The following is a 72,089-nucleotide window of genomic DNA, read 5'->3' as shown; positions in this document are numbered from 1 at the left end:
TTTTTTTTAAAAATTCCTTATTGTCCAGGAGAAACAGAATGCTCCTCCAGCTCCCATAAGGACACAATTGACCACTCCTGCAGACAGGCTTCTCTGTTTCTCCACTCCTCCCCCCGACAACCCAGACCTTCCCAAAATGATTACCTGAGTTTCAGGGACCTAACCGTCAGATCTCTAGCAGCAGCCTCCTTCTGTCCAAAATTCTGCTCCCACCCGGTGGCTGTGCAGTGACTCCTGACCAACGTCCAGTTAAAATTGCTATTGAATATTGTGGGAATGAATGTCGGCATCGATGATCAAAAACTACGTGAAGGCTTTTTCACGCCATAGGAATACCTTCTGGCCTGAATATTCCAGTCGGTGTGCGGGGGCGGGCCCTACTTGCCGATGCATAAAATGATGCGCGGTGACGTCGGGCATGTGTCCCGACATCACCACGCGTCATTCCAATCTTCAGCTTTGCGGGTGTGCACCGGAGTCGGCTGTGCACCCACCGAACTGTCAAAGGCCTATTAAGAACACTTAAAAACTAATTGAAGTAATTAACAGGACTGCCTGTCCAACTTTAAGGTTGGCGGGCAGGTGAAGTGCCCAGACGGCCTTTGCATTTTTCATGGAACCTTATCCACAGGCAGGATGAGGATTCATGAAGGCTTTATTAATTTAATAAATTGTTTCATGTGAATTGATAAACATGTCCCACCTCATGTGACATGTCACATGAGGGGACATATCTGAATAATTTTTTTTTTTTATTTATCAAATTTTTATGACTTTCCTTAATCTCCCTGAGGTTGCTCTGTGCCTCAGGGAGATTTCTGTGCTCTTCCCGCCCACAGGTAGCGCTGAGTGCTTCCGGGTGCATGTCACGCTGGGCGGGCCTCAATTGGCTCGCCCATGCAAAATGGCAGCGCCCAGCCGATCATGGGTGGTGATTGGCTGCATGACCACCCATGCTCGCTCCTGCCCAGCCCATCCGATGGGGAGAAAATTCTCCCCAATGTGAAATACTGTAGGTTGGGCTCAATAACATGAGATTAATATGGTGCAGGTTTTTCATTATTCTCTGTGGGAGAATTTCAGAATTTCCTCCTCTCTCAAGTTGGAAAGAGCTCATTAAGGTCTATAGTTTTGATTAATTAATGACTTCATAGTAAAGGCACCCTTAGGTAGCAATGTTCATAACATGATTGAATTTCACATTCAGTTTGAGGGAGAGAAGGGTGGGTATAAGACTAGTGTTTTAAACTTAAATGAGGGGAATTATGAGGGTATGAAGGCAGAGCTGGCTATAGTGAACTGGGAGATTAAGTTAAGGGATAGGTCAGTAGAGAAGCAGTGGCAGACATTTAAGGACAAATTTTATAATACTCAGCAAAGATACATTCCAGTAAGAAAGAAAGACCCTAGGGGAAGCACCCATGACTAACTAAGAAAATTAAAGATAGTATCATATTGAAAAAAAAGGCATACAGTTCAGTGAAGATTAATGGCAGGTCAGAAGATTGGGCAGAATATTAAAAAAAGCAATGAATGACTAAAGAATAATAAGAAGGGAGAAATTAGAGTATAAGGGAAAGCTAGCTGCAAATATTAAAAACAGATAGCAAGACTTTCTACAGGTATTTAAAAAAGGAAAAGAGTAAGTAAAGTGAGTGTTGGTCATTAGAGAATGATTCTGGGGAATTAATAATGAAAAATAAGGAAATAGTGGAAGAATTGAACAGATATTTTGAATCTTTCTCCACTGTAGAGGATACAAATAACATCCCAGAAATAATTGTGAATCAAGAAGTGAAAGGGAGGAGGAACTTAAAACAATTACAATCATCAGGGGAAGGGTGCTGAGGCAAATTTTAGAACTAAAGGCTGACAAGTCCCCAGACCCTGATGGATTTCATCCTAGGGTCTTAAAAGAACTGGCTGCTGAGATACTGGATGCATTGGTTTTAATTTTCCAAAAGTGCCTAGATTCTGGAAAAGGTCCCATCAGGTTGGAAAATAGTAAATGTAACTATTCCATTCAAGAAAGGAGAGTGGCAGAAAACAGGAAACCACAGGCCAGTTAGCTAAACATCTGTCATAGGGAAAATGCGGGAATCTATAATTCAGGAGGCTATAGCAGGATACTTAGAGAATCCCAATGCAATCAGGTAGAGTCAACATGGTTTTGAAAAGGGAAATCGTGTTTGTCTAATTTATTAGAATTCTTTGAGAAAATAGCAAGCAACGTGGATAAAAGGAAACCTGTGGATGTGGTGTACTTAGATTTCCAGAAGGCATTTGACAAGGTGCCACATCAAAGGTTACTACACAAAAGCTCATGGTGTAGGAGGTAACATATTAGCATCGAGAGAGGATTGATTAGCTAACAGGAAACAGAGAGTAAGCATAAATGCGTCATTTTTGGGTTGGCCAGATGTAATGACTGGAGCCACAACGATCAGTACTGGGGCCTCAACTATTACAATCTATATCAATGGCTTAGATGATGGAACAGAATGCATGGTTGCTAAGTTTTCTGATGGCACAAAGATAGGTAGGAAAGTAAGGTGTGGAGTGGACATAAGGAGTTTGCAAATGGATACAGATAGGTTAAGTGATTGGGCAAAAATTTGACAGATGGAGTATAATATGGGAAAATGTGAACTTGTCCACTTTGTCAGGAAGAATAGAAAAGCAGCAAATTATTTAAATGCAGGGTGATTGTAGAAGTCGATGGTACAGAGGAATCTGGGTGTCCTGGTACATGAATCACTAAAGAGTTAGTATGTAGGTACAGAAAGCGATTAGGATAGGCAGGCAAATGAAATGTTGTTGTTTATTGCAATGGGAATGGAATATAAAAGTAGAGATGTTTTGCTACAGTTGTATTGGTGATACCACATCTGGAGTACTGTGGATAGGATTGGGCTCCTTACTTAAGAAAGGACATAATTGCATTAGAAACATTTCAGAGAAGATTCACGCGACTGATTCTGGGATGGGGGGGTGGGGTGGTCGGGAGGCGGTATGGTTATCATAGGCGAAAGGTGAGCCTGTATTCATTGGTATTTAGAAGAATGGGAGGTGACCTTATTGAAACATATGGGGCAAAATCCTAGAACTCCCTTGCTAACAGCATTGTGTGTGTTCCTACAACAAGTGGACTGCAGCAGTTCAAGAAGGCACCATTACCTTCTCATAGGCAATTAGGGATGGGCAATAAATGCTGGACTAGTTAGCAACGCCCACATCCCATGAACAAATTTTAAAAAATCCTGAGGGGGCTTGACAGAGTGGATGCTGAAACCATGTTTCCTCTTGTGGGAGAGACTAGAACCAGGGGACACAGTTTAAAAATAAGGGGCCTCCCATTTAACATGGAGTTGAGGGGAAATGTTTTCTCGCAGAGGGTCGTGAATCTGCGGAACTCTTTCCCAGAGACCAGTGGAGGCAGGGTCATTAAATATGTTTGAGCCAGAGGTAGATAGATTCTTGACTAGCATGGGAATCAAAGCGTACTGGGGCCAGGCAGGAAAGTAGAATTGAGGCCACAATCAGGTCAGCCATGATCTTATCGAATGGTGGAGCAGGCCCGAGGGGTCTACTCCTGTTCCTAATTTTTATATTCCTATGTTTTACATAATCTTTTGTATGTATTACAATCCCCGCAAAGACAATTAACCTTTTAAAAAAAAAAGAATCCCCACAATGCCAACAGAAAGAAAATTGCTGGACAAGAATTCACTTTATGAAACTTATATTGTAACAAACCAACTAAAATCAACATAATTCAAACATTAAACAGATGAAGGATATTTCAAATAAAAAGGTAAATTTCATTTTAAATATTCGATACAACAAAGTTACCCCTCACGCAGTTACAAGCACTCACATTACTTTCCACGCAGGTGTGGCATCATGTGTAATCTCACAGTCTTTCCAACTTAATCTTTATTTTGTCGGATCTCTTACTTCCCATCAAATTGTTCCAGCCCTTGAGTTGCATTCACCGGCAGCCATATGCCATCGAAAGTAAGTCCCTTGGCATGGTTACCACCAACAAGGCACACGTCTACGAACCCTCTCTCACTTGTGTCATGACAGTCATGATGGCACAGAATCCCCTCTCCGAACCCTTCAAACAGTTTGTACCTGGGTCTGGTGGGCTCTGGCAACACTTTAACAGCAGCAATGGATATTGTCACAATCCCTCGCTCTTTCTGTCTTCAGTGTTCTGTCCTTTCCAACTGTATAACACACACAGTAACACAGTCTCTGCTCTATAATCAGAGACTGCTTGACCACCAGGATCTGTTTGAAGACTGCCAAACAGGAAACTGTTCCATTCAGAGAGAGCCTTGCTTGCTTTCTCTTTGCAAAAATGCCCAGTTTTCTGAACTGTTGAACAGAAAAACAGGCTGATACCCAACCCCACTGGAATTGGCTTTCTATTTACCCTTTGCTTCTTAGCTATTCATCCCCATGGCAACCCCAGGTCACATGTGCATTTCTTGGAACACAAGAAGTCACAATCAGGAAACCAATTAACTCTCTTTCAAAATAATCCCTGGCACATTTTGTTCTTAGAGAGACATCACACAAAAGGAAAAACAGGCTTTCCCCACATCACATACTGCATAGGTCATCACATACGGCATAGGCTTGAGGTTCTCAATGTTCTTTTCTTACTTCATACTTATGTTCTAAGGTATTTGTTATGGTTTTTATAATACTGTTCTAACTGTTGCCCCTCCAGCCTAAGAATATTTTAAATGCAATATCTGGTATTTGCCCAAAGGATAGAGAATGCAACATGGAAGGCAAACCTGAGGCATGCTGCACCACTCCCAGTGTGGCAACAGTGGCATGTTGGTCTAAATAAACTGATGAAAACCATTTAATCTCATGTGTAATTTTTAGTGCAGTTTCTTTTCCCCTGAAAATAACTATGACACAGAACTAGATAGCAGTGTGACAACAGAAAAATGTCATTTTAAATTATTGTGTGATGAATTATTCAGTTTATTATTGAGCTGTGTCTTTCAGTGCAAATATCCATATACAAAATATCTTCTTGTCTGTAGCATATAGGCTGAATTGTGTGGGAGAGTAACACTTCAACATGCTTAGCATTAAACTGCATTAACGTTTTTTCTATATTTATTAAATTGTGCTAAAAGTGATGTAGATATTTCTAAAACAAAAATTCCTTTGTGATTTAATGCTAAATTAGTCAGACCACACTTAGAGAGTGCTGTGTAGCATTTTTGTCTCCATGTTATTCAAAGGATATGGAAGAATAAGAGACGTTGCAAAAAAGAATTGGAAAAATCCTACCAGAACGAATAGGATACAACTATCAGGAAAGACTGAACAGGCTCTTTTCTCTAAAAAGAGGAGGTTGAGAGGTGACCTGATAGAGACCTTTAAAATTATGAAGGAGTTAGATAGGGTAGAGACGGAAAAGATGTGGAGAGTGGAAATTTTTTTTTCTCTCTCTCTTGTGGAGAGTCCGAAACTAGGAACCATAAATATAAGTCACCAATAAATTCAATAAGCAATACAAGAGGAACTTTTTACTCACAGAGTGGTTAGAATGTGGAACTTGCTACCATATGGAGTAATTGAGGTGAATACCATACATGCATTTAAGAGGAAGCTGGGTAACACATGAGGGCAAAAGGAATAGAAGAATATGTTGAGGGGAAGGAGGAGGATCTTGTGGATCAGTTGGGTTGAATGGCTTGTTTCTGTACTTCTATATATTGTGCCTTGTAATGATCATCTGTTTACAAATGTTCTTTTTCATTCCAGCTAGCATGCCTGCTACCTATATTTGCCTTTATAAGTTTGGTATCCAGCTGTATTGAAGGGTACTTAACTCTGACTTTTCTTTATTAAGAAATCAGATGAATTGCTAAGGCGGGTAATGCACACCACCAAAGATCAGAAGTTAAGAAGGGAGGTGGAAAGAATCTTGAAACATACTAATAAGAACAGTAAAGTGTTCTGCAAATATATCACTGAGAAGGAATTGTCATTGTGTAATGGGACCCCTGAGAGGGGGGATGGTGTTGATGAGTGATGGGAGTGGGGGTGCGTGGGCACAAATAATGGGTACAACTGCAACCGTACCTGGGTCTCCAGCTCAAGGGACAAAAAATTTATGTTTCCTATTAAATCATTTAAAAAAAAACTCATATAGGTACAATGTCTCAAATCTGGCTGTCCAAAAACCAGAGTTGTGCAAAAACCGGATATTTTTAGAATATGCCATGCATCGATTTAATTGAGTAAAATAAAAGATAATAACTTACCTGGACAATTCGGCTAGGTGCTTCATTGGCACGGTGTGGCACTGGACCAGTTATCCACTTCACCATTTGCACGCCAGTTTATTCCCACACTCCTAGTGACCCTTGACCCCACCTGACCTGGCTTGGCCCGAACTGCCCATGCTCCAAACCATACGATCTGAAATCTGGCAAGATCCAAAATCCGGCATGGCCTCAGTCTCAAGGTTGCCAGTTTTTAGATAATCTATAGTAGATTTTGAAATTGAGCTCATTGGCAACAAAGCTCGTTATAAAAGGTTGGGCCCCAGTGATGGTGCCACAAATTTCTCTTCACTATCTTGTTTGGGATACATGACAAATACTTCACATCTATGTTCACAAAAGACATGGTGGATAGCTGAAATGTGGTGTACAAACACTTTGAGAAAACTTTTGACAGGGTAACGCATTAAGAGGTAATTTGAGATAAAGGCATATGCAATTAAGGCCAAGGTAAAATATTCAGAGATTAAAAATCAGTTAATTTGCTTTTCAGTGATGTTGGTTGAAGGTAAATATTGTCCAGGTCACATGGGAGAACTTCCCTGCTCTTCTTTAAATAATGCCATGGGATCTTTTAGATCCACATGAGAGGGCAGACAGGGCCTCAGGTTAAATGTCTCATCTGAAAGATGACACTTCCAAAAATGCAGCATCCCCTCAGTACTGTATTGCAGATGGGCAATATGTGTGGCATAGTGACAGTAATATGCATTCACATAACACCTTTAACAAGTGAAAGTATCACCAAACACTTTTTAATGGGGGAGAAAAAGAAATGGATACCAGAACTTGATGGGAGAGACAACTGAAAGTTTGATTGTAGGAATAAATGGTGTGAGAGGGGACACAAGGCTAGAGAAGGTTGCAATCGTAGGGGTGGAGCAAGAGCATGGAATGATTTGAAGAACCGCTTAGAGTCTAGGAGACAGTGAATTGGAATTGGATGATGTGTTATGGTACTTGATGCACAAAAGGATATAGTGACAAGAGTTTTTAATAAGTTGGAGTTTATTGAGTGTAGGACAGCAGGTGGCAAAGTGGTTGTTAGAGAAATCAAATTGAGTGGTGACAAAAGTATAGATAAAGGTTTTGATGGCAGTGGGAGGCGAGGTAAAGACAGAAATGGGTGATATTTTGTGGAGATGGAAATAAATAGCCTTGATGATAAGAGGGAGATGGGGATTTATAGCACAGGCAGAATGTCAAGATTTTGCTGGCATAAAATGTTCTTGAAGAACGTGGGAAAAATACTTAATAAAATATTTCCTTGCCATATAATCACATATGTATTTCATCCATCCGCAATGTAATATCAATGCTGACAAATAAAACTGCTGACCAACTTCCCAAAGCAATCAACAGCTTCTATCAAGTAAAGTGGAAAACTTCTACTTTGAAGGCGGCGAGATAAAGAGAAAGAAAGATAGAAATAAAGAAAAATAGAAAGGAGACTTGCATTTATATAATACTTTTCACATCCTAAATATGTCCCAAAGCAGTTCATAGTCAATGGATTACTTTTTGGAGTGCAGTTATTGTCATGTAGGTAAACCTATCAGCACCTTCCCAATATAGCAATATAATTGGTGACCATTTAATCTGTTTTTGGTGGTGTTAATTGAGGGATAAACGTTGACCAGGACATTAGGAGATTTCCATTGCTTTTCTTCAATTAGTGCCCTGAGATTTTTTTTATGTCCCACCTGAACACATAGAGTCTCAGTTTAATTTCTTATCTGAAAGACAGCACCCCCAACAATGCTGCATTTTTTCAGCTTTGCACTGAAGTGTCAGTCTAGATTATTTACTGAAGTCTTACAGTAAGATCAGAATCCACAGCCTTCTTAGAAATGAGAGTTCTACAGCTGAACCAATCGGAAACCTGTATGACATTTAGAGTTAAAATGAAATATACAACATGGAAATAGGCCAGTTTGTTTTGATCTTTCTCCTCCTTGAAACAGTTTCCAATTCTTGAAACAGTTTCCAATTCCCCTATTATAGAAACCACCTCATTGATATTGTAGGACAGTTTCAATAATAACAGAACAGACAGCAAATATGCAGTTGTTCTGATGTCTGAAACAATTGTTCTAAAGTCACAAACTGTGACTATTTTATTCAATCTCACTACCTTCCTGAAACCACTTCTTTGGCCAGTTAGACATTGGGAGTAAATGCTTTAGCCACTCCGCCCACCAATAGCTGTAGTTCTTTTCTGACTCATACAACAGGTTGTTTGATGTCATTGGAGGCACTGCTGCCATTTGATGCCCATTTCAAAAGCACCTATTTTGGTGCTATGTACTGCCTATGAAGTGCTGCTTTGTTTACATTTGTAGTTTTCTACCAAATTTAAATAGGCCATTGCTAATAAAGTGTGCATGAAAATGAGCTATTATTTTTATTGCTTGAGTGGAATGATAATGAGCTGACTGGTACCAACTGGTCTTATGTCATGATGTTGAATGGTTTGGAGTAACTAAAAGTAGCTGCTGGCAGGATTGTTTTACCTCTAAACAATATCTTCAATTGTACATTCCTGTACATGGTGCACTTTATCATATATAGGCCCTGTTGCAACATCTAGAGGAGAAATTGCATGAGGTATATCCTTGGATTGCATGATTGTCTGTTTTCGTACTTCCTGTTTCAGTAATTTTATTAGCCTTATGGGATGTGCAATTGCTTTCAGTGGTTTATGTAACATATCTGTTAACCATAATTGAATTGAAATTTCACTATCATTTGACACATTTGTTAACCAGTAATAATATTTGCATTTATTTGGCACCTTTCACAACCTCAAGGCATTCAAAAATGTTTTATAACAATGAAGTTCAGTATACTTTAAGCAAGTAAACAAATCCAATAAAATAAGAAGTGTTAATTAGAAATATTCCGAAGAGCAACAACTGGCTGTCTGGTCAGTGAAAGATTACTAAATGAAAAAATAAAAATGCTCATTCACAATAAAACAATTTCCTTCATTAATCATGTACAATGTACTCTGTAATATACTCTACCCATTCATACAATCACCTATTTGGGGAAAACAACCTTAAACCTCAGCGAAAATGAAGTTTCTACCTGATTACTATAAGTAATCAAGAAAAACTCCAGAATATTAATCCAAATTTACAACCTGATCTGATTTATTACATTGCTCAGATGACGTATTCATGGTCACAGTAGCACATGACAATGTGTACTGTAATTGATCCTCTGTGCTTAGCTTAATCCGAATAAATTTCAATCTCATTCTTAAAAAGATATTTGTCTTCTTTAGAGTTAATCAGCAATGCATAAATTTGACTTTGCTGAAATTCTATTTTGTGGATCTGTTACTCTTTAGGAAGTTTACAGGCTTGATTGAATTCAAGGAGGACGGCTGTTCAGAAAACCAGAATTTTAAACCAATTCAGAATTTTAAACCAAAATTACCTGACATTATCATCTAAGCATTGCAGTCACTTTTAACATAATAAATAAAAATGATAATTATTTGTGACTGGTTTGAAAATGAATTCTGTTGAAATGTAATCTTTAAAATGACCTATGTGAAGTTGATTATGTGACATTAATTTGATATTTTTTGTCCTACAGTGTATTTGTTCCCTTTTAGAAACCTTTACATAATTCTGTGCAGCATGATTTCCAACAATGGTAGAAGTGACAACTGCAATTGTATTCAGTTTTTTTCCCCCAAAAATGATATTACAGACCATTCAAGTGCAAAGCTGGTAAAACTGGGGCTCAAAGCAGATTAGGAGGTGATGTGAAATTCAGCCAAAAAGTTATTTTTAATTCATTCTGGAGGTGCAGACATTGTCAATTAGATCAGACTAGGTTGTAACTTAATTGCCCATCCCTAATCACCCTAAAACGGTGGTGGTGAACCACCTTCTTCAACAACTGCAGTGTGCTCAATCCCACATGCTATTAGGTAGTGGATTGTGCCATGTATACACGTTCAAATTTTAAAGGGACACAATAGAATTTCTGCACACGTCCACGTTCACATTGTGAAATGCTTACTCGATTTTTTAGAGAATACAGTCGAAAATAGTATCAGAAGTTGCGTTTATATGTACTGCAAACGCCAGATTATTTTTACATTCATTTCATTCCAACAAGCAGAACTTCAATTATTTTAGGAAACAATTTAGGAAATTTTAGACAGAATGGGACGTACAATTGAGTTAAAATGTTTTTAGAATTTAGGATATTTTAACCATTGAATTTGACATCTTGAAAATTGCTGGTCAACGTTTCAGCATTCAACCAGCTATCTGTAGTTTCTGTTGTTTCTTCGAGTCTAGGTCTTTAATGGCTCTCAGTAGGTGGCAGTAGAGCGGTGCCAGCATGGTAATATTACACCTTAGCCGCAGCAACATGGCAAGTCAAGCACTGCATCACTTTAAAAGCAGCCAAATGGAAACTCGCTTATATTTTATTATTTTATATTCATTGTTTTCGTGTTGACTCTAGATTTGGTCGTGGTCGGGATGATATGGTGGTACCGGTGATGGAGGGGGGGGAATGTGGGGTCGAGGACAATAACGCGGTGATTTATGTTTTGAGTTGCTTATTTAAAATACAATTTTGCATCAATATTTCAGAAAGTTTAAAATATCACCCATGCTTTTCTGCATCCCAGCTAGCTGTAAACAAGCACACCCCCCCCCCCCCCCCAAAATTTCGCTGGCCATCAAACAGAATAATCCAGGGACTCCTGCCTGTCAGCACAGATGTTGTTTACAACGATTCACGGATCGACGAAACATGCTGAGTCTGTGCTTCCTACATCACTGTGTTTATACGTTTTTGAATTCTAAATCAGTTCTGAATAAATTATTTTATGCAACTCAGCCCCCTCTCCCCCCCCCCCCCCCCCCAATCAAGGGTAGAGTGTTGGAATTTAATTACTTGTAAACATGCCCGCGCGCCATTTCCATGCGGCTTCGTGCTCCAGCAGCTGCATTTACACCTGAGTGTGAAATATGTGATATTTACGGAATAGTTTTAAAAAAAAATACGGGGCAACGTGTTGTTTTTCTTTGCGAATGGCAAGAACATGGTGATGACACCTGGGGTACGTGCAATGCAGAGAAAATTGCGGAGGTTGGGATTTGAATGTTAAACCCGCAGTTCTGCATCACAAACTTGCAGCATTGCTTTTCTCAAGAGACAGAAATATAGACACATTATTAGTGGTAATATCAATAACGAGCTGAAACTGCATCATCTCGAGAGGAAAGCTGCGATGTGATTTTAAACGTTTTGCTACCCACACCCCCATGAAAGTTGTATCAATCAATTTATTTATTACACACACGCGCGCGCGCGCTCACCTATTCCGGGTAGTTCCTTTTTTTAAAAAAAAATTGAGCCCAATTAGTTTGGTTTATTTTGAGACAGATTTTGTAAATGGTTTTAAATTTAGCCACACGTGCTTCCTTGCAAAGGAAGAAAACAAATGCATTTTAAAGAAATGAATCCTAATTTGAAGGAAAAAATAAAGTACAACTGGAGGGACATTTTATGGCCTTATTAGCTTTATGAATAGTAATGAATGGCGGCTACATCTCTCTGTTACTACGTTGCATAGCTATGGGACTAGCGAGCTTTAGGAAGGGAAGTGGACAAGGGGAGTGGGTGAGTTAGAGCCGGGAGGGGGGGGTGTGGCGAGGGGGGAATGATTGACATCTTGTTCGCGCAGGGCTGGGGGCTGGGGTCGGGGGGGGGGGGGGGGGGGTAGAAAGAACGCAACAACATTCCAAAATAGAACGTAAACAAGAGAGTCAATGGCCAATGATCGGCATGAGACAGGAGGGGGGCGGGGTCGCTGCGCAAGCGAGCGGGTGGTTGGCTTTTGGTGCGCGCGAGCGCTCCCTCCCCCTCCTCTCCCCTTCCCTTCCCTACCCCCGGCGTACCCGTGCGCGGGTGCGCGCTGAAGGGAGAGATAGTGGGACCGATTGAGGACGAGTTGTCAATCGCGGCGTGCGCGCGCGTCACATGCCGAACGGGAGCGAGCCGGCGCGTGGAGAGAAGGAGGAGGAGGGGGGAATTTTTTTTTACTCACATCGAGCTGCGCGCTTCTTGTGGCTCGGGTATTGGAGGCGGAAAAATTAATAGGCGGTTTTTCAAAAAAAAATTTAATAGAACTCCGTAAAGTAGTCCCAAGTGCGTCGTGTTGTTTTTTTTTTCTTCTTTTGTCGGTGGGAGAGCAGCTGTTGTTTCCCCCCCCCTCCTCCTCCTCTCCCCTCCCTCTCTCCTCTCTATTTGTTGGGTAATTTAATTTAATTTTTGAACCCTGTCAGGGTGTCCGTTCCCTCTCTCTCTGTCTCTCTCACGATGGCGAGTCCGCCTGAGCCCAGCTCTCCGAGCGCCGAGAGCTTCTCGGACGTGAGGAAGGTGGGTTACTTGAGGAAACCCAAGAGCATGCACCGGCGCTTCTTCGTGCTGCGGGCTCCGAGCGAGCTGGGGCCGGCCCGGCTCGAGTACTACGAGAACGAGAAGAAATGGAGGCACAAGGCGGGCGCTCCCAAGCGCTCGGTCCACCTGGAGAGTTGCTTCAACATCAACAAGCGGGCCGACTCCAAGAACAAGTACCTGGTGGCCCTCTACACCCGGGACGAGTATTTCGCCGTGGCCGCCGACAGCGAGAGCGAGCAGGAGAGCTGGTACCAGGCGCTGCTGGAGCTGCACAACCGGGGCAAGGTGCCCGAGGAGCGGGGCGAGCGCGACGGCGGGGTCCCCGCCGCCTCCTCGTCCGCCGCCGCCGCCGGCAGCCTGGCGGCGGGGGAGGAGAGCTACGGGGAGGCCAGCCCCGGGCCGGCTTTCAAGGAAGTTTGGCAAGTGGTGCTGAAGCCCAAAGGCTTGGGGCACACCAAGAACCTGGTGGGCATCTACCGGCTGTGCCTGACCAACAAGACCATCAGCCTGGTGAAGCTCAACTCGGAGGCGGCGGCCGTGGTCTTGCAGCTGATGAACATCCGGCGCTGCGGCCACTCGGAGAATTTCTTCTTCATCGAGGTGGGCCGGTCAGCGGTCACCGGCCCCGGGGAGTTTTGGATGCAGGTGGACGACTCGGTGGTGGCGCAGAACATGCACGAGACCATCCTGGAGGCCATGAAGGCGATGAGCGAGGAGTTCCGACCCCGCAGCAAGAGCCAGTCGGCGTCCAGCTCCAACCCCATCTCGGTGCCCCTCCGCAGGCACCTCAACAACCCGCCGCCCAGCCAGGTCGGGCTGAGCCGCCGGTCGCGGACCGAGAGCATCACCGCCACCTCTCCCGCTGGCAAGCACAACTCGTTCCGGGTGCGGGCCTCCAGCGACGGCGAGGGCACCATGTCCCGACCGGCCTCCGTGGACGGCAGCCCGGTCAGCCCGAGCGCCGCCCGGACGCACTCCCACCGACACCGAGGTGGCTGCAGGCTGCATCCACCCCTCAATCACAGCAGGTCTATCCCCATGCCATCCACGCACTGTTCCCCGTCAGCTACAAGCCCCGTCAGTTTGTCCTCCAGCAGCACCAGTGGCCACGGATCCACCTCCGACAGCCTTTTCCCTCGGCGTTCCAGCGCCTCCATCTCAGGCTCACCCAGCGATGGGGGGTTCATTTCTTCAGATGAGTACGGATCTAGCCCTTGTGATTTCAGGAATTCCTTCAGAAGCGTCACTCCAGATTCCTTGGGACATACTCCTCCTGCAAGGGAGGAACAGGAGTTAAATAATTACATCTACATGGGGAAACATTCTAGCCTGGCTCCAAGTTGTCAGAACAGGGGGAGTCAAAGGTGGACTCCAACCAAAGCTGAAGATACAGACTCAGATAAGGGGTTTAGGAAGCGGGCTCATTCATCAGGTACTTCGCCACCCACAGTGATGCACCAAAAGACCTCTTCTCAAACGTCCACTGCCTCCTTTGAGGAATACACAGAGATGACACCATCTTACCCTGGCAATCGTTTATCATCCAGTAAAAATTCTGCTTTTGTACCTACTCACTCATATCCTGAGGAGTGTTTAGATCTTCAGTTGGGAGAAGGTAGGCGTTACAGCCAAATGGATGATGGTTATATGCCAATGTCACCTGGAGTAGCTCCTATACCCAATAAAAATGACTATATGCCAATGAGCCCAAAAAGTGTTTCTGCCCCACAGCAGATTATTAACCCACGCCAGCACTCTCGAAAAGATGGTTATATGATGATGTCACCTAGTGGCAGTTGCTCACCAGAAAATGTGAACTATGGAAAAATATGGACTAACGGAGGGAATTCTAAGCTGTCTGTTGAGAGTAATGATGGGAAATTGTCATGTAGTGATTACATAAATATGTCCCCTGCAAGTTGCTCAACAACAAGCACTCCACCAGACTGCTTCTTCAATCCAGTTGAAGAACCTCATAAACCTGTTTGTTCGTACTTCTCTTTGCCTCGCTCCTTTAAACATGTACATAGAAAAAATGATGAGTCCCCTTTACGAATTGCTGTAAATTCAGGCCGCCTGTTGTATGGTGAAGATTCTTCTTCTTCTACCAGCAGCGATAGTTTAGGAGGACAAGATGGCGGGCATCATACAGTTAACCCTGTTAAAAAAGAATTGTATGTACCGATGAAAGGTAAACTTGTACGACCCACTAGGCTGTCACTTGATAATACTAAGGCAAGTACACTGCCCAGAACACGAGAGCATCCCCTTCCTGCAGAGCCAAAAAGCCCAGGCGAGTATGTAAATATTGAATTCAGTGATAAAAACTTTTCTTCTAGTTCATTATCTCTCATTGAGCCCTCTTCAGTTGGAGGCATTCATCCTGTTCGACAAAGGCCATCCATGTCAGAATACATGAACATGAATTTAAGAATAGACGCTTCCAAGTTTGGTTATGTATCAAAACCCGCAGTGGACGTCACCAGCTCTGTAACTGCCTGCACATCCAGCATTTGCAGAAAAGATAGAGGGCAGGCTAGCTGTGATTATGTTAGCATGCAGCTAGTTACCACCTGCCCAGACTTACTGGAATCATCAGTGAGTAACTATACAGAAATGACAGTTGGTGGAGGTATAACGTCTTCCATATCCGTTCTACCTCGGGCAGAAGAGAGCTCTTTGAACACTGTTTCTGATGTAGTGGCTGGTCCTATGATAGACCAGATTTCCGGGAGGAGTGCCTTTACTGTGCTTAATCTTGTCCCCAATCGGAACCAAGGTGCCAAAGTTATCCGTGTTGATCCTCAAGGAAGAAGACGACATAGTTCGGAGACTTTCACTTCCACAGCCAATGTGACTGGCATGACCCTATCTTATGTTGATCACATTAAACGACATAGTTCAGTGTCCTTTGAAAATGTGTGGCTTAACAAACCAGGAGATTCTCTGGCTTCAAGTGCCAAAGACCAGCCAAATGATGCCACGGTGCAGAATGATTGTGAGAATGTTATGAATTACATTGATTTGGACTTGGTAAACGATTTTAACAACAAAGACTGGACCTCCTCTCAGCATGTAACCGCTCATCAACCTCATGGAAGTACTTCTGGTGGTGATGATGATCTGAATTCATATGCAAGCATCACCTTCCAGAAGCCAGATGAAATCAGTAAGCCTACAGAAAGGGAAGGTAAGGGCACAGATCTAAATGCTAATAGTCATTTCACTAATTTCTAATATTTTGCTTTATGAACTTTTTTTTTGTTCTTTATTCAGCATTCAAAATTCCATGTTTTATCATTGCCTACAAAAATGCATTTCTGTATTCTGTACATGAGGGCACAAAAAAGTTTACAGTAGAATGTTAGCTGCTGAAGTAGCTTTATTAAACAAAACTTAAATGGTTTCTTGTAAAATTTGGAATCTTGATTGAATAATTTATGAAATTAGGATTCTTAAGTGCATAATTTTCAGATTGTCATAGGGAAATATGTATCTAAATTTAAAGCTTTATTTACAGCACGATCACTTCTTGAGTACCATCCTTTGTCCAATCTGTTTGAAAGTTTGCATATCTGCAGTTCCACTAAATGGACTCCACTAAATAGCTTGGTTGTGCGTTGTACTTCATCACCATTGTCAACATCCTTCCATCTACATAAGATGATAGACGTGCAGCAGATCAGGTTCGTTGGGGAAGAGGGGTAGCTTCGTAAGGTGCGTTTTTGCTCATTGCCGAAGAGATCAATCCCTGAGAGGTAGTTTCTGCCACAAGTGCTGCATATGAAGTGGTTATCGGGTGTCATTGTGGGTTGTTTTCGGTGTTGATACCTGGTGCTAAGCCTCTCTAGCCACTGATTGTCATGGTAGCGCATGTTGGCCCATAGGTGATGTTGGCATTTTCCTCTTGTCAGCTAGTGTCTTCCAAGTGCAGGAATTGAAGTTTAGGGCCTTCATGTCACACGTGCAAGTATCCTTAAAGCAGAGCTTTGGTCGTCTGGCTCCAACTATGTCGCCATACAGAAAATCCTTTGGTATGCAACTGTGTTCCATCCTGCAAATGTGCCTGAGACAGTGAAGTTGTCTCTGCTTAATGAGTGCCAACATACTTGGGAGCTTTGCAATTGAGAGGACTGCCACATTTATGATTTTGTCCTATCACAAGATGCCCATATTGCGCTGCAAACAGTGAAGCTGAAAGCTGTTGAGCTTCCTTTCTTGATAGGCTATATATCAAAAAAAAACTGATCCTGAAGATTATTTACTTAATTTCAGTATTCTGTTGGGCTCCATCTAATTCTTGTCTGGAAATAAAGCAATTTTCCAAATGTTATTGCTGTAGAATACATTTCTCCCAAGAGCTAAGATTTATATTTTTTTACGTGCAAATCCTGCCTTCTGAATTGAGCAGGAGAAACATGAGCTTCCAGGATTGGTTGCTTTGGTTGCAGGAATTGTTTTGCAATTGAGAATATGTATTTTCCAGTTCGGTCTATTAATGGAATTTTGAGTACTCAGCAAGAGTTGGTTTTGAATTAGTCAATTCCAATGAGAGTTGCTATTTTGGAGCCCCTGGCGTGAAAGGTGAACAGCATTATGTTAAGGGCCAGTGTCCTTGGCTTATCAGTTTAGCTACATGATCAACATTACAGAGTTTGTAAGAAGCTATAAAAGATTTTGATAATTAGAAAGCAAGACCTGGTAGTTCCAATCGTCACTCCCTGTGACTTGGCAGGAACACAGTAGAGCCCTGTAGATTTCCTTGTATCATGCTTATAAAAATAGTGAAATGTCTGCAACATTTATTGAATATTTTGGAGAAATCTATGGAGCCACTGAGCTGCCTTCATGGTTTGGCAGACTGTTATTTCACCACAAATACACGTCACTTAACCTATTTTGACAACTGAAGCAGCATTACTGTAGCAAAATAAGTTGTCTGTTTAGCAAATGTGAATTAAGAAGTTTCCTGAATCCATACATTTCTGTGATGTAATGATTGAAGGGGAGGATAGGCTTCAAGAATGCATCATTGAAAACATAAACCGGGACACAGTTGAAGTTTTTGTAAAGTAACTCATATCTTCTGGAGAGATTTCAAAGGATACTTTTGGAATCTAAAGAGTGCATGTATTAATGTATGTGGATCGTAGACTACAATTAATGAGGAAGATTGTTATTTGTGAAGAAGAAACTTAGAAGTAAATTTTTCAGCACAGCATGATGAAGCTAGCATGAGGAGATGCTGGGGTAGAAATTGAGCCGACTTGCACACGTTTGGCTTGTACTGACAGAGAATTGAGTGAATGCCTCATACCAGGAGTTACAATAGGGTGTCTGTGTGGAAATCTGAATAGGGGAGTGCAGAAAGGAGGAACGAATATCCAATCTATTGGTATACTATAAATCTTCTAATAAAAAATGTTTCTTCTGAAAGGTAATAGGCAGAAAATGCTCTAATACAATTATAAGATTACTGCTTTTCTGAGTTACCCCAACACATGAACGTCAAGTTGGAAAAGGCTGCCATATGTGGATAGTTAATGTCATCCATTGCTTCATCATTTTGTCTGTTAAGGACAAAAACAATGAATTTTCTCTGGTCATGCTGCACGGATAGATTTTGCACTCATGAACAGCGTTGTCTACTGGAAGAAGAATAGATCTAAGATATGATTGTGACGCTGCATAATTGTCATTTCCACAGGCAGGTATGAATTAAATGTTTTTTTCAAGGGTGGTGAGGGAAGAAGCATAATATATGCAACATGTGCCTTGTACATTAAAATAGTGCTGACCTGTGCTTTAGCCCTGCTTGGTGACTGATAACCCAATGTTTGTGAAGAGGTCAGTACCATAAGTTACACAAATTATAGATTGCATTGTGTCAGAGAAAGATACTGATTGTTTTTCTACAGCCTCATTGTTTAACCTTGCATGAAAGGTATTTCATTCTTTTGAAGATGTAAAGAATAAACAAAAGCTTAAATGATCTTTGGGATAAGGAAAATAATGGAAGAACTTTAAATAGGCGTAAGTTTTAATTAAAGCCATGTATCATTTTTGGACTGGGAAATAGTGTGCACCAAAGCATTCTACAAAAGATTCCAAACTGGATGCAAGGTAATAGAACCAGATCCATGTAGCCAGGCGTTAAATAACTAGCTGAGAATCTCAGTTTTTGAGAGTTTCCTTCACAATCAGTGTGTAACTATGGTCCAGTTTGTTTTCAGTAAGTATTCTAGGTTAAAGACCACGTGTATTGAATAAATTAAGTTGTTGATATAAGGATTTCCTGCAGATAAAACAAATATGAAGCCTGCATAACTGATAATTTTTGGCAAAAACAACCATGATATCAATGGTGAGAGTTTTTCATATTTTTAAATATTCTGCGAATTGGCAGCCTTCTCAGAAGTACCTGTAATTCTAATTTTAGGGCTTGGCTTCAGTTCTGAAGAGATTACACCATTCCATAACTGTTTAGGTCATTGATAGCTTCTTTTAAATCAGAAGGAGGTTGATAGCAATGGGAATTGTTAGGAAGTTTGCAAGGAAATAATCTCCATTTACTCTTTCCTTTTAATTTCACCCTGAAAAATGATTTGTTTAAAGGGCATCTGTTTTGTTCACTGGAGTTGTATTTATGATATGTTTTATATGCTGGCAAGCACTGTAACACTCCAAAGAGCTTCTTTCATCAGTATTCCCTGTGCCTTGTCCATTGCATTGCTGGTCACTGATGCCCTTTATCATGTGGATTTGCTTCATAGAATAATTCTGGAGAAGTTGTAGTTATTAATTGCAAATGCAGCTTACTGAGCCATTTTGTTACTAAAGAAGCCTCACATTTATATACACATATATGTGTGTGTTTGTGCACATTTGCATGCTTGTTTGTTAAGGCAAATATATAGTCAAATCTTCTAACATCTTCCTGGAGGATATAATTTTGTCCTATCAACAAAATGTTTTTAGATGAGAAAAACCTTTGTTAAAATCTTTTCTACTCACTATTATTGCTGGTTGGACATTTTATCCTAATAAATCAAAGTATGCTATTTGATAGGCAAATCTGCATTCCTAAAATTATCTGAATTCTTTGAGGACATGACTTTAATTTGAAGGAGGGGGTTGAATTTAAGGAGTGGTCACTGCATGTAACAGGAGTACTCTTTGTGTGATTGCATAGTATCTTCACAGTAGCTGCCTCTTTTTATCTCTAACTTTTTTCCTCCTCCTCTCCAGTATCTCTTCTTCCCCCCCTTCCCACTTTCACAATTTCTAATAGGATTAAATTGTTTTTAATTAAATGTTGCAATCTCAGGGCAAGCATAAATACCTAACTTTCCAGTGATTTTAAATTTTTATCAAGACTAAAATAATTGGATCATTTGTGAGGTATTAGTAACTGCTATGTAATCCACACTTATTCTGTTTGTAACTACTTTCAAAATTGATTTTCTTATCACTGCCATAGTGTTTTCTACGTAGTCCTTTATCCACCATAACACAGGGCCTGCCATTTTGTCCAAAAATGGTGTAGAGCTTGACCTAAATAACTTAAATTGAGATTCCAGCAGTAGTCAGGTCATCACCTAACTAGTAAAGCCATCAAGACTGTGGGAAGTAGTGAAGTAAAACGGATGGGGGAAATCCTAAGTACATCTGACAACTTTTGAAGAAAAATATGAAGGGTGTGAAATGCAGCTGTCAGAGAAATTTTAAGATATATTTTACTTTCAAAACAGTGAAGCCAGTCTTTAACCGGTATTTCCTCTGGTAGAAAAATGTTTCCAGCTGTGTTACATCTGCCTATTTTTTCTTTGTTCCACAATAAATGAACATTGTGGGGGTCAGGGATTAATTAGACATTTTTGTCAGGGGAGGAAGATGAATCTGCTTCCAGATGCTCTTTCACAAGAGATTCAGACGTTTACTTCTGTTTTCCATTTAGGCCCTAACTTGAATTGTCCCTAAAACCAATAAATATTTTATGAACAAATGTATGTTTGTATAAGTTCTAAAAGTGGGGAAAAAAGCACCTAAATCAGTTAGGCACATGAATAAAAATGTGTACAGCTAGGTGGAAGAGGAAGAATAGGTACGTATCTGAGAATGGAGGTAGGGATGGAAAAGAAAGGAGTATCCAAAGATGAATTACAGAAGAAAGTTATTTTATTAGGGGTGTGAAAGGGGCTGTGAGACTACTGTAATATTCTGTTGTACAGTAGATTTCTGAAAACCTTGAAACTTCTACACTGACTGACTGGTAAATTTTGACAGTCTTTAAAGTATGACGAGAAAATCTTGGTTTTCAAGACTTTTCTGATAAACCTCCGTGTTTTAAGTTATTAAGAACCCAAGAAAGAGGTCTTGAGCACTTTTTAAAACTCACTTTGACAATGAAGTGAAGTTATACACTCCATCAGGCATATGGGATGAAGTGGGGTGTGTGGTATCTGACACCACTGTATTTTGCTCAGCAACCACCTCCTTGTGGAATGTGCCTTTGCAAAGAAGGTCTGGAGAGAGATGCAGTGGTTTTTGTCGAGGTTCATCCCGAGCAGTTCAATGACACAGGACTCTGCTCTATTGGGCTGATCCCAGGGGCACACACCGAGACAAATATCAACTGCAGCTGGACGATTATCAACTCAGTGAAAGACACTCTTTGGTCTACCTGACAATTGTTGGTCTTCCAGCGCAAAGAGTTGTTCCCGGCCGAGTGTTGTAGACTGGCACATTCCAAGGTCTAGGACTATGTACTGAGGGACGCACTAAAGCTTGGGGCAGCTGCCGCAAAGGCGCAATGGGGAAAGGTCGCGGTCTAAGGCCTTTCAGCTATAGTGCACCGAGAATTGTATAGACCCCTCAGGCTGCATGACTCATGTTGAATGTATGCAGTGAATATTACATGTATCACAATTGTATTGAAGCACTTCAGAATGCAATGTGATCCATGTAGACAACTTAAATACCATTGCCCTGTCTGACTGTTATGGCCATTTTGAAATGTCTGTAATGTTCCTTTGTTTGTATTAAAGCACCTCAGGGTGTGACATGATCTATGTGGAAAATTTGAATATTATTGCACTTTTTGTGATGGCCATTTTGAAATGTTTTGTAATGTTCTGTCAGATATTTTATGAATAAAGTATATTTTTTCCAAAAAAAAATGAGGATCCTACAGTTCTTTTGGCACTTATTTAATTAGGAGCACAAGGCAGTAGTATCTGTGTGCCATTTCCCTGAATTTATGCTTCCTTATCTTGCCTATGCTGTCAGTTTTACATTGCTGTAAAATGCAAACTTTGTCACAGCAACTCCAAAGTGATTGTAGGACAACAACCTGTCAAGAACATCACATTGTTTGAGGGGTGCGGAATGGATGGGGAAACTATAGTTTTTGAAGAGAGATAAAGGAAAATGAATGACCTTTCAAACTGAGCTGTGCAAGAAAAATCCTGGTGTCATAAACCTTCCCTTTGGAGGCCGAGTCCAACCACTTTTTCTTTTGTAAGACCTTATCCTGTGCCTCATTTAAAAAAGAACAGCTATTTTCATTAATATCTCTTCCTAATTCTTATGTTCATATGTATATCTCATTTTTTTTGTCTTAAAACCTGTTTCTAGCAGTTTGACCGTGGAATACTTGAGGGGAAGTGGGTAGATTGTCAAGAAATAGTATACACTGAGAACGGTGCAAGAGAGAAGTTTGCTGATAATGATAGGACTTTTTTTGCAAACATTTTTGCAACAGCAAAATCTTGACAGCAAGCATGTCTCTGCAGGAAGGTCTTTTTCTTGAAGCAGGTGCTTAGTTGTATGTGATAGGGGAAGTGACTCATGGAGCCTTTGAACTGGATCAGGAATGTGTCTGGGGAGAAGAGACTGAATGATTGTTTGCTGCTGCAAGCCTCAGGGTCTGAAACTGGCGGGGAGGAATGTTATTGTGTCTTTTAAAGCAGGTTTCGCACATGTCTTTATGAGGTAGGGCCCCTGTGGAGTACCCTACAGTACCCGGCATAACAGTGGCTGACTGCCCATCCTGATCTGATTGGATAGCAATTGTTTGCCCAGCCGAGAGGTGAGGGGCCACTGGAATGTTCCACATTACATCTACTCTGGCCACCAAGTGGAGCTCACAAGATAGTGAGAGGAGTAGCTCTAAATGTTGTTAGATTCTTCACTAGAAATTGGGCTGCACAATGTGACTAGGGCGCAATAAATTATTCTGTTTACGAGGAAGCATTAACACCACACTCTTGATGATCAAGCTGCTCAATGTTTATAAATTTGTTCTTCTCATTAAGAAATGTAGCCAGCAGAAAAGTTAGGAAATAATTCTACCACACTCTGCACAAAAGTGTGGAACTCTCTCCCACATACTGTGGTAAATGCTAGTTCAGTTAATTTTGAATTGGAGATTGGTAGTTTTTTTAGGTTATAAGATATGAAGCTAAGGCTGGTAAGATAGAGTTAGAATATAGATCAGCCATGATCTCTGAATAGCGGATGAAGCGTGAGGTGCTTAATGGCCTACTGCTGTTCCTATGTGCCCTTAAGAACGTTGGGCTCCACTTTTGCAAGGGGGACTTGCTGGAAGAAAATGTTGTGACTGACTGACTTATCCTGTCAGCAGAATTCTAGATGTACAATTTCATGGAATAGCAGTGTAATTGGAATAGTGCTTGTTTGCATTTCAGATGTAGGGGACAGGGAGGAGCACATGTCAGTTGTTGGCTACACTTTGTAATGATGTTAAAGCACTTTCAAACTACAAATGATAAAATTACAAATCAAAATTAGACAGTGTTGGTCTGTTATCATAAACATTTATTCTAATTTTAATATATTGTCATATTTTGAAATTTTGTAAATCGAAGATACTTTATAATACAAAAATAGAATACCTATTCTTCCAGCCCCAAAACCCTCCTATATATGCTGTCTTCCAATTCTGGCCTCTAGAGCATCTCCAATTTTGACCATTCCATTGGCGCACCTATGCCTTGAGCTACAGAAGCCTAAACTCTGGAATTACGTGCCTAAACCTCTCCGCCCCTCTTCCTCTCTTTCGTACTTAAAACCTACCCCTCTCACCCAGATTTTGGCCAGTTGCTCTAATATCTTAAGTGGCTTGGTGTCAATTTTTGTCTGATAGCACTCTGGTTATGTGCCTTGGGATAGTTCACAATGTTAGAGGCTATACAAATATATGTTTTTATTAGAGTTGCTTTTAAATATTGAGTTTTTAAAGCAGATTGTATTCACAACTTCATAAACTTGAAACAAAAACAGTAGGTGATTAAAATGGTAATGAGCTATCTTTGTTTCCTTATAGACTGAATAATAAGCAAATTGTTTTAGGCATCAATAGATGCCCCATCCTCATTATGTTGTGATGTTGTTCCCCAGCCTCTGCAGTGTGCAATTCATCATTCTTGGTGATTTCAATTGTCGTTGCAATCACTGATCATTTCGTTGTACCCATCAACACCACACTCCCCTCCCAATCCCAATTTTTTCTGTCTGCCTTTGAAGGGGCTTTCTTCTCAAGATAAACCTACACCTCCCTAGGCTCCTCCTTACCCTCCCCAAGCTTTATTTCATCCATCACACCTACTGCTTACTCCCTTGACCCCATTCCCACTAAACCTGCTGACGACCCAGCACCTCTTTCTGGCTCCATGCTTACCAACATTTGTAAATAGTTCTGTATCCTTAAATACTGTCCACTGCTCTTTCAGAATCGCTGCCATCATTCTCAGAAGAAACACCCTTGGCTCCCTGTCCAGCATCAGCCATATCTCAGTGGTTAGACTCCCACCTTTGAATCAGAAGGTTGAGAGTTCAAGTCCCACTCCAGGACTTGGGCACAAAAGTCTAACAGTCCTGTCTTGCCTTTGCTCTGCCATTGGCAGTAGGAATGCCTTCATCCACTGAACCCTAGCTCTAGAAATCACTTCCTTTTACTGTCTGCTTTTGCAGCTGCCTTTTTTCTTTATGATCCTCCGTAAAGTCCATTCCTTTAACCAAACTTTTCATTACCCCTCCTAATATCCCCTTCTTGGTTCAGCAACCATTTTTTAAATACTGTATGTGCAGTACTTAGGGACATTCTTGTAGAATAAAGGTGCTACATGAAATGCAGTGTTGTTGTAAGATGCTCCAAACTATTTATAGGAATGGCTAACACTGCAATACCCGAGAGAAGGATTAAGGCAAGGTTCTAAACTTCCAAGAATACGTACAAGGTGTTTGAGAATTTCTGCAGCAATGTGTTGACTGGCAGAGTGTATGTTTCATTCTACAATGGAATTACTGGTCCATTAACCAGTCATACATTTGAGATCAGTATTAACATTTTGTGTTGGTGTTTATTTGAAGTTCTGTTAAAAGATATTTACTTTTAAATTCACAATAACTGTACCGAGGCAAGTGCATAAGTATTTTTACGCTTTAAAACCTTATTAGCAAATCAGTTCAGCTTTTTCAAGAAAAAGTAACTGTTTCTTTTGGTTGGTGTCAGTTGGCACTTAATTTTGTTGATAGTAACTTTATGTAAGTGACCCATAACATTAGAATTGTTCGCAAAATGAATTGCTCCACCAGCAAATGACAGGTCCTTCAGGAGTCTCAACAGGTACATTTCTTAATATTTCAAATTAATGCCATTTTTATAAATTTGTTGTACCCTGACACTATTATACAAATTGAGACTAATTTGGGTAAAAATTGGATCGCGTGCAGTGATCGACTATCTACATTTTTGCAGGCCACTATTTTTTATATTACCCACAAAGATGTATTTTGTAATACTGATTAACTCTGATACAAGTTTATTTCCACACTTGCTGAAACATAATTTTATTTGTTTGACAGTTGACATGATGGGAATTGTTTCTTACAGATTGGATCAGATTCCTGCTTTTCTAATTAGGATTCTGAAATGGCAGTAGTTTTAGACAGGGAGAGGGAAATAAGAGAAACAAAACAAGTGCTAAGCACATGAGGGAAATCACAACTATTTTAATACCTTCAGATACACCTTGGTGAATGTATTAAGAGTTTAAAAAATTGGGCTTTCTTTTGTATTTATATGTAAAGTACAAATTAATTTACTTGCACTGCTGCCAGACAGATGCATTTGTAGACTCCAATGTGTGGTATCTCGTGTTAAAAATAATATTGATCATATCTCTGTTTCCCATACATTCCCTTTTCATTCCAGTGATTGTATATTATATCAATATCCAGACCCAGGTGAGATGCTCTTACAAGGAATCTTGGCAATTATTCTGCACTGTGGTAAGAGGAATGAAAGAGGAAAGTCACCCAACTAAAATGACAACAGTTCTAAATAAACTTGTCCAGCTGTGTAAATGTTGAATAGCATCAGAACAACTGTTTAAATACTTTGTTGTGATGTTAGTGAGCGTGAGAAGAAAAAAGGGAGGCAAGTGGGTAATATTTTGGTGGCATTTCTGCACATTAAAAGTCGAATGAAATTAGCAGATATTGCTCACTAGTTGTCTGCTTTCCTGCTTGGCTGTGTTGCCCAGCTGCTATGATGATTCACTGTCATATTTGCTTAGATTTTCTAATGGTCTGGCATTCTTGCTTTTGTGTGGCTGCTCGCAGTCACTCAGAGATCAATTGTAACCTTACCCCCTGATGGGAATCAGGCAAGTGGGCAGTTTTTAAAAAAAAAAAGGTGGTTCATTACCTGCACAGATCCCAACTGTTTCAGATATTAACTTGCAATCTTGAAGTAGACGGGAGACTCAATTTGTGCACATATGAGTCCTGTTATGCTAATAAGACTCGAGACCTGAGCAGGGAAGCCACTAGGGTCACCTGGACTTTCCTGATAGGAAGAAGTAGGCCTGCAGCTGTTCTGAATGAAGACAGAGGTCGTTCTTCAATTAAGTTTAAAATGCTTTGTTGTGCGGCCAGGAAGAGCAGGAGTGTTCTTTGGGGCTCCCCAAGGAACGTTCTGGTCTTCCCTATGCTTGAAACTGCCCTCAAGACCCTGTTAAATCTTTACTCCTTCCCACCATTAACCTGGAAGCTGACAGACAGTCGAAGGTTGCTCAAGATTGGCCTGCCAACGGCCGTATTGCACTCTCTTCACATGCAGGAAGTGGACTGATGACATTTAATTGAAGCCTAGCGGTTAACATCGCTGTGGCCTCCTGCCATGTGTGCTGGGTGGGAAATAAACTTTGCACAGAGCTTTGCTGCTGAAAACCCTTTTCACTGTCTGTGTACTGACTTGTCTCTCTCTGTTGTTCTGTTTTCTCTCTGCCACCCCAGAATTCAAAACAGATTAGAGTGCTCTGCATAAGAGTTTCTCAAATTGTACATGAGCTTAGGATTCTGGAGTCAAAGAGACCTTATGTAGAAACAAATTACATTTCATTAATTCAAACCACATTTTCTAGATTTTTTTTTGTTTGTTGCACTAGCCATTGGTTTGAAACCCTTCTAACACAGGATCTGCTGATTTCACAGAGCTCTTGGAGTCAGTTGTTGCTGTCCTTGTTTCAACTTGATTCCCAGCCTTGCTTGGCACTGTATTGAGTGCTGGTTAAAGGCCAGTACAAACACACTGGGGACTTGGGAGTGGGTTAGTATATCATGCCGTAAGTGAAAAGTAAAAGGTTGGAGAATGAAGGTGGATTTTGAGGCAAGTGGAAAAAATAGAACAGCACCATAAGTTGAAAGGATGTGGAAAATTAACTATTGAATTCTGAAGTAAAATCTCTCATTTGACTGAAAGTAAAGCAGAAAACTTAACTTCCATGACAACACAATGGAATCTACAGTCTTCAGTAGCTGGAGAAAAAGGTTCAATGAAGAGAATCATGTGTGAAGATTTGTGCTCATTAAATTTGCATCTTGGATCTTGTGTTTTTCCCCCCAAATGCTCAGTGAAGGTGATACTGACATCAGTCATTATTCCATAGTTGTTACCATTACTCAGTAACTGCTGATGCTTTCTAACCTAGAAAATCTGTCTTCCTAACTGTCCAGAGTTTTTTTAATTGATTAAAGAATGCTATGTTTTCTGCATGTTAGCTATACATAGATTTCATAGGCTCCATTTGGACATTCGTATTATCATACTTGACCTTTCTCTGCACTCAGCTTTTTAAGAAATTGCTGGGAACTTGAGGTGTGAAAAGCTTCTACAAATTCTATATCATTAAAACTGTTCTTTCCAAATGCTAAAGTGTTTATCGAGCCCTGCTTGTACAATAAAATGACAATGTTGTTCCCTTTTTTCTGCACCTTCCAAAAAGGATAGATGGGATACAAATTGATCAGGTTACCACTTGTATTAATAACTGGTGAATTAGGGGTACTCTTCTATGTTAGGAATTAAAGTGTGCTTTGGAAGCATCTTGTGTATTTGCTTGGCAGCTGAGGGAATTCTAAAGTCGGTAGCAAACTGAGAAAGTAAGCCGTGCGATGCGGACAGTCTAATGAGATGTTTTGCTCGGTGTCCCCAAAGCAATTGGACCATAAAATAAGTAGCCTAGCTTTTAAAAGGTCCCTGTTGGGTTGAACTGCTGAAGTACTTATCTTTGTGTGATACTCATTAATAAAGCAAATTTCCCCTGCTTTTAATAGGATTAAAAAAAGTGACACCCAATTGTACATTTGGCACCCTTTGTTTTCTGGTTGTTCAATTTGTTAGTAATCAAGGGCTGCAGTAAGATAAATTAAATTGATTTTCCTCAATTGGTAAAATTATAAAGAGTAGAAAATACAGAGCTGAGAAAAAATATATTTTAGAATAGTGTAATTAAACTAACAGTTAAAGTAATTTTAGAGCCTTTTAAATAATTCTACATTTACTCTTTGAAGACTTACCCTGGTCAACCATAATCAGTTTCACAGAGCTTCAGTGCTTGCATTTTATCTGTAACCTTCTGGATTGCACATGTTTGGCTTGTTGAATAGGTACAGTAGCTGTGGGCCATTATGGCTAGAATGTAATGTCCTTAAAATTGAGGTCATGGATTTTATAACAGCTGGGCTTTATTTTAAAAAAAAGCACCTATACCTATATATATATATTTAGTCTGTGCAGTATTATAGTAGCACTAAATGAAGGGATTTCAGAGTATTAAAATACCATGTGCTATTTGGGGGTGGGGAAAGCTGTACAATTTCAAATAATCTATTTATATTGGGGAATGATAAAATCGCAGCAAAAGCTTTGCTGTTATAGGCAGACTAACTGATTACATCCTAATGGCCAGTTTATAGTATCTTGTACCAGTTCTCACTTGATTGCCTTCTTGTTGGACTTCAGTGAGCAGACCACCTGCTGAATTGTCTTCCAGGCTGCTGAAGGCACTGGTACCTTCTAAATAATATTACAGGCTGCCTCTTGTGGTTGCACTGTAACATAAATTCAATACGAGAGTCCCTGGGTAACTCCAGTTTTTGGTGAGGCACAGAATCTTTTCTGTTTTCAGTTCTTCATGGGATGAGTAAACCTTTTTTTTATTACTATAAAACTCTTTCAATAATATAGGATTCATAGCAAAATGTGGTCATTTCTGTTTAGAATTTTTTCAAGTGTTTCTCTAACAAAAGATGGCTGTGCAATTCAGATATTTCTATTTGGCGATCTTAGTAGTCGCCCACTGTTCCCGAACTTGACCCCCTATTTTTCCTTTTCATATAGGGGGGGGGACTGAGAGCTGTTTGTAGATGCAGTGAAACAATGTCATCTATAGGTGGCTCTAAACCCTTTCAAGTCTTAAACTAGAAGTTTTACATTTTCAGATGATTTGTGTAGTTTGCCTCTGTCTTGGCAACTGAGATGTTAAAACATTTGACAGCAGAAAGTGCTCTTTTTCAGTAGTTGATAAATTGTAGGAGCTGGTTGCTAAGCAAAATGGCTTTGCGCACCATTCATTTTAGGTTTCCTGGCTTTGTATACAACAGAATCAATGTGTTGATTTCCTGAAGCTTGATAAACCTCCTGATGCCACACAGCTAGTTAGCAAAACTTGAAATATAAAATATGTGCTTTTATTCAACTTGTCAACAGTATCAAAGAATTTAACGCCATTCAATTAATATAGGTGAGGCTGTGCCTCCCAAAAATTTGTGCTGGAAAATATACAGTAGGGAAGATTATTGCAGAACACCTCATGCAAGAGATGCTTAAAATTGAGTGAACGGCAGAGGTTTCTGCAAAAATGCTTTTGGTGGTTTATGAGAGTGCAAGTATTTAATAGGTGCCTCAGTGATTTGCTGCTGTTGTGTGTTTTTGTGTGCACGCTTACATGTAAGCTTGCATGAGCCTCTATGAACAAGCATGTGTAAGGTATATACTCGTGTAAAAGTTGATCTTGTGTAAAAATCGGCCCCATGACTTTTGGCCTAAAAATGTAATTTTTCATACACCTAATGTAAAGGCCAACCCTGGATTTCCAGGGATCAAACCGTGTTGTGATTATTAAATATTACAGTTCATTAAGTTTAAAGGCACACGCAGGAAACTTTAGATTTTCCCTCCGTCAATTCCAGTGACAATCTCAAAGCCAGTCGACAAGACTGTGATACTACAAGATCCATCACAATACCTCTAGAGAAAGAATAACAAGTATGCAGCTCATTTTAAACTGGAGAAAAAAAGTGGCAGACAAGCATTACCAAAATGGTTATATTATCACATGCAGAGCTATCCAACTCAAACTCTTAAATATTAAGGATGTAAAGGCCAATGCCAGGTAGTGCACAAGGTTCGTGAAAAACTGCCATTTAGCACTCCATTAGAAAACAAAAATGTCAGTGTCCGGCACCTAAACTTGACGATAAAATCATCAAGTTCCACTGTTTTATCATCCAACGTTGAGAGAAGATGCATATCGATTGGCCTGCACTGGAAATGTGGATGAAGCATTGATGCACTTCGACATGCCAGCAAACAAGACTGTTACCAAGATTGATGTAAAAAGACATCCTTGTAAAGATGGCTGACCATGAGAAGACCTGGTTCAAACTGGTTCCACCTTGTAGGTCAGATGGCACAAAACCAAAGCTGATGGTGATATTCAAGCGCAAATTTCTCCCCAAAGAGAAATTTCAGTGAGGCTTTGTCATCCCTGTTCACAAGAAAGGCTGGATGGATGATGGCAAATGCAAGAAATGGATTAAAGTAGTGTGGAATTTGAGACCAGGAAGACTACTCGAAGAAACGCTCATATGGATCGACATCCCACCTTGTCGATGATGTAGCCTGTGATGAGATAGCTGCCAACACCAATGTGGCAGTTATCCCTAGTGGTCTTACATGTGTTGTTCAGCCCTTGGAAATGTGTATAAATAAACCACTGAAGGACAGTATTCAAAAGATGTGTAACAATTGAACGTCAGAAGGTGAAATAACATTCACCAAAGGTGGACATATGCAAGCATTCTCACTAGCAATATTGAGTCAATGGGTCACAGACACATGGGCTGGAATTTTCCAGCCCTGTCGCAGGTGGGACCCGCCGAGGGCGAGGCGATGCACCAGCCAGAAGTCCATTGACTTGTGGTGGGACCGGAAGATCCGGCGGCGGGTAGGTGTGGAAAATCCCACCCATGGAATGAACCTGATCCTAGTACTGTTGAAAAATAACTTCTAGAATGTGGAATATTGAAAGTGCTTAATGGTACGGAGGCTGATTACTTGTAGAATGATGGTGCCCAAGTTACCTGTACTGCCAATGATGATGAGGAAGATCCATATGATGATATACAACCAGGCTTTTGGGCCATATTTGGTGATTCAGATAGTGATCAGAGTGATTCAAAGGATTTCAATGTAAAGTGCTGTAGTTAATCCGTTACGGTATATATTTCTATTGTGATAGATGAATTAATATAAATTCTTTGTTTTTGCTTTTTCTTCATTCCATTGCAACAGACTTTATTGGACTCATGTCAGCCCCTTAAAAACAGTAGCTGTGGAAAAAATCAACGCCTTGACTTTTGACCTTAAAAATGGCCTCAGAATTCACCTTTTACATGAGTATATATGGTAGATACAAACTCAGCTCATTGTGTGTGTATTTTGGGGTAGGGGGATAATTTTAATGGAACACATCCAGCAGGAATGGCAGATGCTCACGTCAGATGCCCATTTTACACCCTTCAATTTTATAAGATTTGTATTCAAAAAGTATTTGTGGTAACCCCTTGAATTGTAATTTGATGCAATATTGCATATATGACATTAAAGCAAGGTCATACTGGTCAAGGATGTTTGTTTACCAAGTACCCATACAGTAATCATGTTATAAATATTTGAGGGACAATCTGCCTTGGGAAAATTAACCAAAACCAGATATTCTTAAGATAATGGCAGTGTAATGTTGGTGTTTTCCTGTTGATTTCAGGATTATCTTTGATCATACAGGTTTGCTTTGATTTTATATATTATCTTTGTGGAAATAGGAAAGACAGCAGCTCTTTTCATGATACAAGGGAATGCTGTTTAGTAACTGAGAAGCTGTATTTCAATTCATAGCAGCAGCTGGTCTACAAGAGCTTTGAATAGTGGAATGTGATTAATAATCGTCATTTACGCTTGGGATTTCGAGAGCTGTAATGACTTTGTAACATTGTAAGAAAACGCTACAATCTTTTGAGCTCAAGGTTGTGGATTTTGTTTTATGTAGTGCAGTCAACAGTCAATCCACTGTGACTTTGTATTTTCTCCCGCTTCATCCAAACACACACACACACTGATTCTTGTGTGGCAGAAACGAAAGGATCTTTGGTAATGACTTTATAATCTGTAGAAGGCTACAAATGTTTTTGCCTTGTCTTCATTTAAGTTAACTTGAAAAGAATGCTGGGTGCAAAATGATGGATATGGGCTGGAACCTACAGTGTGTTCTTGTTCTTGGCCATGTCGTGGTAATAAGCTTAGATGACAATATGGAGACAGAAACTCAAATCGAAACTTAAAGTAAGGTGAACGTTTTAACACCGGGGCACAAAGGAGGAGGCAGCTAGCCCTGCTGCGTACAGACTCGCAAACATAACATAAGAACTAGGAGCAGGAGTAGGCAATTCAGCCCCTTGAGCCTACCCTGCCATTCAACACAATCATGGCTGATCTCATTTTGGCCTCAACTCCAATTCCCCGCCCTCTCCCCATAACTTTTCAACCCATTACTAATTAAAAATCTGTCTATCTCCTCCTCAAATTTATTCAGCGTCCTGGCACGCACTGCACTCTGAGTTAGTGAATTTCACAGATTCACGACCCTTTGAGAAAAGTAATTCCTCCTCATCTCTGATTTAAATCTACCACCCCTTAGCCTAAAACTATGGTCTCTCGTTCTAGAATGCCCCACAAGGAGAAACATCCGCTCCACGTCTACTTTGTCTATCCCCTTTAGCATCTTATATACCTCAATTAGATTTCCCCTCATCCTTCTAAACCCTAGCGAGTATAGCCTAAACTGCTCAAAATCTCCTCATAAGACAAGCCCCGCATCTCTGGAATCAATCTAGTGAACCTCCTCTGAACCGCCTTCAATGCAACAACATCCTTAAGTAAGGGGACCAAAACTGTGCACAGTACTCCAGGTGCGGTCTCACCAATGCCTTGTACAGTTGCAACAACACTTCCCTATTTTTACACTATTCCTTTAGCAATAAATGCCAAAATTCCATTTGCCTTCCTTATTACCTGCTGTACCTGTATACTGGCTTTCAGCAATTCATGCACGAGGACACCCAGATCCCTCTGCACTGAAGCATTCTGAAATTTCTCTCCATTTAAATAATAAGTCACCTTTTTATTCTTCCAACAAAAATGGATAAGCTCACACTTATCCACATTAAACTCCATCTGCCAATTTTTGGCCCACATTAAACTCCATCTGCCAATTTTTGGCCCATTCACCTAACCTGTCCATATTCATTTGTAAATTTCTTATTTCTTCATTGCAACTTACTTTCCCATCTATTTTGGTGTCATCTGCAAATTTAGCTATAGTACCTGTTGTCCCTGAATCCAAGTCATTAATATAGATTGTAAATAGCTGGGGCCTAAGGACCAAACCCTGTGGCACCCCACTAGTTACAGCTTGCTATCCAGAAAAAGACCCATTTATCCCGACTCTCTGGTTTCTGTTGGTTAGCCAATCCTCTATCCAAGCTAATATATTACCCCTAACTCTGTGTGATCTTATCTTGTGTATTAATCTTTTGTGCGGCACCTTATCAAAAGCTTTCTGGAAGTCCAGATGTACTACATCTACAGGATCTCCATTATCTACTTTGCTCGTCACATCTTCAAAGAATTCTAGCAAATTAGTCAAACACGATTTACTCTTCATAAAACCATGCTGACTCTGATGGATTGCATTTTCACTTTCCAAATGCCCCATTACTACTTCCTTAATAATGGATTCCAACAATTTCCCAATGACAGATGTTTAACTGGTCTATAGTTTCCTACTTTCTGCCTCCATCTCCCCCCCCCCCCACTTTTTGAATAAGGGCATTATATTAGCATTTTTCTAACCCATTGGAACCTTTCCAGAATCCAGGGAATTTTGGAATATTATGACCAATGCATCCACTATCTCTGCTGCCCCTTCCTTTAAGACCCTGGAATGTAGGCCATCAGGTCCTGGGACTTGTCACACTTTAATCCCAATAGTTTGCTCAGTACTTTTTCTCTAGTAATGGTAATTGTTCTAAGTTCCTCCTTCTCTATACCCTCTGCTCTACCTGTTACTATTGGGGTGGTACTACTGTCCTCCACGGTGAAAACTGAGGCAAAATATTGATTATGCGTCTCTGCCATTTCTGTGTTCCCCACTATTAACTCCCCAGTCTCATCCTCTAAGGGACCAAAAACTGAGTCAGTCAGACAGAGATTTGGGGAAGACAGCCCAGGAGAGGTGTTGGTAAGTCAGGCAGGGGTGGTGAACCTATGGGATCTTCTACTACAGAAGGCTGTAGAGGCCAAGCCACTGAATATATTTAAGAAGGAAATAGATTTCTGGGCTCTAAAGGCAGCAAGGGGTGTTAAATAAAGGATCAGCCATGATCATACTGAATGGCGGAGCAGGCTCGATGGGCTGAATGACCTACCCCTCCTATTTTCTTTGTTTCTATGAAAGGACTGTGTTTGGGTTAACTACCAAGTAGAATGCTGGTGAGGACTTATTCCTGGCTTGAAGACTGAGGCTTGGGGAGAGTTAAAGACAAAGGAGTCGCCAGAGGGTGCCTTGCTACTGGAAGTCTGTTTGATTATGCTCAAGGGCATTGAATGAAGGTCAAATGCAAAAAAACTGCGGATGCTGGAAATCCTAAACAAAAACAAAAATACCTGGAAAAACTCAGCAGGTCTGGCAGCATCTGTGGAGAGGAACACAGTTAACGTTTTGAGTCTGAATGACCCTTCAACAGAACTAAGTAAAAATAGAAGAGAGGTGAAATATAAGCTGGTTTAAGGGGGGCGGGTGGGACAAGTCGAGCTGAAGGTCCTTTGTTTAAAAGAACACTGGAAGATACTCGGGCAGGAAGAAGAGATCTTGTTAAAGCTAGTAGGAGCTTCGGACGTATACCCAGGACTACAGTTCTGCGGAGAGTGAAGTGTAATGTATGAACATGGCATGGGGTGTTCAGTTGTGTTAAGAATTTAATGGTGGATACCTTTTCTGCAGTCTAGCATATTGGTTGCTACTGAGTAATGTTTAGTGAATGTTGATTTTAGTTTGTTGCAGCAAAAGTCTTAGAACGTGCAATTTTGTTGAATGTTCTTTGCATTGGTCACTGGGAAATTCCATATCTCTTAAAAATAATCAGTCTCTATTGGGATTGTATTACTGTTAATTTAAAAAAGCTTTGGATAACAAATTACAATTGTGCATGTACATGTGTAGGGTTTAGGTCACCCTTTCATGTGAAACTTGGTCCTCCAGCACCATTTCAAAGATTCGAGATTTTATCATACCTGGAGGATGTTGAATTTGGAGTCTTATTGTGGAAGGTGACTAACCTCAGTAATTCTACAAAGGATTCTTTTGTGTGTGTGAATATTATTCCCATCAAAGCACAATGGCATTAGTAACCTTTTAGTAGATGTGATGGGAGAGCAAAGTGTTTATTATTGCAATATTGTAAAGCACAATAAGAGGACAAATTTCTCACTCCCGCTATCTTGATCAGGGTTAAGGTTCAGATCAGCTCAATTAATCAAAATTAAAATTTCCCCCTTTTACAGAATCACAGACTATATGTCTAAGACCCTGCCACAACTATTGTTATCTTCAAGTAAGCAGACCATGGTGATTTGAGGCTTTCTTTATAACAGATTTTGCAGAGTGCCTGAGGTTAAAGATGCTTTTGGGTAAGGAATAAAAATTAGTTTTGCCATTGTAATGCCTGCAGACTTTAAAGTTTTTTTTTCAAAATTATCCTTAACTTTGATCAGTAGACTTTGCATATAAGTGCAAACAAATCAATTTCTTCTAATACTGTATGTTACTCACTATATTTACAAGTACAGTCAATAATTACAATGTTCATTACATGGCAAACATATAGTCCAAGTGGTTTCTCTCAGTTTCTAGCTCGTTGGTACTATGGCTGAAGGGCCTTAGACAGTGGCATTTCCCCATTGTGCTTTGCAGCTGCCCCAAGCTCGAGTGTGTCCCTCAGCACATCCTGGACTTGGAATATGCCAGTCTGCGACACTAGGCCGTGGACAACTCTTTGCACTGGAAGACCAACAAGTTTCAGGCAGACCAAAGAGCACCTTTCGCTGAGTTGGTGGCCGTCCAGCTGCAGTCGATGTTTTATCTCACCATGTGTCCCTGGGAACAACCTGTAGAGCACAGAATCCTGTGTCCCTGGGAACAACCTGTAGAGCACAGAATCCTGTGTCACAGAGCTGTTCTGGGTGAGCCTTGACAAAAACCACTGCACCTTTTTCCAGACCTGCTTTGCAAAGGCATATTCCAGAAGGAGTTGGATAACTGTCTGTCTCCCACCACAGCCACTTTGAGGACAATGTGTGGAGAGGGTAAAACCCCAGGCATGCAGGAAGGATTTGACTAGGAGCTATGGCTTGGTCCTGGTTTGAAAGTTCTGGTGATGTGGCATTCTGCCAAATGACTGACAGTCTGCTCAAGGAGCCATCTGACAGGGTCTCCTTTTCTTGCAGAGGCTTGAGGACATTATGTGCGGACCACTGCCTGATGGACTTGTGGTCAAAGGTGCTTTTCTGCATAAACTTCTCCATGAGGGCTAGGTGGTACGGCATGGTCCAACTCAATGGTGCAACTAAAGATTGCCATCAGATCTTTGACAAATAGGCCCTTGCTAAATGTCATCCTCAGGTGCTTTAGCTTCCTAGACATTGATAATTAGCAATCTTGTTGAAGCTGATTTTGGTATCTAAATCCTTTTTGTTGAGCACAGAGCTTCCCACCTCTGTCTTAAATTGAAATTTTCATATGTATCTGTTTTAACTGTTTAAAAAGAGCAATTAAATTACTCAGTGATTTGCTTGTGTCTCCAGAAACATAATATTTGGTGTTGTATGTGACCATGAGTTTTGGCTGGGTGAGCTGAGCGAAAGAAACAAGCATACCAGTGCTTTGCAAGGCAGCAAAGCAATTTCACTCTCAAGTGCTTTGTTCGATGCATTATCAACCATTCTGGAAGTTAATGGCCATGAGCGAAACATCATTTGTGTTAATTAAATGTATATCTAATGCTGTGAAAATGGCCCAACATAAAAAGGATTTTTGCAACACCTAAAATCGGAGAGACTTCTGAGAAATTTCTGTAGCATTACATCAGTGGAATGCACTGGTTTTAAAAGAAAATGATAGAATACCATGAACACAAATAAATGATTAAAATATTTATCTGAAATGGCCTAAAGTGGAGTTTGATCAAATTGATTTAGATTCCCTTTGAGCAGCCTGCTTCGTGATTAAAAAGGTGCTATGTATTGTTCCAGAATGATACATATGTTTCACTGTACCTGTTTCTGGCATAAATGCCACTGAAAGTAGTGAATACTTGAGAAAGATAATTGGTGGAGCTCTGAGCAGCCATTTCTGTTTGACCTAATATGAAGCACTTTGAGATGTCATGGTGAGGCTATATAAAAATAAGCTGGTTGATTTTTTGCAAATATTTTATATTTTAGTATTTCTGTGCACCCCTTAGTTTTGATCAATTTTCACTGGGTGGGGGGGAGGGATGTAATTATTATGCTGCTACTTGTGGTATATTCAGAAGACTAAGAATCCAAGTTTGCATCAGAGAACCATTTTGTGTCTTTATTTTGCTATTGTAATCTCTGCGGAAAACTTTAAAATTGAAACTATGGGGGAGGTAAAGTTCTCTCGAAGAATCAGCCGCATAAGACATGAATCGAGTTAAAAGTGTGCTTGTCCATAAAAAGCCATTTGAATTTCAAATTTATGTTCTTGCAATTGATTGATTACTGACAACAGCAGCCACTATTCCCATCAAGCAGTGTGTATGTCATAAGTGTAATACCTCCCAAAGATATTTCTTGGTGCATTCTTTCCCAGAGACCCCATGCATACGGTAATGCCCGCTCGGTCAAAAGTGAAACCAAATATCAGTTATATAATCCTAACAGCACTGTGCTACTCCTGTAGGTGGAGATGGCTATAACACAGAGGTATGGCTTGATTGGTGTATATGCACCAAACTTACATTTTGCTTTAATTATAATAAAAAGGTGTCCAGAAAGAAAGTGATGAGGGGAAACTCATTATAAATCAATATACAGAATGCATTTGAAATAGTCATTGGATGTGGGTATCACTGGAAAGGCCAGAATTTATTGCCCACCCCTAATTGCTCTTCAGAAGGTGTGGTATGCTGTCGTCTTGAATTGCTGCAGTTTGTGTGGTGAAGGCTCTCCCACTGCCATTAGCTAGGGAGCTTCAGGATTTTGACCCAGCAACAAAGAAGGAACAGCGATATATTTCCAAGCCAGGATTGTGCATGGTTTGGAGGTGATGGTGTTCCCCTGCCTCTGCTGCCCTTATCTTTCTGGGTGGTACAGGTTGAAGGCTTGGACGTTTGGTTGAAGAATCCTTGACTAATTGCTGCAGTGCATCTTGTAGTTGGTACACGCTGCAGCCATGTTGTGTTGGTGTTGGACCAGTTGTTGATCAAGTAGGCTTCTTTGTCCTGGATTGTGTTAAAGCTTCTTGAGTGTTGTTGGAGCTGCACAAACCCAGACAAGTAGAAGAGTATTCAATGACATTCCTGACTTGTACCTTGTAGATGGTGTAAAGGCTTTGGAAGTCAGGAGATGAATTACCTGCTGCAGAATACCCAGCTTCTGACCAGCTCTTGTAGACAGAAGTATTCATATGATTGGTCCAGTTAAGTTTCTGGTCACTGGTAACCCCGATGTGCCCCCCTCCCCACTCCAGGATGTTGACTGTGGGGGTTCAATTATAGGATGTCAAAGGGAGGTGGTTAGAATCTCTCTTGTTGGAGATGGTCATTCCTGACTCTTCTGTGGTGCGAATGTTACTTGTCATTTATGAGTTCAGGCATGAATGCATGCAGAATGGAACATAAGATGGGCTCCTTCAATATAACAAGAAGTTGTGAATGGAACATTGCAATCATCAATGAATAGTGAACTTCTAACTTTACGATGAGTGAAGGTCATTGATGAAGCAGCTGAAGATGTTTGGGGCCCAGGAACTAGCCTGAGAAACTCCTGCAGTGATGTCCAAGGGCAGAGAGATAATTTACCTCCCAACATCCACCACCATCTTTCTTTTGTGCTATGTACGTGTGGTTTTCCCCCGATTCACAAAGACTTTTTAAATAGGTCTAATGCTCACCCTGCGTTGAGGGCAGTCGCCTTCATGAAATTTTGGAATTCAGCTTTTTTGTGCATGCTTGAATCAAGGCTGTAATAAGGCCTGGAGCCTAGAGCTCCTGGCAGAACCTAAACTGAGATTAATATGCAGGTGAGTAAATGCCATTTGGCAGCACTGTTGATGACACCTTCCATCACTTTGCTGGTAATTGAGAGTAGGCTGATGCTGTGTAATTGGCTGGAATTGATGTGTCCTGCTTTTTGAGGATAGGCTACACCTGGACAATTTTCCACATGTTGGGTAGATACTATTGTTGTAGCTGTACTGGAACAATATGATTGGAGACACAGCTACTTCTGGAGCACAAGTACTCAGTATTACAGTCGGTATGTTGTCAGGGCACCTAGCTTTTGCTGTATCCAGTGTGCTGTACTGTTTTTTGATGATATAAGGCATGAATTGCATTGGCTGAAGACTGTCATGTGTGATGATGGGGATCTCAGGAAGAGACTGAAATGTATCACCCACTCAGCTGTTCAGGCTGAGGATCGCTGTAATACACTTCAGCCTTGTTCAATGCAGTAAATCTGTGTTTCACCGTTGTTTAGGATGGGCATGTTTGTAAAGCAGCTCCTCCTGTTACTTATTTATCGATCACCATTCAAGCCTGGATGTGCAAGACCACAGAGCTTTGATCTGAAACGTTGGTTATTGGATTGCTTAGCTTTCTCTAGCATGCTATTCTATTTTAACATGCATGTAGTCCTGTGTTGTAACTTCATCAGGTTGGAAACACATTTTCAGTCTCATCTGGTGCTATTCCTGGCATGCTTATTGGCAGTAAGTTGAAAATCTACCTCAACATGTCTACACCTCTGAAATTTAACTTGCCAGATTGGCACTGTGTCGATAACTAATTAGTTGATGTAAATAATATAAATATATATTTCCTATTATTTGCCCCAATATTGTTTCTGTTTTAAGTCTGAATGTTTACTAATGGGCCGAGTTTCCCAGTGTCAGATTGGGGGGTACCCCAAAGATGCACTGGGGAATCTCTCTAGGGAATCTGAAGTTTTCAGGTAAGAGTTTGCACAGCAATTGCCCAGAAGTGCACACTTCTGCTGGGAGTTTGTGCTGCGTTGGGAACCATTTGAAAATGCGGTTTAAATGGCAAACTTCGGATTGTTCTGCCAGAGTTATACCAGTAGTTGCCCAGAAAAAGTTAGAATTAAAACCTCTTTTAAATTCTGGGTAACAATTATAAAGACCCAGACCAGTGCCCCACCCCACCACCCACCCTCCCTCATGGGTCTCTCTCCCTCCCCCATGGGACTCTCTCCCTCCCCCACCCCAGCCTCAACCCCTGAAGGGACTCCTGCCCCCTGGCTAACCACCCCTGCCCACACAGTATTCCCCACCCACTGACCCCCCTCATGAGATTCCCCCCACCCACATGGGATTTCTCACCTGACTCTTACCCACCGACCCGACCCAACCACCCCACCCTGTTCAGCCTGCTCCACCCCCTCCCGGTGTCCAACTACCCCCCCCCCCCCCCCCCGACCTCCGAGCACCCCCAATCCTTTTCATTTACCTTCTCCCTGGCCTGTCAATTTCAATGGGACCTTTAAACGTACCTGCTTTATGGCAGCTAGTGCTGTAAAAAAGGGAAGGGCATGTCTTCCTTCAATTCAATTTAATGGTGCTGGACTTCGACAGTGGAGACAGCTGTGTTGCCTGGATCCCGCCTGGCCTGACTTGGAAGGTCGGGTGAGACAGGTACGGAAAAAATTTGGTGTAGGGAAGTGGGCCCAGAGTGGCAATCCAACGCTGATTGCCACTCCGAGGAAGTTACGGCCTGATGTGTCTGTAAAGTTTATCGAGGCACTATATTTGCTCTGTTGCATAAACCTATAATTTTTATGTTAGATCTAGAAATTTCCCAGATAGTACCTCATACTTCTTGAAAAAACAATTTTATCAGTCTTTGTGTGTATTTGTTTTTCTGTCCTGCCAATTTAAATTGCTTTGTTTTCCTGCTCTTTCAGTGCAAATAACCTAGTGAGAAGGAAATTGCACAACATACTTAGATACACATTCCATTCATGCATGCTAGTAGTAGTTACTTACTATACCTGACCCTTCTGTCTGGCACACAACATAGTCTGACCTCTTGATACAACTGTCCATTGAACTTTATACTTAAGATAAACTGATCCCAAGTTTACTGCAGTGAGTGAAATTAGATTTTGAACACCATTCTAAGATTTATCAAACAAATTCAAAACATAATTTTGTCTTAGTTACATTTTCCTTTGTGCAGTCTTTCAATGCTTTGCCAGTTACGCAGGTGGTTTTCCTTCCTGGACTGCCAACTACCATCAGGAAAAGATCTCTTGGGCTTTCCTTTGCTACAGCAAGGAAGCTTTCAAGTTGCAAACTTCTCCATTTCCCTCACCTCTAAAACCAAAATAGGTTGTATTCTCTCTTACAATGCCATTATTCAGACTTTAATAGGAGAGCAGAAAAACTAATCGAGCAAGTATAGCTTCCCTTAGAATATATTTATTAAATCCAGTCATTCTTTGCACTGAACAAGACTTTTTTTTTCTTTCTTTTAATATAACCAAACAGGAACCATTTATATTACGGCTACTTGCCCTTTTTAAAGATTGGCAAATTTAAAATGTTACCTATGGATGAGTTGATCCTGTGGTTGTTGCACATGGTGTGTCAGTTTTCTAAAGCGGCAACCAGTTTAGAGCAGAAAGTGCAAGTTAAACCTGTGTGCAGCTTGAGGAAGGGAGAAGCAGCTGACTGGATTTACCTTTTGGAGTACGCATATTAAGCAGAGTTTATAAATGGTCGATTTAATGTTGCACGGCAGAATGCAAAGCTTAGCTGACTGACATTAAACATTCATGAATCCATACATTTTTTTCTTTAAGAATATGTTGTATTATATTGAGAAGGGACATGGCATTGTCCATTTAATGGGTGCCATTTAATATTCACTGGGCTTGACATAATTAACAGCCTCTCAACTGTATTCCTAGAGTAGATCAAATGTTGTATTGATAGCCACACTATAATCTGCAAAAGGGCTGCAGAGAAGATGTTCTTGGTGGCAACTGTGGCATCTTCCTGTTTTTGAAAATCATATTGTTTTTAGACTAGTAGGCTTAGTAGGACATGTTTCTGTGCCAAATTAGCATGGGGAATGGTAGGATAGGGATTGTGGGGTTGTATGCTGGTAGCTGCAGGGCAGGGAGTACAGTAGACCTGTGAAATAAGGCCATTGTACTGAGTTATTATAGAAGAATGCTTGCATGTACATTATATGTTCAACTTGATATTTTTCAAAAATGTAATCAAGTAGTGAACTGCTCATGAACTATTTTTTGCTCCTCAACTTCACTAATACTGAAGTAAAATTCAACTATTTCTTAATACAATGAGGAAATCTAATGGGTACCAGTGATGCATCTAAGCACTGTTTCTATAGAAATAGACTCCAATGGATAACCAGCGTAACACACTCTTGGGTCAACCAGTCTTAGATAAGAAGGTCCCGTGAGCTCAATAATCTAAAACTGTAAAACTTGAAGTACACTGGACAAAGCACCCTGTGGTGGATTTCATTAAATTCCATGTGTATTCAGTGCATATTAGGTAAATAGCTAGTTCAGTAAGTCTTCGCTTAACATTGACTTATTTGTGTTGTTTCACTTTAATGTCATTAATAAAGTAGTGTAAGTATATCCGTTTAACGTTGCCAATTTCACTTTAAAGTCATTTCCCAGACTCCCTCTTCTGTGGCCTGCCTACTGACAAAACCCTTCCTGTAGCGCTTCCGCTCTCGCTCTCAATCCCTCTTCCACCCCCCACCCCAGCTGCCATCCTTGGTGGCCTGGTCAGTCTAAAATTATGCTACTGAGTGAGTGTAATTTTTAAAAATTATATAATGTATTGTATTTCTTTTATATTTAACACTTTATTTTGCAAGTTATTTCAACTAGGTGTGCACTGTACTGCACATGTATGGCACAATATTTCAACTTTGGTTTTTCTGGGCAACAAATGTCTGAAGGAACTGAGTTTTGGCTTTAACATCGATATCTGTGAGAATCGATGATTCACTTAGTCATTTTCTTTAAAGTTGCGATTTTCAGGAACACAACCACACCTCTAAATGAGGATTCCCTGTACAGCTGCTGGAAAATGAATTTGATTTGTCAGATTAGCTATATTTACATTGGTGCTGCTTTAGTTCCGATTCTGGGGGACCGTCTTCTGTGATTTCTTTGAAATCCAGTTACCTTATGTTGGCAGACTTTTAGAACTGCAAAATAAACTTGTGCATCAGTGGAGTATGGAAGGAATTTGAGTAGTGATTTTAATAAATATCCAGTTCCCAGCAGACTCCCAAAATCAGAATACAACATCCAGATAAAAGCGATGTAAATCATAATCTACCTTCAAAACAATCTAGGGCTGAATGTTACGAACCACACGTAGGCAGGAAAGCAGGCAGGTGAACCCTTAAATTAGGGTGCTGTGCTATCGGCGATGTGGGTGGCCCTTGCCCACCCACACCGCGATCTTACAAGTGGCAGGTGAAGCATTGGATGGGTCACCTGTCCCAGGCCAAATTGAGGCCCTGAAGTGAGCAATTAATGTCCGATTAAGGGCTTCTCCTGCCACCGCTCCAATTTACTGAGAGGCGGGAGAGGCTGGCGCTCAAAGTGCAGTCTGGCAGGTTTAACCCTGTGGGCTGCTGGCCACTTAAGGGTGGGGGTGCCTCTTGCTAGGCCCCCGGTGCCAATCTGAGGTCCCTCCCCACGGCTTTGCTTCCCCATTCATCCTTCCTTCCTGCCTTGTTCCAACATGCTCCCCACCCCCATCGCTGGTGCTTGTCAGCTTGGCTGAAGTGAGACCCTGGACACATCTGAATGTCTGGGCCCATCGCTGAATGCCATTTACTTGGCCTACCAGCAGTACTAGCAATGGCCACCATTCCTGGTGGTGTTACTGGTGTGCTGAGCTTGCTGCCTCTGATTGGCCAGCAGGACTTCCACCAGGAGATGGATGGAAGCCCCGTCTCATACTAATTTAAGGGCTGTCGCCAAAAAAATTAAAGCAGGTGGGCCAGCTAAGCAGAGGTGGATTTGCACTGCCCCCACCACCCCAAACATTTACGTTGGGGTGTGGGGATCCTACCTTCAGCATCCAATCCAGTGCCTGGTTAATTTACAGACAAATCAAATGTCTGGCAAGCAAGAGACCGAAGTAAAGCTATGTGAAATGTTGAATTGTGGACATCAGACCTAGTTCTTGTTTACACATAAATCTGAAACAATATTGACTCTAAATGATTGAAATTTAGATTTCTGGCATATTCCTTATCATTCAGCAATGTACATAATGTTTAAATGTAACACAATTTTACATGATTAATTTTCTCCTAACTGTTCACTGCGTTATTTTCAATGAAATAATTCATAAAAGCTTTTCAGATTCATTTTTCTTTGTTAAAGTGATTCGCATCAATGATCCTTTCTGAAAATAAAATAGGTACAAAATTAGCAATTCAATTCTTTATTTTGCTCAATTCACTTATTTTTGAATATTTTTGTTCAGTGAGTGTTGGCTTGAAAAAGTATCTGTGCCTGACAGCGTATGAGTTATGTTAACATTGGCAGGTAGTCATTAAACATCAACTGTAAGTTAATTCAACTCCAACATTATTGGGCTTAGTACCCCTGCAAAGAAATTTCAAAAAGAAATACAAGGTTGAACAGTGCACTGGTGAGCAAATTGACGTGGTTGTAACTGTCATATAGTAACCAAGATAGATTGACTGTTTCCCAGAGAGGTATTGCATGTACCTATCACCATTTTCTCTCACCATAAAAAGAACTTCAGCTTTTACTTTTGACTTTCATCTCTCCTAATGTGGTAATGTAATAATCATATTTACTCAAAATCCACGCAGTTTTTTTGATGCGAGAGACTTTTTTCATATATTATTTTTAGCTTTTGTCAATTCATACGTTGCATTGTAAAGATGAGAGATTATGCTGTGTGCATGGAGTAATTTTGTAGTGAAAATTATGAATGGGGTAAACATCAAGGTGCAATAGTGATAGAATCCTCCTTGTTGGAGTTGAGGGAAACAAAAGTTATGCTAGATGATCTCTGTTGATAAAGCAGCTCCACCATAGTAAATGACCATCAGGTAATTAGCATCTTAAAGTTCAAGTGAAAAAGCCATCACCACTAACTGGAACATCGTTGTTGATTTACAAGAGCTGTGCCATCACTTGACAGCTCCTAATAAACTCAAAGATACCAGCCAACAGAGAAGATAAGCGGATGGTAAAAACAGCCCTGATGCAGTCTTTCAGGACTGTCCCAGAGCAGACAGACTTCTCGAGCCCTTACATACAAGAGGAAGTGGGCAGTGCCCTGACGGCAACCAAGTCAGCCAAAACAGCACAAATTAATGGGATTTACCCAAAATGCTAGAGAATATCGAATCACAGGGAAGCAAGTGGCCAGCAAAGCTGTTACCACCACCAACAGCACAGGCACCATTCCAAATGCCTGGTACCAATCCAATATAGTTGCCATTGCCAAGCCAGGGAAGGCACACAACGACCCATCCAGCTTTTGCTCCATCACCCTCCACCTCAATAACGTATAAGATCCTGGAACGTTACCTGCTAAACAGAGTGAGTCCTTCCCTAGAAGCAGCAATGCTCCCCCAACAGGCAGGTTTTCACACAGGTCACAACTGCTCTTAGCAGGTCCTCACACTGACCTCTTGGTTTCTGAAAGACCTGAAGACAGGGAACCCCTTTTTTAACCTGTGATTATGATACAGTGTGGTGCACAGCCATGCTGCTGAAATTCTTTAGAATCATCTGCTGTGTGAAAACCCTACAACTAATGAACTCCATGATCAGCAGCCAACAGTTCGTCCACACCTTGGAGATCAAATCAGCTGCCCACACATAACCAACAACAGGCTCCCACAGGGCTTAGTCCTCGCGCCAGGTCTCCTCTTCTTATATACCAGTGACCCCCCTCTCACATCGTCACATTGCTGACAACTTGGCCCTGGCTTTCCATACTAAAGAACTTCAGGACATTCAACATGCTCACTGAAGATCTATGTTCTCTGGAAGCTTACTTCAGAAAATGGAGGCTTTGAGCAAACACTGCCAAAATGTCATTTCATCCTTCCAGCTGAACAACTCCAAAGCTAGGGAAGAATTTCATGTCCAGTTTGTTAGGAAATAGAGAGTGTTTAAGTAAGTAACATTGGTATCTGTAGATGTTAGGAATGAGTTTTAGCTTTAAGGTTTAAGCTTGATTTGTCTTTCTGTATCTATGTTCAGAAAGGTCAAATTAAGTTTTAGTTTCACTTTAAAAGGTGCCTGCATTTCTAATGAGAGTTTTACGACTGTAAGCTAAGTTAAGCAAACAAGAATAGAAAAAAAAGTGATGTTACCTAGTAATAGGGGTCCAGAGAGGCAGGTCCTCCCACAGATACATACACAGAAGAAGACAAACAGCAGGTTGACTTTGGAAGCTGTTTGAGTTTAGTTGGTTTTGAAGGTAGCTGCCAGGAGAGACTGGAGAAAAGCGGACCTTAGCCAGTCCCAAGCTAAAGTAAAGACCCCAAAATCCAGGGGAATGGAACAGGAGGAAGTCCCAGGCAGACCCTCTAGTCAAAGGAAGGATAGAAGCCTGGAAAAGGTCCTGTGAAGTGAAGAGAGAGGGGCAGAGAAAGGCTCCAAGCTTCAAGTTTAAAGCTTCAAGCTGCAGAAAGATTTAAAGCAAGAACAGCTTGCCAGAGGCAAGAAGGTCCAAAGAGATGGCTGAAGATCTGTAACTCTTTGCTATGGGCATGTGAAGTAGTGGTACTGTTGATGGCTGAGTTGATGAGAGAGTGCGCGTGGGAAACAGCTTGAATGTATGTGGTGACCCAGGGGAGAGGAATGTCAGAAGGAGAGTTCAAAACCCTGAAGGTGAACCCTTGCAGAAGGTGTCGGTGAGAAAGCATCAGTTTGAGGGAAGATTCCAAAGCGTGTTCTTCGAGAGTGGCGATTAGAAACCCTCGTGTGAAAGATGGAGTTCAGTGAGACTGATTGGCACACAGTGTGACAAACACCTGGGAGGAGTTGATGAAAGATCATAGTATCTGGTTGATGTGACTTCTGTCACGTGGTTTGAGTGTGGTGTGTCTGACCACAGGGTGCCATAGTTTACATAGACTGTGTACCTACTGGGAATGTTGGACATAAGATCGTTTTTGTAACTTGTTATCCTTATAGATCTGTATATATCTGTAAAGGAATAGTTGCGGGTGAAGGAGTATTGTAATATAATTCATATTTTCCTGTTTAATAAATATTTCATGCTTTTGTTAAAAGTTTTTTAGCTGACTCTGGTGACTTTATTCAGTGACCCCTGTCAACATATCTAAACAAACAAATCAAAGTTATGATCTAACAAGCTGGATTCCTCTCTCAGATCAGGCTTGTGCAGGGGTAACCCCAGCTGGGGTCATAAGTTCTATGGCCGACCATTGGCCCACGACCCACTGCTAAAATATCTTGGCATCACTCTTGACTATACATTGACTTAGCAGCAGCACCTCCAGAACAGCAGAGCCAAGGTCAAGACCAGAGCGAACCCCTCATGGAAACTGGCAAGTACCAACTGGGGCAGCAGAGTCAACACATTAGGCACTGTTTAACTCATCCTTGTCTATCCAATAGCAGAATACTGCTGCCCAACTTGGCTGAGGAGCTGCCACACAAATGTGGTAGATATCCACCTCTGGGAAGCCATGAGAATTATTTCTGGGATGTTGAGACCAGCATAGCTCGAGTAACTTCTTGTGCTAGCACATATTGATTCTCTTGATGTCTGCAGGAAAAACATCCTCCTCAAAGAACACCACTGACTGACAGCTAACAAAGCCCTCCTATTGACACAGGACCTCAATAAAAAAACTCCACACATTCGTCTGAAATTCCATAGTTTCTACTGGGCGATAGCCTTACTTCTTATTGGCACACCTCTTGATTGACTGCAAACATCACCAAACGCAACCTGGTAACTGACTGGAGTGGTGAAGCCCCAGGTTTCAGCCTTCCATGGAAAATCTGGACAACCTTCAAACGCTTGAGGATGGGCCAGGGAAGATGTGGCCATTTGTTCCACAAGTGGAACATGAGGAATAGCTCAAATTGTGACTGGTCGTCCAAGTCAGGCCATTGCCTATATGTTGAACTTCTGCCCTCTGATCCATTCCTGGTGGCATTACAAACATTCACACTGCATCAGGTGAAGCTATTGAATAGATTGTTAATCTCACCATCAAACTATAACTGCTTCCCCAGCCATATGAATAAACAAACATCCATATATGGACTGGGACATTTTAACAAAAGGAGCCTCATTCCTTACCTGACACAAGTCACATTAAATGCTGATCGTTTATTTGATAGATTCTACATGAAGGAATTTTGAAATTATGCCAGAGACACTAAATGGCATTGAATAGAAACTTCTGAAGTTACTGCCCTTTTTTTTGAATACAGTAAGCCCTCGCTTTGAGTCGCCCCACTTAACGTTTTGTTTTAACGTCATTTGCTCCTTGGGGACCATTTTTCCAATTTGTCTTTTTTGCCTTTATGTTATTCGCACTCTGGCCCTGCCCCACCCCCACACTGCACTGTGGGCCAGCCACTACCAAGTTCTGATACTGGAGCCACCACTGCTGTCACCAAAGGCTGAGGCTCCAGGGAGAGACCAGGTTTGAGATCCAGGAGCAGGAGGGCAGGGAGCCTGACTCAGAGGCTCAGCTGGGACAGATGCCACGGCAGCTTGGGGCATGAAGCTGCTGACTGGGTGGTGTGACTAACCGGCAGCACCCCACTAACCCCCCCCCCCCCCCCCCCAAAACTTGTATTTCGACTTGTACATTGTATTTTCCAGGCAAGAATTGTCTGAAGTTACCTAACTGCAGCTTTAACATTAATTCCTGTGGAACCAGTGATTCATTTAAAGTCGCTATTTTCAGAAACACAACCACAACTTTAAGTGAGGACGTACTGTAATTATTCTAACAAAAAAGATATGTACCATTTCTTTGTCGAGAGTTTTGGAGCTCAGGTTGAGCTGATGTGAGGAAGGATGGGTGTGTGTCACAATCACTTCTGATGAAAACCTTTCCTAAAATACTTGTATGCATGTTTTGATTTGTCACTCTCCAGACCACAAATGATTTTTATTAAAAATCATATTTCATCTTAGTTCCTTTAGCTAGTCTGTGAATTCTACTATTACAATCTCTATAAGTTGACCTTTCACAGCAGCATTGCAGTGGCTGACAGAGATTCCCTGTTAAAATCAATTGTACTAAGAATACCTTTTTCAATGATATCAGAACAATAATACTGTTCTGTGCTACCTGACTATGAGTTAGCTGCTAAAGTAGCAGTATCTTTAGGAGTTGTTTTAGTGTGGTTGAATCATATTTACCAACCAGACTGAGAGCTTTATCTTTTGAGGATTGTACGAGGGCTGGTAATTTTTTTTTCCCAGTCAACAGTAAAAATCTTGTGTTCAATCAAGCTTCTGCAATTAGCTTTAGATGGGTTTTAACAGTGTCCATCAATTTTATTTTTCTATTTATATTGAGAATGGTATACTTCCTGAGAGAAATAATATTCCCATGATGTGAACTACATGTTTAGTGGAATGAAATTAGAGTTCACTTTTATTAAAAAATTGTAATTGTGATTCACAAACTGCTAGAAGCAGAACAGAAACAGAAATACCTGGAAAAACTCAGCAGGTCTGGCAGCATCAGCGGAGAAGAGTATAGTTGACGTTTCGAGTCCTCATGACCCTTCAACTTTCTGTTTTTGTTTTGGATTTCCAGCATCCGCAGTTTTTTGTTTTTATCTCTGCTAGAACCAAAGTTCTATTCGAGCTGCATTGTGTTGGGGAATGCACTTGTTAGAAGATTTTATCTTGGGTTTCTAACTAAAATTGAAGTAACCAAAGTCTTACTGTGATTTAAGAACAGAGTTGTGCTATTTGATGTTGTTAAAGTGGTTTTAATGAGAATTAGTTATGGTCTCCAGACAAGACCCTTTGAGGAAGGGTGCCACTGATTGTAATTAGCTGGACAACTTGCATATGTAGTCTTGTCCTTGTCCAGGTGACAGTTGTGCAGATGTTGTTGCTTCACAGTCGATACTCTCTCAATAGTTTATCCCTGTTGTGGTGGCTGATATCTGTAATAAGGTATGATATTTGGCAGATTTAATCATCTGTAACAACATTAACACCATGAATATGTTGTGGATGAAAATTGCTAATCAGCAATAATGAAAGCAGATACCATTATGTTGCTTATTCTGTAAAACCAGTCATTTGAAAAGAAGGCCTGGGCGTAAAACAGTGACCTAATCAAATATACATAGAAAATATTCCAGGAAAATACTGAGCTTTGGTGGGTATGTGGATGTATGTATGTATCTGCGAATTTCTGGCTAGTGGCATTGCACCATGTTTTTCAGAACTACCTAGTCACATCAAGAAAAGCCATGTGACAAACTGTACAACCCAAAATGTTGATTGTAAAATAAGCACTTTCACCATTTAGAAGTAATTTTATTTTTGACTGTTTAAGATACTAATCAGTAAATAGCAAAAGTTTTAAACTCAGAAATGTACAGCTAAAAATCTAATGTTGCAGGATTGACTTCAGTGAGTACAGATGGAAGACCGATTAGTCTTTATAGTCATTTAACAGAAACATTGGCTAGTCTGTGAAATTTGTGGAGATGGAATAGACTATTTATCATGATTCTCAGCACAAGATGGTGATTGTACTATCAACAATTATAATTTCAATTTTCTCCCTCCTTCTGAAGCACTGACTCTTGCTGGGCTACAGTTCTTAGATATCATCCAGTACGTTGTCCAAGTGACTACTATTCATTCATCAGAAATTCACTGACATACACGTGCACACGACTCCCGCACGCACACCATACACATGCCCCTCATGAAGCTCAGTATTTTCCTGGAATATTTTCAAGATATATTTGAATAGGTACAGTTTTACCCCCCGAGCCGCCTTTTCAAATGACTGGTTTTACAGAATAAGCAATATACTGGTATCAAAGTCAAACATCCATGTTCATTATTGCTGATAGTAATTTTCATCCACAACATATTCATTGTATTAATGCTACAGATGATTAAATCTGTCCATTCATGTGGGAATAGTGGCGTTGATTGTCACCACTATGGTACTGTGTATAGCGTATCTCTCATGCACGCTTGCTTGTTCTTGCTCTCTCTCTTTTTCTCTCCCCCTCTCTCTTTTTCTGGTTTGCTCTTGCTCGCTGCTGGTTTATACCTTCTACTTGTCTTTCAAATTTGCTCTGACTCGTTTTCACAGTTGGGGCTGGAAATCTCTCAAAATACCTGGAATGCCAACAGGAAAAAGTGGGATTGAATCCACTCTGAAGGGAATGGGTAACTACCAGGGTATCTAAGAGAAACAGGCAGGTAGTGCAGGAATACCCTGAGGCTATCTCACTCTCAGGTCACTTTTCCATTTTGGATACTGGTGGGCGAGATGGTTGTTCAGAGGACTGCAGCAAGCTCATGACACCATGGGTGGCTCAGCCTCACAGTAGGGGAGGAGCAAGAGTAGAAGTGCTATAGTGGTAGGGGATTCCATAGTTAGGGAAACAGATAGGTGTTTCTGTGGTCATAGATGTGACTCCAGGGTGGTACATTGCCTCCCTGGTGCCAGGATCAAGGATGTCGCAGAGCGGCTGCAGGACATTCTTTTGGGGGAGAGTGAACAGCCAGTGGTCATAGTCCACATTGGGACCGATGACATAGTTAGGAAAAGGGGTGAGATCCTGAAAGCAGATTTTAGGGAGTTATGAAGGGAATTAAAAAGCAGGATCTTGAGAGCAATAATCCCAGGATTACTTTGTGTCACATGCTAGTAAGCATAAGAATAGAAAGATTGAGAGTTCAGCACATGGCTAGAGAAATGGAGTAGGAGGGAGAGCTTCAGATTTCTGTGGCATTGAGAAAGTTTGAGGCAGGTGGGACCTATGCAAGGAGGGCGGGTTTCACCTTAACAGGATTGGGACTAATGTCCTCGTGGGAAGATTTGCTAGTGCTGTTGGGGAGGGTTTAAACTTGATTGGCAGGGAGCTGGGAACCTGAGGGGAAATTCGGAGTGGAGAGGAGAAAAACTGGCAGTGGGAAGTAGAGAAGTATTAACTGAGAAGGAGGATATATCAAAGAGTCACATCAAGGTAAATATAGTACTTGGAGATTTTGATAGCGATAGAGTAGGCAATAGTAAGTCATTAGATGGGTCAGAGTAAGGGGGAAAGTAAAAAAGCCTAAATCAGAGTTAATGTGCATGCATGTGAATGCACTGAGAGTGGTTAATAAGATCGGTGAAGTACAGGCACAGAGTGACAAATGGAATTATGATATTATTGCTATTACAGAGACCTGGCTCAAAGAAGGGCAGGACTGGGCGTTAAATATTCCTGGGTGCAAGGTGCTTAGGAGAGACAGGAAAGGAAGAAAAGTGGTGGGGGGGATGGGGGGGAAGAGAGTATTGGTTAAAGATAACATTACAGTACTGGAGGGAGAGGATGTTCCAGAGGGGTCAATGACTGAATCTCTCTGGCTAGAGGTAAGGAATGAAAAAGGTGCAGTAACATTGACCGGTGTAGTATATAGATCACCAACTAGTGGAAGGGATGTAGAGAAACAGATCTGCAAAGAAATTAGAGAGGTGCAAGAATTACAGGAGTAATTATAATGGGGGACATCAATTATCCAAATATTGACTGGGATAGGAATAGTACAAGGGGACAAGAGGGGCGAGAGTTCCTGGAATGTGCCCAAGATAATTTTCTGTAGCAGTATATCTCTAGTCCAATGAGAGGGAAGGCACTATTGGACCTGGTTCTGGGGAATGAGTTGGCCCAAGTGGATTAAATATCAGTGGGAGAGCATTTAGGGGACAGCAACCATTCTATCGTAAGGTTTAGGTTGGCCATGGCAAAGGACAAGGAACAATCCAGAGCAGGGATAATTAATTGAGGGAAAGCTAACTTTGATAGGATGAGAATAGATCTGAGTCATGTGAGTTGGAATCAAATGTTGGCAGAAAAGATGGTGGCTGAACAATGGGCTACCTTCACAGAAAAAGTATTGCAGGCAACATTAAGGGATATTCCTTTGAAGGGGAAAGGTAGGACAAATAAATCCAGAGCATCCTGGATGACAAGAGAGGTAGAGGTGAAGATGAAAAGGAAGAAATGCAAGTACGATAGATGTCAGGTAGAAAATACAATGGAGAATCAGACTGAATATAGAAGGACCAGAGGGGAAGCGAAAAAACTAATAAGAAAAGCAAGGAGAGAGCATGAAAGGAGACTGGCAACTAATATAAAAGGAATCACAAGGTCTTCTATAAGTATATAAATAATAAAAGGGTGGTAAAGAAAGTATAGGGCCGATTAGGAATTTTAAAAGGGGGACTTTGAATGTAGAGGCAGGAGAAAAAGCGGAGGTATTAAATGAGTACTTTGCATCTGTTTTTACAAAGGAAGAAGATGCTACCCAAGCCGATGTGAGAGAGGAGAATTTACAATTGAGGAGGTTTTAGAAAGGCTATCTTCACTTAAATTTGATAAAGTACCACGACTGGGTATCCAAGGGCACTGAGGGAGGCATGAGTGAAAATTGCAGAGACACTAGTGATAATCTTCCAGCCTTCCTTAGACATGGGTGATGCTAGAGAACTGGAGAATTGTGAATGTTACACCCTTGCACCCCTTTTTGAACAAGGATAAAGCCGACAACTACAGAACAGTCAGTTTGACTTCAGTGGTAGGGAAACTTCTGGAAACTATAGTTCGGGACAAAATTAGTAGTCACTTAGACAAGTTCAGGATAATTAAGGAAAGCCAGCATAGATTCATTAAGGGAAAACCATGTTCAACTAACTTGCTGGAGTTTCTTGAGGGGTAAGAGAGAAGGTTGTTAAGGGCAATGCAGTTGATGATGTGTATATGGACTTTCAAAAGGCATTGATGCAGTGCCATACAACAGACTTCTGAGTAAAATTCTGCTCATGGAATAAAAGGGAGAGTGGGCACTTGGATAAGAAATTGGCTGAATGACAGGAAACAGAGTAATGGTTAATGGATGTTTTTCAGATTGGGGGAAGGTTTGTAGTGGAGTTCCCCAGGGGCCAGTGTTAGGACCCTTGCTCTTCCTGATATATAAAAGACCTAGACTGGTGGTCAGGGCATGATTTCAAAATTTGCAAATGAAACGAAGATTGGAAGCATTGTCAACTGTGATGAAGATAGTCTTGGACTTCAAAAGGATATAGATATGTTGGTGGATTGGGCAGACAAGTGGCAAATAAAGTTCAATGCAGAGAAATGTGAAGTGATTCATTTTGGCAGGAAGAATAGCGGGAGACAATATGAAATAAAGGGAGAAACTAAAGGAGATGCAGGAACAGAGGGATCTTGGTGTACATAAGTCATTGAAGGTGGCAAGGCATATTGAGAGAGTAGTTAACAAAGCATATAGTATCTTCGGCTTTATTAATAGGGGCATTGAGTATAAGAGTAAGGCGGTCATGTTGAACTTTTATAAGACACCATTTAGGCCTCATCTGAGTACTGTCTCCAGTTCTGGGTGTCATACTTGAGGAAGGATGTGAAGGCATTTGAGAGAGTACAAAGGAGAGTCACAAGAATGATTCCAGGGATGAAGAACTGTAGCTATGAGGATAGATTGGAGAGATTGGGACTGTTTTCCTTGGAGAAAAGAAGTCTGAGAGGATACTTGAAAGAGGTATTCAAGATTCTGAGGGGTATGGACAGGGTAAATATTGTGAAACTGTTCCCACTCAAGGGAGCATCAAGAGCTAGAGGGCACAGATTCAAAATAATTGGGAAAAGGAGTAAAAGTGATGTGAGGGAAAATGTTTTCACCCAGATGGTGGTTGGAGTCTGAAACAAGCTTCTTGAGGGGGTGGTGGAAGCAGGTTTGATTAAGGTATTCAAAAGGGAATTAGATTGCTACCTGAATAGAGAGAATGTCCAGGTTATGGGGATGAGGCAGGGGAGTGGTACCAGGTAGAATGTCCTTATAGCAAGCCAGTGCAGACTCAATGGGCTGAATGGTCTCCTGCAATGTAAAGATTCTGTGATACTGTTGTTGCTGCATGCTCCTACAATTATACAACAAGCTCTATGGTCATTTGGGACTATGGTCATATGAAAATTGAAGGAGTCTAAAATTCTATAGTCTTTTGGATTAAGTTGGGGGAAATGTGTGTTTTTCATATCTGCAGTACTCTTTATCTGATTTAGTTTCTTTTTATTAAATGAAGTCCTTCAAGAAAGCTATCAGCCAGTGCTTATGCTGAGATACCCTATTGAAAAAAGAAAAGGACAACATTTCTCATAGCAGCCATTACAGATTAATCCACTAACCTCATTGCACCTTTGGGAAATAAACCATTCACTGTCTCAAATCCAGTGTGCCAGACAGTAATAAAAAGATCTGCAGCATAGACTGTTTATCTGATCAATAGAAGGTAATAGCTGATATTAAATGAAGTCCACTTTCCCATTTCTGTCTTTTTCTGTGCTGTACGTTTCTTGGGTAAAAGATGAAGATATATTATGTAACCATTTAAAACTGTCATGTTGTATATGTAGTTGCAGGTAGCTATTTCTCATATAGTTTGACAAACTATTGGACCACTTGTGAAGAGGATAGCGTTTTTTTAACCCACTATGTAGCGAAATAGATTTTGTTTTAAATGTTGAATGCTATGCAGAATCACTAGCAATATTTTCTCTTCCATTTTCAATTACTGCATCAAATTCTGGTGGTATTGAATTTTGATGAAAGCTTGGCCTAAGTAATAAATATTTTATCCTTTGGTTCAAGCATTTTATTAGTGGTATGACATTGTGCAATAATCCCCATTCCAATTTGCAGACTTTATGCGCTCTAATAGTAGAGGAGAGGAGGGATGTAATCGTACTTTTGCATTATTTAAGGGGCGAAACATGTCTAAATCCCTTGCTTGGAATAATTTTTTTAAACTGCAAAAAGATTTGCCACAGCAGACCATTTTTACCTCAATTTCAATGCAGACCCTAGACCACATAATGGTGACTTTTCAATGCTGCCTTGACCTCTCTGCAAAACTCTCAATGTGATGTTGTTTGATATACTGACTGATACCAACTAAAAATACATATTTACTCAAACTGCTGCAGTTTCACTGGGGTGGTTACAATGATTTGTATTGCCCTGATTTGTAAGCTGCTAAAAAGAAAGTATGTTCATCAATCACTCTTGGATTCTTTGTCGCACTTGCTTCCTTATTTTAGGGATCCTGGATAAAATGAGTTAGTCTGCATACAATTTGTAGTCTTCAGTATAAAAGCACTGTACTTAATAATTGGCATAATTGTAAATCAATTATAGAACTAGATTATTATTTAAATTGTAGTCAGAACAGTCAGATTTAAAGTTTGTGATCACACAAAACGGTTTCATAGGATGTTTTGGCCCAGAGGTGATGCATTCACCCCCATATTTGATTAGCAGTGCCTGTCAAAGCAGACTGGAGTGACCTTGCATGCAGTATACTTTGCTTTTCTGAGTATGGATAATTTATTTTGTTCACAAGATGTTGGACATGTTCACAAGGCTGCATTTATTGTAACTGCCTTGAATCACATCTGTATACCTGGTTGAAGTTGCAGGTTCCCACTCCTAGTGAACTGAGTTCTATGACAATCGAGTGTTTGTTTATAAATTTCCAATTACATCACTTCCATGGTAGGATTTGGACCATTAAACCATTGTTCCATCATAACCCCTCAAATTATTTGAAGGAGTGGAACTACCTATGACCTGTGCCATGTCCTTTGTTAGTGATCCTAAGAGCCATTGTTTTTATTTAGAAGAAATTCTATGGTCCAGATCTTCTGGTCAGTGGTGGAGAAAGTGTGCCTGTTGCTGACTGCGATTTAGTCTGCACGCTTAATATTTTACGCTGGAGCCTTTGCACCTTACGGCCTTGGCTCCAGCAGGGGTGCAGCGATGAACAAAGTTGGGAGGCTAAATGGTGAGTGTAATTTCAGTGCAGTCATACCTCCTTTTATCGACATGAACTGAAGACATGCTCCTTAAGGCCTGCCTTCAGTTGACTTACACTGTTTTAAATGGAATTGTCATCCTGACACTGGACAGCCTCAGACCCTAACAATGCTCAAACCCCTCCCTTAGCCTGACAATCCTGAACCACTCCTCAACCCCAACAGTTCTCACCCCATCACAATGCTGACCCATTCCCTCACCTTCTCCCCCACCCTCAACTCGCCGACAGTTCTCACAGCCTCCTTCACCACCCCCCCCCACCCCCCCCCCCCCCCCCCCCCCAACAACCACCCCACCATGAAAATGTCCAATCTCACTCCGGGAATGCTGACTGTCACTCACCCCCCCACACTCCCTAACAATGCTAACCCTTCTAAGAGTTGACGTTTCGAGTCCTCACGACCCTTCAACAGAACTGAGCAATAATTATTACTCAGTTCTGTTGAAGGGTCATGAGGACTCGAAACGTCAACTCTTTTCTTCTCCGCCGATGCTGCCAGACCTGCTGAGTTTTTCTAGGTAATTCTGTTTTTGTTTTGAATTTCCAGCATCCGCAGTAGTTTTTTGTTTCTAACTCTTCTAATGTTGAGCAGACAGGAGCCAAGGATTCCACAAGATGAGTCGGAATGGGTAGTGTGGGAGGGGGTGAACGTTGCCTGGAGAGTGGGACTGGTGGTGTGTGGAGTGAATGTTGCTGAGGTGGGTGGGTGAACATTGTTGTGGTTGCTATTATGCTTTGACATTCCAGCTGATTTACTGAATAACACTCCACAGCAGGCCTTACACCTGCTGTGAAAAGTTTTAAATAAATTCATGTAAAAACCAGGGTAAGGATAGTGCAAAAAGCCCACATCTCCATGCTTCTGGACATCTGATTCCACTGTCATAGGGAATCGTGCAGTACACCGGGCAGGGTAAAACCGGCATTCGGAAGTTTAAATGTGCACACATCAGGACTTCCACAGGGTCCCGAGGCGCATCAGCACTTTAAATCATTTGTGCTCCTCATATCAGAAAATCCAGGCCATTATTTTATCATCTTTTGTGAATCTGTAGCTTTGTCCCTGAAACAGCAAGGGTTGAAATGAAGATGGCTCTTTTGAGACCACCAGCTGAGTACAGAGTCTGGCAGTCTGTAAGAAAGCAGGCCACATTATTTTATTTGATATTGATCAGATAAGGAGGTACTATGTTTACATGATAGGCAATTGCACACTGTTAGCGTTAGCATTTGCTTGGCATCATGGGCACTGAGTGTCATTGCTTATTAACATTATATACTACAATTATGTCTGATAATTTCATCACGTGTGTCAGCCACTATGGAGGAAGCAGGACTCTAATGATGTGCAATTACAGAAAGGGTCAAAATTGGCTATTAGAAGTAGTTTTAAAAGTAAATGAAAAATGAAAAATTGTAGTCCTGTTTTCTTCATTTTTTTGTTATATAATTTTACTTCACAGGATAAAATGATTAGTCATTTTAGTTAAACATCTGATCTGGTAAGCAGGTGTTTCCTACTGATTTGGAGATACTTGTGGGGGCACACTAGATCGACTACGCTATTTCTGATGCGTACCGCAATGCTAGAACAGTTTGCTTTAGGCCCTGATACACAAGATCAGTTTCAGTTCATAAGCACAGGCATGTTTCCAGAAGTTGACTTTTGCAATAAGCACATGCAAATAATATAGAGAAACATTTCGAATCATGGCACTATACAAATTGGAATGCCTGATGCTTGCACATTTATACTCTTAATTTACATGGGGTTTACTTTTAACCTAACCTGTCAATAGATAGTAAAATTGGTCCAGGTGCAGAGTGGTCAGCAAAACCGATTCTATCAGTTTCCCACCGTGTGAATTACATTAAGATTACCCCCTCGCGGTGTGATAAAGATATGAACCCTGAAGTGAGGGACAGGTGGTAGTTTTAGTTCCTGGGCATCATCTCCAAAGCAAGAAGGTTATTGAGTGTGAAGATGACACCAGCTGTAACCACTAAGACAGGAAATGCCTACAATATGCATTTTAGCCATTGGTGGTTCTCAGCTCTGAGGCTATTTCCTGAGTGCTCTCTCCAAAATTCTGTTCAGATGTCCTCTGTAAACATTTGAAGCTTACAGATATTTTCAGTTTATTGTGTTTAATTCAGTTAACCAAAAAAGTTGTTCTCCATCTACCTGTGTGCTGCATAAACAGGGTTTCTGCTGCACGTCCAGGAATGTAACAGTAGCAAAGCAGAAATGGATTTGAGGAAGCTTTCAGCTCGTTACTTCTAATTCTATGAATGGACTTAATAATAAAACCCAAAAATGTAAGGGAACTGAATTAAAGCAGCTAACGTGAGAAAACTTGAAATATTCTGCATTATCAGCTATATCTGTGCATGAATTATGGAAGGAAACTATTTCTTAGAAAGAGGGGAGTATGGGGCATAATTCAGCCAAAGAATTTTGTGAACCTCTGTCTTTAAGAAAAGATTTTCATTTTAAATCGTCCATACTTTTTAAAAAAAAAACACAGTATAAGCATGCAGGTGGTGAGCTGGCTCTGTATATCCTGCTTGCTTGTGTCATCGTGCAATTTTCTGTTTTTGTGCAAACATGGCAGCAAAAACTAGGTCTCCACTGTGGGCAGGCTGGTAAATATCACTTGTGCTGGTGACTATATGTGACATGAATGCTAAGAATTGATGGTATCATGATTATAAAAATGTCAGTCTTTCTGTTGGGAAGTCAAGTAATTGCACTGGGATGCAGCATCTTCACTAGTTGCGCACAAGAGCTTTTATTGTCGGCTCACTTAAAGTTGAGCAGAATCTTTTATTTGTAAAGGTAGTATTTAGTGCTCCAGCTCAGTAATAGCTCATCTTATGGAGCAATCTCTCCCACTTCTACTTTCAGCACAGTTCAGGGCTTTCCCTTGAGATGGTTCAGTCACCTCCTAGGTATCTATCTGCCTACTCTCTACATAAACTATCTCAACTCTTAGATTAGATAGCAGCCTGCACAGCACTGTACCCATTTATTGCTTTTGCATGTTGGAAAGTTGGAAAAAGTAGTGAAAAATAAATGATGTTACCCAATCCATTTGGTATATGGCGACAATTCAAATTCTATTTGGTACATTGGATTCTGGGGATTTTACCAGTGTTTTGGGATTTGATTTGTTTTTCTGTGGAAGTGGAAAACCAATCCCAACCAACCGTTAATAAATGGATTTTTTGGCAAATGCATGTGAATTGCATTCTTGTGGTAAAGGTGAGACAAAATATAAAGGCAGTGAAAAATGCTCGTGCACATTGCCCCCTCTGTGAACCCTGAACAATTTTTCCTTCAACAGCATTTAAAATCTTGCTTTATCTTGTACATTTGCCATCCCCCATGATATTAACTCTACTGCACCGTGATATCTTAAAAACTTGATCAATTTAGTTTAGAATTTGAAACCTATCTGATCTCATCTTTTGTTTAAGCTCCCTTGTTTCTGAAGAAATTCTCTGTTTTCTTTGTTTCACCATTAATTCTGTAGGTGCATAACAAACCTCTGGTTTTCTATCAGAATTGTATTTTAGCATTAAGAAACTGCTTTTAAATTCTTCTGAATAAGTGGGTAGGCTTATTGTTGAGTAACTCTTGGAATCAAAACTGAAGATGAGTGTAGGTGCCAGTAGTAGATCATAGGTTTTCAAATTAAAGTCTCTGCTTCTGAGAGGTCACTGAAGACCTAGACTGCTGTCAGTTTCTCACCAAAATGATGTCCTTATGTGTATTTGCTGACTAATTAGAATGTTTTTTTCTGTCGCTGTATGCTAATGGAAAATTATTTTTGCAATGATAGCATTGTTTTGGTTAACAGACAATGTCTTTTAAACATTCAGTCGGGGAGTTCCTGGGAAAGTAACAATGTTCCCATTGCATTTCCCAGAGAGGGTTGAAAACCAGTACAGGATATGACAAAGCTGGACTGCAGTCATAGTTAAATACTTGAAGATGCTAAAAGACATGGGAAATTCACAAGGAAATTGGATTGAAGTCGGTGCTCTGGTAGGAATACTAGCATAGGCATAGGCCCAGTGACCTCCTGTGTTGCGATTTTTTTTCAGTTTTTTTATTGAAAGCCTAGTGGTCTGGTATGTTGTATAGATTTAAAAGATATACTTGCAATTCATTTACAGCTACCAGATATAAATGTGACAAATAGCCTTTCTTCTGACTGCAATTATTGCCCCCTGAATAATTTCCCTAATTGATAGGATTCGTCATTGGTCTTACATTAATCTGCTCTTCAATTCATTCATTTGTCTGTGGTTGAAAACATGCTGTTTCAAGCATAGAGTTAAATTGCTGTGTTAGAACAGCCCACCATGAATTGCTGTGCTTCTGAGAAACATGTATGTTATAATTGAAGGATTAATATGAGGCATCATAGAATTAAATGACCAGTATACCTTCTTAAATTAATGTATTTTTTCAAAACATATTCTGATTAGTGCATGTGCTGGCCTGAAGTGCTAGAGATAAATCAGACAGATCAAATAAGCACAAACTTTTAACACAATATTAAAGCCATTCTTCATGTCTATATGGAGCTGTGTCCAAATATTATCACAAAAGCTTTGATTTGTTTTCGAGATCCTGACTGAATAATGTGCTCATCTTTGTTTTTAGGCATTTTTGCCTGTTGAGATTATGAAATGCAAAGTTGCTAAAAATGCATATTCTACTGTTGAGAAACAACTAAGAAACTGGATCCTAACAATTCTCTTATTACAAAATTAAAGAATATGCATCCTTTAAACTGTTGTTAGAGGATTAAAGATTTTGGAGAGAATATAAGACCAAGGGAAAGTGGGACAAGATATGAGCTGCAGGTTGGAGTTTGTGGGAGTCCAGCAAGGAGAGTTGGAGAAATTGAGACTGGAAGTGAAAAAGCAAATGGGGTGAGTGGTAGGATCGTTTTGGTTTCAACATTAAAAATTGTGGAAGCAGGAAGAACAAAATATCTTGTGGGACCCCAGATGTGAAGTTGATATGGTTTTGCTCTGAATCTTCAAATTCTCTTGCTTTGCCCTGTGTTGGAAGAATTATCAAGCTGGCTTCACTAAATACATACGTAGACCAAGTAGACCATCGCAGCTAGCATTGTGCAAATGTTTGTACTTCTATCCTCAATGATGACTGAACACTACATATAGTGTAATATTTAGAACTAATGAGTCATGAAGAAACACACTAATATTCTAACAAGTTCCTGTGTCCAACTTTCCAGCCTCACTACCTGTGACCAAACTGTGGGTGGTTAACTTAAATACTGATCGCCACTGAGGGCTTTGCTTTCATCTTCGACTTTTGCATAAAAAAGGAGTCTGTAATTATGTTTCAGCCTAACTGTCAAGTTTCCTCCTAACTGTCAACCTGTCAAGATAAAGTATCATTCCATTTGCACAGTCTTTTCTTCCGTGCAGGAAGTGTATGTTTTAATTTTTGACTAAATATTTTGGAATCCTGTATTCCTTATTCTGGTGAATTGTACTGACTTCTATATAAACGTAACCCTAAAATGCAGTCCTTGGTGTTTTAAGGAAAAGCTTATAAAAGGCACATAATCACAAGGAAAATAGCTGCACACTCAATATTAATAGAATGCATGATTTATTCCAGTTTATCCATAAATTTCTGGTGTCAAAATAATACCCCTGTCCTCAAAGGGTCAGTTGGCATTGTGACCACTAGACATTCTCCTTCCAGGTTTTTGTTTCAATTTCTTTGTATAGACTGATCCAACCTCTTCCTTCAATATGACTTTTATGTCCTTAACTATTTTGAAGCTGTTGTAAAGTTGCTGTGGTGGGAATAGGACCATTTGCTCAACATCAGCAAGAGACAGCCTGGTGTTGTTCGGCCTGATGGAGATGTCCATGTATATTTTCTCCTCATTATTTCTAATGCATTTGACAGTTTGTATATTGAAAAAATAGTTGCTACAGTGAAACATAATGGTTGTCAGGTGCCCATGGAAATGCAAACTCTAGTAAATACGCTGCCTTGGCTCGTCCTGAGAAATTGCATCTGACTGCCACTTAATTTGCTTTCCTTCCTGAGTACTATAATTATATGTAATTAGGTACATTATTGAAATGACACAACCTGATTTGGCTGCTAAAAAAACTATTGACCCTGGTTAAACTTTTTCATTCTACAGACTCATTTATATTACAGAGCAACCTTTCAGAGTTGCACTTTGAGTTCCATCGCCTGCTGATAAAATGAGCCCAATAGCAAAGATGTATTGAAATAGAAAAACAGGATGGAAATAGAGGCAGGAATATTCATAGCTATATCTAGCCTCAGTGCTTTCTGACATCCTCAAATCTTCGCATTTATCTTTGTGAAGTAGCTTTACAACGCTAGTTTCTGTACCAAACAAAAAGATACCTAGTCCAGAGCAAAATAAATAATTCTTTAAAAAAACCCTATCTCATTTTTGACCAGTATTACTCTGTTGAGTCCAAGAGTCATAACTCTGGAAGTGATCTTGAAGTTTCAGTCAGAGTAAAAAAGAAAGACAGATTTGCACATATGTGTTGCCTTTTGCAAATATCAGAAGCCTCAAAGCCCTTTACAGCTAATTAAGTACTTTTGAAGTATAGTCACTGTTGTAATATAGGGAACACAGCAGCTAATTTGTGCACATTAGGTCCCACAAACAACAAGTTATAATGACCAGATAATGTTTTTGTGATGTTGACTGAGGGATAAATATTGGCCAGACACTGGAGGTAACTCCCCTGCTCTTCAAAACAGTATCACGGGACCTTTTATGTCCATCTGAGAGGGCAGACGGAATCTCAGTTTAATAAACCATTGGAAAGATTGCATGTCCGATAGTACAGCACTCCCTTGGTACCGCACTGACATGTCAGGCTTATTTTTTTTGTGCTTGGGTCCTGGAATGGGAGTTGAGCCCACAACCTTCTGACTCAGAAACAAAAATGTGACTAACTGAGCAATGGTTGAAGTTTTCGCTTTGCTTTCATTATCATTGCAGTTTATAGTGATAGGGATGTATGACTTCTGGTTTCTGAATACTGGAAAATTATCAACATTCATTGTTCAGCATTCAGTTGTGTTCTTAAGTGGGAAGTGGAGTTGAATCATACATTGATTTGACTCGCATGCTTTAACAAAGGTACAGTAAGTTCTCACTTTAAGTCGTCCCACTGTAAGTCATTTGGCTTTAACATTTATTGTTTAGGACCTGTTTTCAATTTATGTTGCTATTTTCAATTATACATCTCCTGCACTCTACCCCCCACCCCCTGCGTACTAAACTCTGGGCCAGCTGCCGCTATGTTAAGATGTGAGTTCCGCTGTCACCAGAGGCCCAAGCTGGGGGGAGACAGTGAGGCGAGAGATCCAGGAGCAGGAGCGCAGGCAGCTGATTGGATAGTGAACCGTTGTAACCTGGGGTTGGTGGGAGAGAGCAGCATCCCACCCTCTTGCCGACGTCTCCCATGCTCAGCCTTCCTAGCTGCACACCTACCACCACCACCACCATCTCTCCCCCCCCCACAGCTTCTTTTGTGGCCCCTGGCAGAACAGAAGTTTGGACCTTGCAAAGTGTCAGGAATGGTTCCAGGCTCTGGAGTAAGGCACAGAATGGGAGGAGAGAGTGATAGAGAGAGAGAGACAGACGGTGGGAAAGGAGAGAGAGACAGACAGTGGGGAAAGGAGAGAGAGACAGACAGTGGGAAAAGGAGAGGGAGAGACAGTAAGACAGTGGGAAAAGGAGAGAGAGAGACAGTAGGACAGTGGGAAAAGGAAAGAGAGAGAGAGACAGACGGACAGTGGGAAAAGGAAAGAGAGAGAGAGACGGACAGTGGGAAAAGGAGAGAGAGACAGACAGTGGAAAAAGGAGAGAGAGAGACGGACAGTGGGGAAAAAGAGAGAGAGAGAGAGACAAGGGAAAAGGAGAGGGGGAGAGAGAGACAAGGGAAAAGGAGAGAGAGAGAGACAAGGGAAAAGGAGAGGGGGAGAGAGAGACAAGGGAAAAGGAGAGAGACACCACGGGAAAAAGAGAGGGAGAGACAGACAGTGGGAAAAAGAGAGGGAGAGAGATTGAGAGACAGTGGGGAAAAAGAAAGGGGGAGAGAGACAGACAGTGGGAAAAAGAGAGGGAGAGAGATTGAGAGAGAGTGGGAAAAAGGGAGAGATGGGGGAGAGAGAGAGGAGACAGCAGGGGAGGAGAGAGAGTTGGATGTGAAACATACAAGTTGGCTGTTTTGTATATTCTTTGATTTTACACCATGAAAACATCCTAATTTGCTTTGTTCTTCTGTTTGCATTGCAGAATGACATCTCCTTAACTCTCGGCAAGCTTTGCACGGACTTGATGAGTACCTAGGCTTTCAAAGATTTGTACAGTACAACAAGGACCTCATTCTCTTTCACATAAAGGATGGTACGACAGATCAAAATCACTCCAGTTTGCTGCAAGAAACCTCAGGACATAATTTTCTGACTGGATTGCATGTTCGCCAATGTATATGTCTGTGGGGTGCACAGTGTGCGCCGTGACACATGCACTACAGCGAATCTGCCTCTTTCCTCATCACATTCTACTTCAACAATCTCCGTAAACAGAAATGGATAGACTGCCAGCAATGCAATTCAGATGCCTAACTTGGACTGGAACACACAAGCATTAACCTTGACTTTCACATGCTGCTGAAAAAATTAAGGTTTTCACTGTAAATTATTAAGTATAGAAGTATTGATTTTTAAAAAGTTGCTAATGTTTGGAAAACACAGAATAATATTTAACATTTTTGCTTCCTTTATATTGATACTTTTTTGAACTGAAAATGTAATTTTTTTTCTGATGCACATTCATTATTGATGTGTCCAGAGGTAATTTTTCCAGTTCTGTTATAAACAGGGAAATTTTTGTTTAAAACTTGTGAATATACGCAGTAAGAATAGATTATGTTTCTATTCTTGGATAAAAGCTGTTGTTTATATATAGCATAATCCCGAAGTGCAGGCTTTGGTGTATAGTCCTATTTGCCAATATGGCAACAGTACAAGTAATGCAGCCCTCCTGTCTTGAGTTGATTTCACAATCATTTTATACTCTTCCATTTTACGTGAGATATATTGCAGTCAGGGGATGCTGACATTACTGTACATGGTACTTAATGAATGTCAATGGAATTTGAAACGTAGTCAAAAACAATCAAATTTAGTCTTCCTTTTCTTTGTGTATATATAATGTACCTGGACAATGTATACTTACATAACATGCCCCGGAATGGACAATGTTGTGTTTGTAATTTCTGGAGACTGAACCCCTCATCCCTGTAAGTAATAAATTAGAAAATGATTGCATTTTACCTCTGGTGATTTGATTAAATGGTAGATTATATCCTTAGCCCTGCTCACAAAACACATTCACATTCAAAGTTCCATTCGTAAGTTACAAAAAATAGTTACTTTCAGTAACAAAAAGGAAGCGCACTTGAAGATTGTGACTTTCGTTTCTAAATCAATATTCAGGTGAGTTCCAAAAATGTAATAGTAGCCCGGGGGAGTTGTGATGTGTGGAAAGTGGAGTTGCAGCAAAGGTTTAAGGAAACCAGGTCTGGCAAGAAAAGAATGGAAGAGGAGCAGGAAGCATCTCTTATATTAATAATGTGTATTGCTGTGGAAACGAGGCTCTGCATAAAAAGTTTCTAATTTGTTCGTCATGATCTGCATCAGATACACTGAGGTAAGGGAGATATCACTGTTTAGATGCAGGACAAAGTTCCCTTTACTCTAAGCAAATAATGGGGTCAGTTTTCTAACTTGCCATACAAGCATAAAATTGGTGTTGCACATTGGCTACTTATTATAGACACTGCCCAATTTTTATTTATGTTGAAATCAGTGGAGTTTTAAATCGAGCAGTTGCTATTAACAAGCAGTGGATCTCAAGTGCTTGTTTTGAGCCTGGATGGCAGGTTAAAAATTAACCTTCTGCATCACAATCCCAAAATCAGAACACCTTCCTGTTGTACTAGTGTGGCTAATTTTGTTTCTGATGGCCTCCAGATCCACCTCTGAGTGAAACTTTTGCACTTTTGGGAGCTTTGTGTTGTGAAATTACAAGCAATTAGAATAGATTGAAATTGCCCCAATTCAGTTTACCTGCAATCCTTATAGGCTGCCGTAAGTGCAGTAAAGTAACTTTTTATCCCATCAGTCTAAACTGAATTTGACCAAGTGATAAAAGGATAACCTCCTTGCACAGTATGCCTCTTTGTTTCTTTTTTATAAAATGTTTAATAAGGAAAATTTCAATTCAAGTATCTACTTGCAGTGCAATTATCTGCAAAGATTGTAAAAATGCTCTTTTACAAATGGTTCTGAATAGATGTCTCCAAGACCAGGGCCAATTCTAACCCTTTTTTGTTTCACTGGATTGCTGGAGGCATATATTGATCTTGGGCATTGTAGGATTTTATGTATGTATCTACCTCTTGGTGGTATAATGAATTATTGTGGTTTTACTTTAGGCTACCATGCCAGTGTGTACTACCAGTTCATCTGTGATTATCTCATGTCCAGCCATTTAACTGCATTCCTTATAAATTTGATATCTGGTCCCTGAATTTCATCTTTGTGGGAGGCATTATAGCTGTCAGATTTATGATTTACACTGAGTGCTGAAGCCAAAACATCAATTTATGTAAAAGTTTTGCCTGTCTCTCACTCCAGATGTCTTCTCATATAAAATGGCAACTAATCACATTCTCATTTAGGGAAAAAAGAAATTTAAAGAAAAAGTGCTTATTCATTTTACAGCCCTAAGATTATCTGGAGAAGTTATTAAAATAATGAAGAGGCTAAGAGAAGCTAATGAAATAAACTTCCAGCAGCAACAATAATTAGCTTCTAATTAACCTTTAACTAATAAGATCACCTACCCTAAGGTATACCTGAGCGGTGACATTACAAGAACAGACTGTTAACGGCTAAACATCACCATGCTCCAGACTATCAGCAAACAATGCCATTGGATTTCAGCTAGTCCAAATCAAAAATATTTGTCTTTTCCTCCTCTTTCTCAGTTTTTTTTTAACCCCAGAAAATCCAGAAGTCAGATTATGGAAAACCTACCTCGTGGTTTTTGGGTAGTTCCTGTGCGTCACAAAAGTGGCTTGAAATACCGCAAAGGTGACCAGATGTTAAGGCCTGCTACCATATTAAGAGAATAGACATCAGATTCCTTTTTGCCTTCTAAATCTCAGCCGTAAAATTTTTATTTTGGAGTTTTAATTATGTTTCTGTAAACAATCTGGTGGGACCACAGGTAACCCTGAAAGGCAGAGTTTATGATATTGGAACAGGCCAATGATTGGTGGAATTGGATGGAGTCCAGTAACTCTTCTCATTCATCTCTTCCTCTAGAGAAACTGAAAATGCTTCTATTTTGCAGAAAGAACACTATGGACGCTTTGGGTAGTTTAGAGGGGATCTGTCTGAACTGGGATTTATGGATTAACATAAAAACAGTAAATCGAAATTTTGGTAAAGGCTGATTGCACACTATCAATGAGGTGTATAATTATGCAGAAGGAGATTGTGAATTCTGCAGCTGGGCATTTTCTTTTAAGAGTCCACACTGCTCATTTTAACTGGCTAGAAATGTCAACATGTTTGACAAGATTGACGGATGATAATACACCATGTAGTACTGAGTTGTCGGGACATGAGATTCTGATCAATGTAATGAAATATTTCTGTAGACATTAGCATTGTGGTTACCAGTATGGACCAGTACTACTAACAGCCATTGGTGAAGCTTGAGGTTGAATTGTGCATCCTTCTTGCAGAGCTACACAGGACCAACACATTCTTCCCCAATATATAACTAAATTATGGCAACAAAAATGAAATAACAGTGGCATTTAAGTTTTATGTCTAACAAGTCCATGCTGCAAGTTGTTAGGACTTTCCAAACTTTATGCTTCCATATTTAGAGCTTAACTGTTTCTCTTAAAACATAATGAGCTTGGGACAGGCTGGTTTCTTACATGATAGAAAGCCATAGCACAATATTGCACACATTTTCAGTCTAATACCAGTAAAGCTGGTGGAAGAAATAAAACTATCTCCAGGTGCAGAGGTGTTACTCTTCTGAAATTGCACATTATTAGGGCAGAGTAGAAGTCCTTTAACTTTGGTGGTGGGCCACCTTCTTGAACCACTTCAGTCCTCATGGTGTAGGCACTCTGAGTGCTGTTATGAAGGGATTTCCTTCATTTCTGCTAGATCAGTGATGTATTTCCAAGTCAGGATGATGCATGGCTGGAGGGAACTTGCAGGTGGCAGTGTTCCCATGCATCTGTTACACTTGTCCTTCTAGGAGGTAGAGGTCACCAGTTTGGAAGGTGCTATCAAAGGAGCCTCGGTGAGTTTGCTGCAGTGCACCTTGTAGTTGGTGCACACTGCTGCCACTGTGCACCGGTGGTGAATGTGGTGCCAATCAAGTGGGATGCTTTGTGCTGGACGGTGTCGAGCTTCTTGAGTGTTGTTGGAGCTGCACCCATTGTAGTTTCCGTGCCAACCTATGCCTCATTATCCACCTCTGTAACCTTTCATGCCAACTTATGCCCCTCCACCCATCCACATAACCCCTCTCATCCTCCATGCCAACCTATACCCCTCTACTCCCCATAATCCTGCATATCCTCCATACCAACCTATGGCCCTTTATAGACCCTATGCCAACCTAGTGCTAACCCATGCCCCCCATCCATCACCCTTTGCCCTTACACCTACCATACTAACTCACCCAGTATCCACCAAGGGCAGACCTCAGGAGCCATGTTGAGATTAAATAATATAAAGTTCCAAGTGTCTATTGGCAGGCTTTATTTTTTTAAAAACCACTCATTCATGAAAACACATTCACTACATTTAGATTCCTTCAACTACATAATCTCTTATAGGAGCAAAGATTTCATTCAAGTGCTTAATCACTTTTAAGAATCCCAAAGGGCACCTCACCTCTCCCTGGACCATAACCAAAGGGTTACCCCACCTTTCCAAAAGACTCTGGAAAGTTTAGACCTACTCCTACCAGGTCTAACTTGCACACATTGTGTTTCCCACTCTTTGCTAATGAAAATCAGACATGACTGGAGGCAACTGCTGTTTTATATTGGCGGCTACCCCTGCAAACCTTGCGCGTGCAAATCCTGACATGGGTCCATTTGCATACACACACCACCCCTGCCCCCCCCCCCCCTCAAACGAAAATGGTTGGTGCCATTTGCAGGGGCAGGGCTTCCATATTTCGACCTCTTCCTCCATTTTCACAACGCTGGAGAGGCTTTCGTCATTACAAAATTTCAAGCCAAGGTCTTTCTGAATGCAGGCACTGATTGCTTACACTGACAGTAGAACTCAACACTGCAATCAGCACTTCTGACCTTATGATGGAGGGAAGATAATTGATGAAACAGTTGAAAATGATTGCCCTGAGGAACCCCTGCAGCAATGTCCTGGGTCTGAGATGATTGACTTCCATCACCACAACCATCTTCCTTTGTGTTAAGTATGACTCCTGACAGTAGAGGGTTTTCCTCCTGATTCCCATTGACTTTAATTATACTAGGGCTCCTGGTGCCATATTCAGTCAAATGTTGCCTATTCTACGGAACAACTGTGACTACACTTCAAAAATACTTCATTGGCTTTAAAGTGCTTTGAGATGTCCTGCGGTCATGAGAGAACAATATAAATGCAAGTCTGTCTTTTTAATGTTCAGGGCAGTCACACTCTCTTCACTTAAGGAATTCAGCTTTTTTGTTTACATTTTGTTCACACAAGGTCTGGAGGTGAGTTGTTGTGGAAGAATCCAAACTGAGCAGGTAAGTACCACTTACTCTGTTATAGCACTATTATCAACACCTTCCATCATTTCGCTGATGATTGGGAGTAGACTAGTGGGATGGTAATTGGCTGATTTGGAATTGCTTTTGTAGACAGAACCTACCTCGGCAATTTTCCACATTGTTGGGTAGATACCAGTATTGTAGCAGGTCTGAAACAGCTTGGCTCAGGTCACCGCTAGTTCTGAGGCACAAGTTTTCAGTACTTTTGCT

General features: G+C 40.7%; 1 protein-coding gene across 1 annotated transcript; it reads left to right on the top strand.

The window, feature by feature from the left end:
- Positions 1 to 12,380: 12,380 nt before the first annotated feature.
- irs1 (insulin receptor substrate 1) lies at positions 12,381 to 67,318 on the top strand. Its single transcript, XM_078564138.1, has 2 exons — positions 12,381 to 15,951; positions 66,287 to 67,318. The coding sequence occupies exons 1-2, from the start codon at positions 12,681 to 12,683 to the stop codon at positions 66,289 to 66,291; spliced, it is 3,276 nt and encodes a 1,091-aa protein (XP_078420264.1). The 5' UTR covers positions 12,381 to 12,680; the 3' UTR covers positions 66,292 to 67,318.
- Positions 67,319 to 72,089: the final 4,771 nt, after the last annotated feature.

Source organism: Cetorhinus maximus, chromosome 19 (genome assembly GCF_964194155.1).
Source record: "Cetorhinus maximus chromosome 19, sCetMax3.hap1.1, whole genome shotgun sequence".
Taxonomy (NCBI): Eukaryota; Metazoa; Chordata; class Chondrichthyes; order Lamniformes; family Cetorhinidae; genus Cetorhinus; species Cetorhinus maximus.
This window is presented reverse-complemented; position numbering and strand designations above follow the sequence as displayed.

Bases quoted from the DNA above. Each gene is read 5' to 3' on its own strand.
- irs1 (XM_078564138.1), top strand. From the start codon at position 12,681: ATGGCGAGTCCGCCTGAGCCCAGCTCTCCGAGCGCCGAGAGCTTCTCG.